Source organism: Grampus griseus (assembly GCF_964374135.1).
Source record: "Grampus griseus genome assembly, chromosome: 11".
NCBI lineage: Eukaryota > Metazoa > Chordata > Mammalia > Artiodactyla > Delphinidae > Grampus > Grampus griseus.
In genome coordinates this window covers 47734226-47806314 of record NC_139005.1, presented here as the reverse complement: position 1 = coordinate 47806314, position 72089 = coordinate 47734226, and positions in this window count along the sequence as shown.

Sequence of the window (72089 nt, the reverse complement as noted above, 5' to 3'; positions counted from 1 at the left end):
AAAACTAATACTGTATGTTAAGAGTATGGGAAACTTGGGCAGAAGCAGGAGGGATCTAGGAGCTAGCAGGGAAAACAAGAGACTGAGAGGCAGAAGACTGATCAAGGGCAATGTTAACACCCAACCTCAACCACCACTCCTAGTTAGCAGTTAGATTTGGGAACAGAGGCATTTACAAAGTTGTATGCTCTGAGATAAGTGTATTATGTAAGATAGTGTTTAAGATATTAATAGTGTTTCCATACACTATTAATTGATTACTCACTTGATTACTATGTAATGGTTAGTTTTGGATGTCAGCAGAACCAGCGTATGAAAAAGCCCGATATCTGTTAGATGTGGATTCTAACATTCATCCATTCATCCACTTGTTTATGTAGAAATTGGTATGTGTGTTTATTCACATAGAAAATAAACATACACAATACCTATAATGAAAATAACTAATGTTCATATGCACTTTAAAATTGCAAGATATTTTCATATATTTAGTCCTCATAATAGTCTTATGGAGTAAACATTTATATTATCTCATTTTGCCAGAGTGTGATGTATTATATTCAGGAGACTGAAAAATCAGGATTGAAACACAGGTCTCTGAAAAACCAGATTCTTACAAATCACTTAATATAAAGAGCAGTATTTGAAAAATACGTAAGTGTTGATCACTGTATAAATATTTCCAATAGAGAATATTATACCGAGACATCTGTCATTCTGACCTTTAAAAAGCTGCTGGAAATGTCATGTCTAGCCTAAATAGCATACCCAATATATGCTGAAGTGTTCAACAAAATCTAAGCTGGGAACAAACAAGGACAATCTGTCAAGCCAGCTGTTCCCAGAATTTGATAACACACTCTCCTTCAGAAAAAGAAGCTTGTCTCTGATACTGTTCTCTACTCAGTGGTGATAAATGCCATTGTGTCAATTCTTCACATATTAAAAGGTTTCTATGTACCAAATTTGACAACAACATGTGGGGTCTCCACTCAACAGGGCAAACACAGCACTGCTAAGACATTTGTGCTTATAATGTAATTAGAGTCTGAATTTGTAGATTACTTGATATTTTTACTAATGGGTCAAGCAGAAAGAAAGAAGTAGGGTGAAATGCCATTAGAACTATTTCATGTTTTTTCTTTTCCCCAACTCCAAATCATTTATTAGTTCTTGAAACATTGTTCTTTCAATTTAAGCTGAACGCTCAAAATGCCAACATTACACGTAACAGGAAAATACTATTAAGTTAATCTTTATTAAGGTACCTCAAGCCACTTTCTGCCTTTTTTGTTAGAGAAAAACACTTTAAAAAATGAAAATATGAAGAAGAGTATAACTTTTTAATTATTGACTAAAAATTTAGGAGGTAATTAAATTAGAACTTCAGTTAAAATTGACTCTGGAAAATGTGTTTCATCAGATATTAATATAAAATTAGCCTAAAGAGAAAAGAAAAAGTAGTGATCAAGAATGGGGCAGCATTTAACATCTTTAAAAATCTTAATGTTCTTTAAAGCAATCGTTACAACCTGGTACTGTTCACTTTCCGACATTTCTGGATTTAATATATAAAAACTAGCAAAACAGAGGGGGAAGAGAATGGAGTTCTGTTGAATCAAAGTTGCTGTATTCCCTGGCTTGAAAAATATAGTACATTTTGGTGCCCTTTCCTGAGATAAAGAAAGCTGAGGCAAAAATAGGTTATATACAATATCTGAATCGAGTCCAAAGCATATTAAGATGCATGTGAGATATACTAAGTTGGCAGTAAAAAGGCAGGAGATTTAAATTTGAGTATTTTTAGCATGAAGATATGATTGATAGCTAAGGGGAAAAATAAAAAGATGATGCTATCAGTTAAAGTCACAGGGTAGAAAGAGAAGGGGTCTAGGTCTAAAGTAGACAACAGAAATATTTGGGAATCTTGCACGCAAAAGAATCAAATTAAGAAAATATTTTAGTGACAAATGAATAATAAACAGTCTCTATCCTAAAGGCATTTAAAATCTAGATTGGAATCAGACCAGAAACATGATAATTTAAATAGTAAATGATGTGTTAGCACAGGGTTAGGATGTTTGTCAAGCGCTCTGGAGACCTAAAGGTCAAGCAGCAAGCAAAGCAAGTTGAGACTTATCAGGCAGCAGGCGTAGGTATGGGGTCCCCAGAGCTGGAAGGAAGTGTAAGAGACAAAGAGAGAGAGTGAACATAAGCTGGGCGTGAAAGGCCCACTTTATCCTGAGGTGGAGGAGAGCCACTGAAGGGGGTTAAACCTGCAAGGGAGGGTGGGGTGGGAGGGGGTGGTAGAAGGTGATATATAATGTATTATATTGATGTGTATATATCATAGTAGAGAGAAGAATGCATCAGGTCATTAACAGTCATTAACATATATGAAGAATTTGTTCCAGGAAACAAAAGAGGGAGAGGAATTAATGTCAGAATTATATTCTTGCCCTAAAACTGTGGGAAAATAGGGCTTTAAAATCTAACCAAAATTTGCAATCTAGTTGGAAGGTCAAAATCTTTGCATACAAAAATATTAGAGAATACATACGTTAGCTTACAGGGTGGAGATTTCAATGCAGTAGTAGTTCAGGGAAAAGCCTGCTCCAGAGAAGACTGAAGCAGCCTCAAGAGACCTTACGGGGCTTCCCTGGTGGCGCAGTGGTTAAGAATCCGCCTGTTTATAATCTGGTGGGGATGACCCACTAGAGGAGGAAGTTTGATGATGCATAATGGGGAGCAGAAAAGGAAAGGGGTGCATTTGAAAAGATAAGGGCATGGGTAGACGGATTGGCCTTTGATAGTGAACTGTCAAGTCTTCCATGAATAAGGTGGTAAGATAGATGCATATTTAAGTAGATTTGTAAGTTTTACAGTATTCACATATGCCAATGTGTATTTTTCAAAGAATTATGAGGCAACATATTGAACTGGAAAATCCTACCAAAAAAGTTGATATTTACACATAGTTTTCATACATATAATGAAGTACTTTCAAAGAATGAAAACTTGATAAGTAGAAACAGGGAAAAAATGCACTTCAGGCATCAAGGACATTTCTGAATCATTTGTATAGGAAGATATTTTAATGCACCATTTGGTTGTATGAAGTTAATCCCAAAATCCTAATCAGAAATAGAGAGGTAATGAGACAAAGAGGAGCTAAATGCTCCGTATAATCATGTAAAAAATCATCTTTCTGAACTGCAGCCCTGAGTGTGTCACTCAAGCTAGAGGCAGCTCTGAGAGAAGGGAGAACCTATTTTTCTAATCTATTTGAACCCTGGAAGAGGTTGAATACCTGATTTGGGGGTGATGAAAATAGTCATTGGGGGTGGCTAGGGAGTGAGAGAACCAGGAATTGGAGGATTGGATCCTTTCAACATTTTAGCAGACCAGGAGAGAGATTGACAAGAAACCAGCCAAGGAAAAGCAAGACCTAGAGAGTTACTCCAGAGAAAGCAGTATCAGTTGTCTCATTTTAGGAATATTTCATTGTACTTTTCATATGCTATGTCTAAGCTTTCAGACATGTTATTTACAACTTTAATAACAGATTTAAAAAGTTATTTATGACAATAAAAGTTGACCAAAGTTCACCTTAACAATGATTGGCTGAGGTACGGAAGAACAATGGATTTGTAGACCATGTAAGCTCTCCCTTAGAATTCTTAAAAATAAAATAAACCAAAACAAAAAAAGAAAGAAAAATTAAAAAAAAATACTTTGGATGGAAAGCCCAATGAAAGAATTGAAGTGCTGCAGTGTTGCTGGAGAAGACTTTGAACTTTCATCTGGCTGTTAGAGGAATGGATTACATTCTGCAAGATGGAAGATTTGAGAAGATTTGAGAAGATTTGTTTCATTATGGGATCCTCTCTACAGTTGTTTTAAACTCTGGTACCCCATTGAACTGTAGAGAGGATTCGCTTTTTTAACCAGTGGAATTATCCCTAAAAATCAACCAGTATTCCCATTTATCAGCAAAAGTGGTAGATGTCTGAAATGAAAAAAGTAAAAGGCAAAACCAGAATTATTTCTCCTATTATTTGGTTTATTAACATTATCCTTGGACTCCATTTCTATAGATTCTATAAATAGGCTTTCTAGAAGAAACTCTAATCTTTAGAGTTATCTGCTTAAAAGATTCCCAATAGATCAAATCCCAACCAAAAAAAAGATTTTAGCAGAAGCGATGACATATGAATGAGAATTATGTTGGCTCATAACTGACCACACATTATATATATAGGAGTCATACCAGTGAATGGTCCCAATGAATTAAGGAGATCAACTCAAAGACACTTTCTTCTATCAGATGTAATATTCTGTTACCTGTAAATAAAATAGTTATCCTCTACAAAATGGATATCTTGGTGGTGGCTTTCAGAATTGTTCTACTGAAATCTAGGGAGAAATAAGAAAATTGAAAGGGGGAGGACAGTTGGAGAAGGGAATATAGAGTAGTAGAACTAAACAAGGAATAGTGAATATAGTTGTATGTGTGTTTTCTAAGAAAACTTTTGATTGAAGTATGTCATATACACATAAAAGTGCACAAATCATAACTGTATAACAATAATTCTTCACAAAGTTAACACATAGACAGCATTCAAATGAAAATAACATTACATGTACTCTAGAGGCTACATTTAAACTCTCTTTCTAGTCACCACATTCCTAGAAAGTTAACACTAAGATGATATATTATTTTTGCCTAATTTAAAATTTTACATAATGTAAATATACATTAACTACTCTTTTAGCCTGGATTTTTCTCAATGCTATGTTTGTGAGATCCATTTATGTTGATGTGTGTAGCTATAGTTTGTTCATTCTCATTATGGCACAGAACTGCACTGACTAAATATACCATAATTTATATATTCATTTTACAGTTAATGGCCATTGGGTTGTTTCTAGTTTGGGGCAATTATGAACAGTGCTGGAATCAACATTTTTGTTAAGCATCTTTTGGTACACATTTTTACACATTTTTCTTGGTTATAGACTTAGAAGTAGAACTGTTGGGTCATCAGCATGAGGATGTTCTTTGATGGTAGATAATGACAAAAGGTTTTTCAAAGTAGTTACTCAGTTTGTACTCACAATATATGAAAGCTTCAGTTGTTCCACATACTAAATAATGTATAATATTATCCATCTTTTAAAATTTAGTCATGAGGGTAAGAGACATAAGTAATAGTAGTTCATTATAATGTTGTGCATTTTTCAGATGAAAAATGATGTTGAATATTTTTCATGGTTATTGGTCAATTTGATATCCACATTTGTAAAGTGTCTTTTTCTGTTCCTTTTGTTCATTTTTAATTGTGAGTTTCTTTTTTAATAAATTTGTTGAAATTTATTATATATTTTGAATGAGTAATTTTCTGATTTTTGTTTTGCCCTTTCTTTATATGTTTAAAATATTTAATTAAAACATTTTTATGGATATAAATATTAACCTTCAGTTAATTCAGAACAGAAGATGTGAATCTATGATGTGTGTTTTTCTGCCTAGCTAGCGATCTGTCTATCCAGAGAATGACCAGAATACATTAACAGCATACTTAGAAGTTTTTTGAATGCATATACATATGCATAGACATACAGATAATACTAACTGTGCACCACTGTCAGTTTCTATTTCAAATATGACCACTAGTTAGGCTATTTCATGGGTGATACAAGTACAAGGATGACAGAAAATACTCACAAAATCTTCCTCCGTGTCACACACATAAAACAGATTCAATAAACTATATCTCACTTTTATAATTAATCCCTAGATCACCTAAAACTGATTATTACATGGCAGGTGGCCAATACACATTTGCTAGTTTCATTTAATCGATAGGCCACAATTTGATTGACATATGGTTTGGAACTGCGACAAATTTTCCTTCTTCCCCTTTTAAGACTGGGTATAACTAGCAGTCTCTTGGATGTGAGAAGAGCATAGAATCTAATATGCATCTATTCCAGTTAAAATATGGAAGAAGTTTGTAAAATGATTTGTGGTTGAAACCAAAGCTTTGAGTAAGAATACATTTGATTGCTTTTCTTTTTTTCCATTAATTAATTAATTTATTTTTGGCTGCATTGGGTCTTTGTTGCTGCGCATGGGCTTTCTCTAGTTTTGGCAAGCAGTTGCAGTGTGTGGGCTTCTCTTGTGGAGCATGGGCTCTAGGCACATGGGCTCAGTAGTTGTGGCTCGCGGGTTCTAGAGCACAGGCTCAGCAGCTGCAGCACACAGGCTTAGTTCTCCGTGGTATGTGGGATCTTCCTGAACCAAGGCTCGAACCCATGTGCCCTGCATTGGCAGGCAGATTCTTAACCACTGCGCCACCAAGGAAGCCCTGATTGCTTTTCTTGAGAAATATATGATGTTTGTATTAATAAGCTTGTTCATAATTTGAATCTAAGGCATTCAGGTCCCTTCCAATACTGAAAACATTTAGAGAGAAGATTTATAAATGACATGTGCAGGAATTCATATCAAGGTGAAAATTATAATATTGCAAAAGTGTTTTATTCCTTACTTTCTATAACTCAGCATGAGTTACATACTTGCTTTCATATTTGATCTCTTATGAGAGTCCATTGCTAATAAAAGCCAAGGAATTTACTTCCATGTTAAATGGATTTAGTAGCCATGAGCTCACAAATTAATGAGTACTTTTTTCTAATATCTTTACTGTACTGTGTAAATTCACAAGGGTTTCTTAGAAGTTAAGTATTAAGTGAATTCGTTACAATGTAAATTCATTACAGCTGAATTTAGACATTAAATACAATTAGGTTTATTATAAGATATTAGTTACCTCATACTTATCTTCTTGATGTTTTAAAATCATTTTTATAATCTATTTTATTCATTATTTTTACTACTTTATTCATATTAAATTTAAATGCTTTTTATATCTTCCTTATGTTTTTAAATAATGTAATTTTTACTTTTTCTTTGACATTTCATAATCAACTTGTGGTTTATAATGACAAAATTGGGCCAAATTTAATACAAGGATATATATTTTGTAAAACATTTAAATGTTAAAGTTTAGGATATAATCCATCAGATGCATTTGGAATAAGGTTTGCCATTTATCTTATTTACATGAGATATAGTGATTGTTGTAAACACATTTGATTCAGGGATATGAAGATGGTGGCCTTATTATTCATGAATTGTGAATTATTTTCTTCAGCTGTATCATTACAGTAGTCATTTACATGTGCATTGGGAAGCTACTATATTATCAATGAAATTATATGCTACTGGTTTCTATAGTTGCTTTAAGAATAATTTTTAGACTATCACTAGCATATTGTTAACAATTGTGTTAAATTCCAAAGAATATATATGACATATATATGACAACATCTATATTAAGAAAATTTAATAGCCATTTGTGATCTCTGGGATATCACTTTACATATATATGTACACATATACCTATATATACTTATGTACCTATAAATAATATACATGTATATAATATATATAAATTAAATGTATAGTGTATTTTAAAAGCATGCTAAGTATGCCATAAATTTAAATAATGAAATGTATATGTACATTGTAGCATAAAACACACTACCAATTCTCTATCAGTTCCTCATTGACATTAACCACAAAAATATGATTTTTCACAACACTATCTCAGATTTTCCAAGAGGGTTTTGTAATTTCTTTTCTGTTTTTTTTTTTTAAATCATCCTGTCCATATTCAATCTGAAATTTACTTGCTTACATAGGACAGTTTTGATTGTCTACTCGAATCTAATTATTTGTACTTTGAGGATTCAGGTTTGTCTTTGAGTTGCTGGCACTTGTTTGGGGAGATGATTTAAATCTTTGGAAATGTCAAGTTCCTTGCACTTCTGGCTTAACTAGGTGGAGATACTGAGTAGCTTATTGGAAACATGAGTTGTGGAGCTCAATAGAAATAGAGGTATTTGTTGTGTATGTAGTTACATGTGGTGGTGTGTGTGATAGAAACATTGTAATTTAATATGGAGCCATACTGAGTAAATTAGTCATTGTAATTTAATATGGAACCATACTGAGTAAATTAGTAGGGTGAAAGTAGAAAAATAGCAATATAATAAAAGTAACAAGGAATCACCAACTAGGGAAAGATTGACTAGAAAGATTGGTGATAGAAGTAGAATTTGAGAAGCATTATTCATCTACTAACAGAACAAAGAAAGGACTTCATTGTAGAAGCCATGACCCATGAGATTTCCAAAAGGAGGAGAATGTAAGAATTTCCAACTTCCCCCTTGAGGTCAAAAATATATTATCTAAGAAGAAGGTCATTAGATTTAGTAATTGGAAGATAATTAGTGATTTTAGTTACCATAGAACAAATTGGAAGCAAGATTTTGGTTGATATTAGAATGCAAGGGATTTGAAGAACTTCAGATAGTAAATTTAATCTATTATTTTTACTTGATCTGCATTGTGTCACAATTCTGTAATAATAGTCAAACTGTAAATAACTTAATATCTTTGTGCTATAAATTATATGAATTTTAATTATAATAATACGAATTTTAATGTGCTATCCCACCTTCACAAATACCTCATAAGTTAGACACTATAAATTTCATTTTATCTATATGAAAACTAAGAGGGGTTTGGGAACTTACCCAAGAATTCATAGTGAGGAATGAGGGAGATAGGCTATGAATTCATGTACATAGTCCAACTCCAGTGTTTTTGCCTGTGAACGCTAAATTCAGCCTTCCTTAGTATTCTGACTCTCCTCCACTGGGCTCTCTAATTTACCAGAATTCTGAGTTGTAACTGACTCCACCTTGTTATCTTTTTTTTATGAAAATAGCTCTTTATTGTGTATTTTTTCCAACAAGTCAATATCAGTGGCTTCTCTAGTTAATGGTACTTACATCCACTGAGTAGGAAGGGCTAAAAGAATAATTTTGAAAATACTTAGCTTTTCCTCAGCCACTCCACTCCCCCAAAATACAAAAATACTTGACTTTACATTATTCTGGTTCTTGCCAGCCCTCAGATGATCCGTTATCTGCCTAGAACCTTCTCAATCTGTGATTTCCATCCTTTTTCAAAATGCTCTTTGTTGTGAAAACAAAGAAAAAATATGTGTTTATTTTCTTAGTTCTGACACTGGAGCCTTTTGAATGTAACTCATTGTTTCAAGCGTCCAAACTCCTTAAATATGATGCATTGCCTTGAGATTTTGATGATCATCTATCGTTACTTTTCAAAACAGAAATATCTGTTGAGGCAGTAATTCTGAGCAATGATTGATCTCTCCTCACTGTATATTCTAACATGAACGGAGAAAAAGCATGTGGATGCCTGTCAATGATATTTCTTGTACTTGTCTTCAGTTATTCTGAAGCTTTTGCTCATCTTTCTCCACACAAAGATACTGAGATTATTAATTTACAGAAGCAAAATCAAATTGTATCTTTGCTAATGTTGTTCAGCCTGCTAAACAAGCCACATACCAACTGCTTCACCCAAGACTGAAAAAGAAAAATAAAAGTGTATGTAGGCATATTCCTTACATAATTATTTTATCATATTTTAAATTATTCTTTTGCATCTTACTGGGCTATCAAGGCATAGAAGTAAGGGCAACATGGGACTTCATGAATGATGTCCAGTTGGACCTCCCATTGAGATGATAGTTTCCTGAAGTGGCCTCTACATATCATGAGATGATTGGCCTTGGACCCCAGGTCTTCAAAACAGAAAGACAACCCTGACAAGCTTTATGAGCTAAAGTTCAAAGCTCAACAAATTATAAACCATTATAAACCAATTTGCCTCCTCAGTTCTAATCAGCCTCTCTAACTTCTCATCCATAAAATCAGAGCCAACTGACACCTTCCCACAAGGCCCCCTGACCAAACAGACAGTTGTGGTATTGACACAATTAATATATCAAGCGTTCCTAAGACAGTGGGATATCTTAGTGGTGAAAGCCTACACATTTTTTACATAAAGGAATTACAGGAATTAGGAAGAAAAGTGAATTCTAATGAACATCTAGAAAAATACAGAAAGGAAATACTTCTACATATTGTTAATGACTCTCAAGAGCTTGGTGACAGCAGCCTGTCAGCTTGTTCAGAATTGCAAGTTCAACATCCTGAACACGGAAGTATCCAACTGATTCTAGGGTGCCAGTGGAAAATGTACACCCCAGAATTTGGATCTAAAGAAACCCAACCCTTCAGAAGGCTTGCCTCATGCAGGATCATAAGAAAGAGAATGACAATGAATGAGAAATAGTCAAGAGCTAAGTATGGAAGGTGCAGGGAATGAACATCAGTATGTTGCAGACATGTGGTGTAAGGCCGAGCAACGTCATTCATAGAATTTGTGTGTGTCTGCAGGAGAGGGAAGCATTTAAAGGGAAGCATTGATTTCAACTAACTACAAAGAACTATGTACAATGGACAAAAAGATCTGCAAAACAACAACAACAACAACAACAACCAAAAAAAAAGCAAAAAACAAAACAAACCATCCGTCTTCAGGATTTTTTCCAAGCTCTCTTAAAGAGCTATACACTTTACAGAGGAAATTGTATTTGTAATTGATCATGTCAGAGTGATAGTTTTGATGGTTTTTACTGTAAAAAAAACTCTATGATCCTGTTTGATGACCCTGAATTAATGGAATTTGTAGAAGGTTTTGTTGTTTCTCACATACTCTTTTCTTATATATAGTACCGTGATTATTTATATAAATTTGTATATAAATATGAATATATTTATGTCAAAATGGAAATCGATTCCACTTGTTTTTCCAGAAGAAGAAAATGTTAATTTGATATTTTAAAAGCAAGTAATAAGGGCCTATTATTTGCATGGTGATTTTCTCAATTGAGGAAACAAAAGCCTTTGAAAAAAACTATGTAAACCATTTACCCACCTAGCATACTACATTCTAATGGGAAGATACTAATGAATACAGAAATACATATACATATAAATGTATGAGTTTAACAAAAACTATTCACAAAGGGCTTAGGAAAAGGAAGGTACAGTATCTCAAGGGTAGTGACAACAGAAAGCTGTTGACACCCCTCAGCCTAAAATTAGAAGGAGAAGCAGACTCTGAACCCAGAGACATAGCTGCAGGGATAGGGCAGCCTGCACATAGAGCTGTTGTTTACACTGGAAAGGTAAAACCTATGCACAGGAACTCAGTGAAAGGGCTCTGGGTAACAAATACCCTAATCTTATTTTCTTCCCATTTTCTTAACTTCTGTTACTTCCTTTAACAGGGAAACTAAATTGGAAGACAGAGGGCAAGAAAGCCACCCAGGACACAGATCAAAGCTGAGAAGTATGAGGAGTGGCGTTGGGAGAAAAGAAAGGTATCTAGTACATACGTAGAATGCATTTTCAATGAAAGTTGACTCTTCCATACATCACACAAGTGAGAGTGTATTAAAAAGTCTGAAAAGAACCTGTTCTAAACTATTGATAGTCCTTACTTCTTGGAAGTGAAATTGGGTAGGGAGAAGAAAGGACTTTATGTAACTTTGAGGCAAGGGAGGAGTGAAGCAGGGGGATAAAGGTAATTTTTAACTTATTTTTGATATTTTCAGTGTCTACCAAATTTCCCTCATAAACAAGCATTTAGTTTGAAATAAACGTTGAGATCTAATAAAATGTTAAAACTGTACCTAAATTGATGTCTTATAAGTTCAGTTTAGTTCCAACATAGTGGAATAAACCATCACTACATTTATCATATGGCAAATTCAATTTTTTTAACCAAGGCTTTTAAAAACCAATCATACACAAATATTTCACAGCATACATCACATTCATAGATTGAAAAGATTTAAGAGAAAAGAAGAGGAAGTCACATTAAGATCTTCTTATATGCTAAGAAACTTGTTAAATGCTATTACGTAAATTATCTTAATGTGTAAATCAATCTAGGAAGGTAGATATTTAACTTTTCCATTCATATAGATGAAAAAATTAGCTTAGAAATTAAAAAAAAATACTAACAAGGGAAATAATTAGAATTCTTTAGCTAAGTTCTATTTAATGTATATTTTTGGGAACTTACTATTTATCAAGTATGGTTCTAAACAGAGAATAATAATTCCAAAAGGAATAAGACCACATACACTGATTTTCATCCATTGTGTGCATTTTTATCTTTAATAAGCAAAATATTTGAATTGAAAAAATGCACAAAGGGTAAAATACCAGAACGTTATCATTGATGTGATATAAATAGATTTTTGGGGAAACATTTTGGAAAATCATCATGTTAGTCAATTGAATAATTGACAAGTTATTTTGGAAAGTAGATGCAAGAATTATGTTTTCAGGAATTTATAGATACAATGACTATAGGAGAAAAAAGTTATTTTGAAAAATTTATATGACTTTTTCATAACTTTTCTGCATAGACATCCTATAGATCATTGTATTAAAAAAGGGGGAGGAGCATTTGATCTTAAAGAATCTGTTATTTTAATATTCATTATATCTTTTTTGTTTTATTTGTGTGATTCATAGGCAACATAGAATTGAGTATATTTTATACAAAATTTTTGCAGCAGTTCTTAAGATCAGAGAATCATTATTTAAGGATGAATTTTAGGAAGACCATGAATAGTTTTAAAAAGTACAAAAACGATGTGTGTAAATATGTGTGTAGGTGTGTGTCTATGTGTAAGATTATATGCATTTTTCTAAGATGGTGATTCATAGTTTTCATGACATATTTTAGTGTGACAGTTGTTTTTTCTTTTTTGTAATGCAAGTGCTGACTTAACCTTTGATTGCCAAGGCATCCACTTTAAGACAGCTATAGTGAATAATAACATTGCCAGTCACAGGACTAGATAAAGAGGTAGGCTTTCCACCACCCCAGGCTCCTTAGATAACTGACCATTTAGGCCTCTTGTTTTCTCTCTTTCTGCACTTTAAATTTCCGCTCTTAGTTTTAAATTCACTAATAAAGAATGAGCCCGTCAAACCCTAGGCCATCAATCCATGACCCCAATAAAAGGAGAACCCCAGGCCCATATGCTCTCAGTCTCTCTCTACCTGTGACCTTGATATGTGGCTCCAGGTATGTCATGTAATTTCCAGGACATGTAAGTAATAAACCTTGTCTCTTTCAAAGTTTCCTGATGGTTATTGCTGAGGATGTCTTGCAATCACGATAAGAACCACAAGGGCTAGTCCAGCCACACCATTGGATAGCAGTAGGCTAAGATTGGCACAAAACACATATTCAAATGCTTACGATGTACAAAAAATGTTTTAAAGCATGAGCTCTGAATTCTGGGAATGTTTCTTAACAACAAATAACTGATTCTGCCATATTTATATTTTAAAATATTTAGAAACAAAATAATAAATTGGAGCAATATATCATGCTGAAGCTTGAGTCATTAAATATCATTAGATTACTGGAAGTTTGAAGCTAGAACAATCTAGGCAAACTGGGACCAAATCAACAGTATGAGACACCTCTGGGTGTACTACTTAAGCAAAGAGAATATCTGGTAAATGAATAATGCCCTAGAACAGAATTAGTTTTCTGTTATCCATAACTGATCTGCTATGTGAATTGCAAAGAGCTGGTGACAGGTTGCAGTTTGAGTTTTAAATCAGTTCATAGTGTACAGTTTCTTATAAAAATTTCAAACTTTGATTAATCAAATGTAGCCAAAAGAAATCTGGTCGTGTATTGTTTTGGGGTTCTTCCTTCTCTAATATCATAAAATACGTCATTTATTTTCTTCAATTTTTTTCCTTTTTTTGTTTCTATAGCTCTTTAAATCAGTTGGTATTTATTTTAGTGTACAGGAGGTAGGAAAACTTTGTCATCAAATTGTTCTGTAATCCATGACAACACATACAGAATCATCGCAGGTGAAGATTTTCCATGTTATTTTTGTTGTAATTTTATTCTGCTTGGCTAACGTCTTTTTTTTTTTTTTGAAGGGGGAGGGAGGCAGCCTAATATCTCAAGATAATATTGGGAGGGTTAACACACATCAGAGCATCTTGCCTATACCAAGGATTAGCACAGATTTCTTTTATCAAAGAATCATACATAGAAAAATTGGGCCCAGCTTCCTTGATAACTTTTCACTTTTGCAAATTATGCACTGTGCTATTCTTTAACTAATGCATTAGTTTCCTAAGGCTGCCATAACAAATTACTGCAAAACTGGTGACTTAAATCAACAGGAATTTATTATCTGACAGTGCTGGAGGCTAAGTCTGAAATCAAGGTATCAGCAAAACTGGTTCATTCTGGAAGTTCTGAAGGAGACTATTCCGTGACCCTCTTCTAGCGTCTGGTGGTTGCCAAAAATCTTTGGCATTCCTTTGCTTGTAGCTGGGTCACTCTAATCTCTGCTTCCATCATCACATGACCTTCTTTCCTGTGTGCATCTTTCCTCTTCTTATAAGGACATTAGTGATTGGATTTACAGCCCAGCATCCAGTCTGACCTCATGCTAACTAATTGCTTCTGCAGAGACTCTAAAAAGAAGTCAAAATCTGAGGTTTCAGATGGACATGAGTTCTCTGAGGACACTATTCAACCCGTTATAACTGGGAATCATTTAATTTGGTCAATAATTGAATATTTATTTCTATCACTTGTGCAATTTATAGAATAAGGAACAAAAGCCCACTTATCATTTCCTTCCATTATCTAACTTTCTAATGGGATTTCAGCATGTGTATTTAAGTTGATGCCATTTTTAATTCCCTTTCAAATGTAAGAACTGTTTTCTAAACAAGCCAGTTATTGCTATCAAACTCATGCTTCAGATAAACCCTGAAGCAACATAACTGAAATATCCATGTTTCTCTTACTGAGTGAATTGAAAAAACACAGAAACTCTGAAGTCATTTGGGGGAGAGTAAGGCAATAGATTTGGATATAAATTTGTAAGGAGTATTTGAACCTGGATTAGCTTTGTCATCCGTTAAAACAGCAGCAGTGTTTTGCCTAGATCTATGCTTATTACGTGTGAATTCTTTTCGAGTGATTTCTTCAGTGATGTTACACACATAAATGAGAGTACCAGCAACATGCCTGATTCCTCATCTATTCTCACTCTGGCTCCATGTGTCAATCTAGATGATGTTAATTTGAATATCAACACACATAAAATATAAACTAATGTGCAGTTAACTTGGGAATTTGCCGTTCATGGTGGCTGAAATTTCACTTCAGAAGGTATATCAGTGCTTTTTAATTTGAGATGAAATTCAATATGCAGGTTGCAAAATCTCCTCACTTCTCCAAAGAATTTCCACTTCGTTTAGGAATAGATGATTATTCACAAATTCTGAACATATAACTGGGAAAATATGGCTATGGTTCCAAAAGGGAAAGGAGACAGTGAATGTTTTCCCAGCTACAGAGTTTCTCATGCTCTTCTTTCCCAATGTGAAGGAGTAGCATAATGTAGTAACACCTCCAGCTGCTCTAGTTCCTCAGGACATCAGTTAAGCCGTGTACTTCTGAATCTGTCTCTGTTTGTCAATTATGTGCATTTTTTGGATATGCATTTATTGCCCTCTAAATCACATTCCAGTTATGCTGAGGAAAATGGTGAAAGCATGAAATCTAAGCCTAAGCCCCTTTGTTGGTTGGAAAATAAATGACTCTCGTACTATTCATATTGATACTTCTATAAATATTGTACTAATTTAACATTGCTCTGGACCTTCAATTTTGGCAATGACACTTGTCATGTTTCCACTTAAGTGCATTATATTCAAGAGTCCTAATATGTATTGTACCTAGAGCAAAGGCTTCCATAACATATTTATAATATAAAATATAAAGGCAAGATCAAATATTAAAATGGTAATTAATTCTACACTTCAAATCTCATGAAATTATAATTGCATATTAATAACTACAAGAGGCTTTGGGTCTGATGAAATGATTTAACTTTTATGATGAAGAAAGATTTTTTCCAGAAATAATGTTTCTTTTCACTGAGGTCAAACTAGCATAAGTACCTTAATAGTCATGGTGTTTAACCTGTCATTCTAGGCAAGTCTAATAGTTATGGCAGAGCTTATATCTTCAAATAAAGATTGCATATAAAGTCTCATGAGAACATAGGAGTTTATAATTCCAGAAAGTATTCCTTTGACAGTAGATAGCTCTTGTACAAAATATAGCTGGTGGGAATTCCCTGGCGGTCCAGTGGTTAGGACTCCATGTTTTCACTGCCAAGGGCCTGGGTTCAATCCCTGTTTGGGGAACTAAGATTCTACAAGCCATGCAGTGCGGCCTGTATATATATATATATATATATATATATATATATATATATATATGTTTTTTTCCCATATACATATAGGAAAAAAGTATTAGCCTAACTTTTATCTACCACAACGACTTGATCTTTACTCCTGCAATGACCTATTAAATCCAAAGGGAAACATATAAGTTCCTTTAAAAAAAAAAAGGACAGAGAGAGAGAGAGAAGAGAGAAAGGGGGAGGGGTTGGTTTAAATAAACCAAGAAGTACAATTGATAAGCTTGATTCAGACCAATTCAAATAGTTCAAAGATTGAAGCTAGGCCAAAAGAGTAAAGTTACAATGATAATGGCTTGTTTCAAGTTTTTTACAATCAAATCCCTTTGTATCTCTTCAGTGAGAGTCACTATACTACAGCATACTTGTACTCTTCCCTGGGCTCTTGGATCTACTTGGCACCTAGGAAGGCAAGCAAATTCCAGAGCTTAGGATCTTAACTTTAACTGAGGCTTATTGTCATGTAATTAATACAGACATTATCAGATCAAATAATGAAAATTTTTAATTGAGATAGAGTGGATTCACAGTATTATGTTTTAGGTGTACGACATAGTGATTTAAAATTTTTATAAATTATATTCCATTTATGGTTTTTATACAGTATTGGCTATATTCCCTGTACAGTACAATATATCTAATGTAGCTTATTTATTTTATACATAGTAGTTTGTTCTTAATACCCTACCCATATCTTGCCCCTCTCCACTGGTAACTACTCGTTCTCTATATCTGTGAATCTGTTTCTTTTTTGTTATATTCACTAGTTTATTTTATTTTCAGATTCCACATATAAGTGATAACATACAGTATTTGTCTTTCTGTGCCTGACTTGTTTCACTAAGCATAATACCTTCCAGGGCCATCCAGGCTGTTGCAAATGGAAAATGTTGTTCTTTTTTATGGCTGAATAGTATTCCGTGTCTTCTTTATCAGTTCATCTGCTGATGGACATTTAGGTTGCTTCCATATCTTGGCTATTGTAAATACTGCTACTGTGAACATTGAGGTGCATGCATCTTTTTGAATTAGTGTTTTCATTTTCTTCAGATACATACCCAGCAGTGGAATTGCTGGATAATGGGGTAGTTCTACTTTTAGTTTTTTGAGGGACTTCCATACTGTTTTCCACGGTGGCTGCACCAATTTACATTCCCATAAACAGTGTACAGGGGTTCCTTTTTCTCAACATCCTCACCAACATTTCTTGTTTGGAGTCTTTTTGATGATAGCCATTCTGACAGATGTGAGGTGATATGTTTAGCATCTTATTATTAGTGATGTTTAGCATCTTTTCATGTGCCTGTATGTCTTCTTTGGAAAAATCTCCATCCAGGTCTTCTGCTGGTTTTTTAATCAGGTCGTTTGTTTTGTTTTTTGGGTTTTGTTTTTTTTTTTTAATATAGAATTGTATTAGCTGTTTATATATTTTGGATATTAACCCTTTATTGGTCATATCATTTGCAAATATTTTCTCCCATTGAGTTATTTGTCTTTTCTTTTTAATGAAGAGTTTCTTTGCTGTACAAAAGCTTTTAAATTTGATTAGGTCCCATTTGTTTAGTTTTGCTTTTGTTTCCTTTGCCTTAGGGGACAGATCCAAAAATATATTGTTTTGATATATGTCAGAGAATGTTCTGCCTATGTTCTTTTTTAGAAGTGTTATGATCTCAGGTTTACATTTAAATCTTTAATCCATTTTGAGTTCATTTTTCTATATGGTGTAAGAAAATTTTCTAATTTCATTCTTTTATGTGCAGCTGTCCAATTTTCCCAGCACCACTTATTGAAGAGACTGTCTTTTCTCCATTATATACTCTTGCCTACTTTGTCATAGACTAATTGACCATAAGTGCCTGGGTTTATCTCTGGACTCTCAATTCTGTTCCATTGACCTATGTGTCTGCTTTTGTGCCAATACCACACTGTTGTGATTACTTAGCTTTGCAGTACAGTCTGAAGTCTGGGAGTGTGATACCTCCAGCTACGTTACCCTTTCTCAAGATTGTTTTGCCTATTCAGGGTCTTTTGTGGGCCTATCATATATGGCCTTTATTATGCTGAGGTATGTTCCCTCTATGCCCACTTTCTGGAGAGTTTTATAATTAATTGATGTTGAATTTTGTCAAAAGCTTTTTCTGCATCTGGTTTTTATTCTTCAATTTGTTAATATGGTATATCACAGTGATTGATTTGTGGATATTGAAAAATCCTTGCATCCCTGGCATAAATTCCACTTGATCATGATGTATGATCCTTTTAAACATATTGCTGAATTTGGTTTACAAATATTTTATTGAGGATTTTTGCAACTATGTTCATCAGTGATATTGGCCTGTACTTTTACTTATTTGTAAAAGTATTTGTACTTACTTATTTTTACTTATTTATCTGGTTTTAGTATAAGGATAACACTGGCCTGGTAGAGTGAGTTTGGAACTGTCCCCTCCTCTTCAATTTTTTTTGAATAGTTTGAGAAGGGATATGTGTTAACTCTTCTCTAAATGTTTTGTAGAATTCACCTGTGAAGCCATCTGGTCCTGGACTTTTGTTTGTTGGGAGTTTTTTTGTATTTTTGTTTTCTTTAACTACTGATTCAATTTCATTATTGATAATTAGTCTGTTTATATTATCTGTTTCTTCCTGGTTCAGTCTTGAGAGATTGTACATTTCTAGGAATTTGTCTGTTTCTTCTAGGTTGTCCATTTTATTGGTGTATAGTTGCTCTTAGTAGTCTCATGATTATTTGTATTTCTGTGGTGTTGGGTGTAACTCTCCTTTTTCAGTTCTGATTTGGGCCCTCTCTCTTTTTTTCTTGATGAGTCTGGCTAAACGTTTATCAATTTTGTTTATCTTTTCAGAGAACTGGTTCTTTTTTTTTTTTGCCTCTATTTCATTTATTTCTGCTCTGATCTTTGTTATTTCTTTCCTTTTACTAACTTTGGGTTTTGTTTGTTCTTCTTTTTCTAGTTCCTTTAGGTGTAAGTTTAGGTTGTTTATTTGAGATTTTTCTTATTTCCAGTGGTAAGGTTGTATTGTTATAAATGTTTCTCTTAGAACTGCTTTTGCTGCATCCCATAAATTTTGGATAATTATGTTTCTATTTTTATATATCTCCAGGAATTTTTTGATTTCCTTGATTTCTTCAGTGATCCAATAGTCATTTAGTAGCCTCCACTTGTTTGTCCATCTGGTATGATGTGTCTTTTAAGGTCAGTGTTTCCTTAATGATTTTCTGTCAGGATGATCTGTCCCCTACTATTATTGTATTGCTGTCAGTTTTTCCCTTTATATCTGTTAATATTTGCTTTATGTATTTAGGTCCTCCTCTGTTGGGGATATATACAATTGTTATATCTTCTTCTTTGGTCAATCCTTGATCATTATGTAATGTCTTTCTTTGTCTCTTATAACAGTTTCTGTTTTAAAGTGTATTTTGTCTGATATAAGGATCGATACTCGAGCTTTCTTTTGATTCCCATTTGCACAGAATACATTTTTCCAACCGCTTTCTTTCAGTATATGTGTATCTTTAGATCTGAAGTGAGTCTCTTGTAGGCAGTATATATACAAGCCCTGTTTTTGTAACCATTCAGCCACTCTGTGTCTTCTGATTGGAGCATTTAGTCCGTTTACATTTAAAGTAATTATCGATTTGTGTGTTCTTATTACCACTTTGTAAATGGTTTTGGGATTGTTTTCGTACGGGTTTTTTTGTTTGTTTGTTTTCTTTTTCTATGTTCTCTTCCCTTGTGATTTGATGATTATCTTTCTGTTAAGTTTGGATTCCTTTCTCCTGTGTGTGTGTGTATCATTATAGATTTCTGGTTTTGATTACCATGAGGTTTATATATAGTAAACCATATATATATATAGAGAGAGAGATGTGGGTTGTGGGGGAGAAAGAGAGAGAGGTAGGAGCCTAACTTCAGTTAGCTTCTCATTCTAGATGGTAAAACTACCTCCTGTCATGGCAAAAGAAGAAAATTTAATTTTTCTTTGGGTATGGCCAGTTAGCAAACACAGGTAGTCTACAATCCCCCCACCCCAGCTCTTAAAAACTCTGCTGCTTTTGTTTCAGTGAAATTGAGTTCAGTGTCTCTTCCCTGTTGTAATACAATTGGGATAAAATTGACTTTTGTTTGTTCATCCTGTTCAGTATGTTTTTTTCTTTAACAATTGTTGGATCTGAGATGCCTATCCCTAGATTTACTGTTATTTGAAAGAAAGTTAATCTCAATCTTATTTAGTTACTGCTATTTTTGAAGTTGAATCTAATCTCTAACTGATATATAATAACCCTCTAAGAGAGCCAGAAATTTTAAGGTTGAATCACAGCTTACAACCACTTGAAGTTAAATCCTCTTAGGTATGTAAATCGAGAGAGAGAGAGAGAGAGAGAGAGAGAGAGAGAGAGAGAGAGAGAGAGAAGGAAGGAAGGAAGGAAGGAGGGAAGGGAGAGAGAAAGAAAGAAAGAAAGAAAGAAAGAAAGAAAGAAAGAAAGGAAGGAAGCCAAGGAAGGAAGGAAGGAAGGAAGGAAGAGAAAGAGAGAGAGAGAAAGAAAGAGGAAGGAAGGAAGGGAGGAAGGAAGAAAGGGGGAGGGAGGGAGGGAGGAAGGAAAGGAGAAAGAAAGGAGGGAAGGAGGGAGGGAGGGAGGAAGGAAAGAAAGAAGGAAAGAAAGGAGACAAAGAGAACAAGAAAAGTGCAATCCAAGTATTAAACTGAACGATTGAAAGTCAATTTTTATAAAATAGTAACTTAAAAAATAGTGGAGCTAAGGAAGGTTAGCTATTCTATGGTGAAACCAATTCTTACTATCTAAAATGTTTTAAGTTTATTTCTTAATAAAATTAACTCTTTTATTGAAAATTTTGTCTTAAATAGAGAAAAAGACAGTTATTTACCATTTATCGTAAAATCTTTCCAAAAGTAAAAATTGAAAAATAAAAGAAAAAAGATCATGCGGTTAGTTTTAATTTGCCTGTTATTTTCATATGTATATTCAGTAAAAGTACAGAGAATCTTGTGTAGGAAAAACCATTTGTCATTCAGAGTGGAAATGCAGAAAAGCAATGCCATACCTAATTAAATTAGCTAAATGTTGCTGTCTAGGTTTATCTAGCTGTTATAATTTAATCAAAGCTAAATGAAATCATCATTTAATTAAAATTGAAACTAATTCATTGTTCCAATTGTTATTTCTATGAGAGATGCAATTTCTTAACAAAACCACTTTGATGAAGTGAAGAGGTCTTTCAGAACATTGCCTTAGGACCATTGCTCTGAATTGAAGTCATTCACAATATAATCATCTTCTTACTTTGAATTAACATACAACATCGAAGAGAAAATATTTACTTTAAGTGTTGGGCCTCCTAACTGTATTTTTTAAAACAAGAAATTTATTTATTAAAATAACTTTTTTGAGGAAATATAATAGGCACTAAAACAATTAGAAGAGTTGAATTAAAAAAATTTACTCACCTCTTATTCATTGTCTGACCCAAATTGATCTGATTTCCATTTCTACTACACTGCTTATAAATATTTTTCAGTTTTAATCTTACAAAATGTTTTAGTGTTAGTTGACTTGATTGATCTTTCTGTCTGACTTACCTGATTGCTGTTGCATTCTTCTCTCCTGATTTTTCTTATACTAACTCTGCTTTGGTTAGGCAGTGCTCATGCTAATCCACTGAAAGTGTGACATTTCTTATCATTTCTACTTTTCATTGATTGTTTGCACCCAGGGTGTGGACCAGAGAGGGGGTCAGTGTTCAGGTGCATTCCTGACACCTGTAGCAGTTTGAGCAAAGCCATGATGGCACTTGCTAGCATGTTTGGTAATCTCAGGTAGTTTCAGCTAGAAGAAGCCTAGATTTGGAAACAACAAAGTTAAAAGTGATAGTTTTGGGCTTCCCTGGTGGCGCAGTGGTTGAGAGTCTGCCTGCCGATGCAGGGTACACGGGTTCGTGCCCTGGTCCGGTAGGATCCCACATGCCGCAGAGCGGCTGGGCCTGTGAGCCATGGCCGCTGAGCCTGAGTGTCCGGAGCCTGTGCTCCGCGGCGGGAGGGGCCACAGCAGTGAGAGGGCCGCGTACCGCAAAAAAAAAAAAAAAGATAGTTTTGTTTCTGGTATTTTTTCCCCCCATCTAGGTAAGTTGAAAGAATTGCTACTACTTCTGTAATCAGAAAGGGAAACATACATTTCTTGCTCTATTTTTCTTTACCACATCTCATTATCACTGTATTTTTCTTTTGCACTCTGATCCAGTATGCCCTTCCACGTCACTATGGTGACAGGCAACCAAGAGAAAGACTCAGGACAGAATTGTCTCACTCTCCGTTGCACATGAGCACTCTAATCCTGTGCACCTTGGTGGAAATGGGCTATTCTTTCTTACGTTTAGCTCACCAAAGTGTTAGCGTCCATAGTGTGGGTGAGAAAAATAGGGAGCTCTTGACTCATGAACCCTAAAGGCTTGGTGGGGCTATCTTTCTATAATCACTCTTCCTCTGGCTGAAACCAGGGGAATGTTGAAAACTACTTTTGGCTAAATGTCAGCCTGTCCAAGTGAGATAAGGTGTTTTTTTTTAATAAAAATATTCAAACATAATATAAAATGCCAACATTCTCAGGGTAGAGAATGGCTTAGGATGTAGAAATCTTCTTTTTCCCTTATGATATATTTTCAAGCTGCTGAGTATATTCATGGCCTAAGGGGAAGGAAGAAATATACTACTGTTAGGATCCTAGGAAGGGTTTTGCCCTTAATTCATATGCAGTCTTTGGGCTCTCATAATCCTTTCAGAAACTCAACAGCTCCTCTCTTTTGTTCAGGTTATGGCTGCCTGAGGAATAGAGGAGTTTAAAATAAAGCATACACCTAAAAGTGCACTGGATGATGACAAAATTTATAAACTGGCTAAGGGAAAACCAATCTAATCATGTTTCTGACACCAATTGGCTTTGTGCTCTCGGAAAATTATACTACCTTTTATACTACCTTTTATACTACCTCTGAGTGAAGGAGGTGATTGGGTCATTTCAAACACACCTTCCATTATTTAATATTACTTACTTTTTGTTCCAGGATGTATAGAAGGTTTGCGTGTGCTCTAACATTGCCCATACTGTGTTACTAGCTGGTAATAAAGAGACAAATATAATTCATCCTCTGCTTCCAAGGAGTCCACATTGTAATGGGAGAAGAATAATGAATGAATAAGAAATGTCTTCCTAAAAGTTACCTTTAAACAGACTTCATGTTATATGGCTTTTATATGGAAACACATTAGGTGAAAAAAAGTGGGAATACAAAGACCATTACAAAAAGTCCCTATCGGGCTTCCCTGGTAGCGCAGTGGTTGAGAGTCCACCTGCCGATGCAGGGGACGCGGGTTCGTGCCCCGGTCCAGGAGGATCCCACATGCCGCGGCTGGCCCCGTGGGCCATGGCCGCTGAGCCTGCGCGTCCGGAGCCTGTGCTCCGCAACGGGAGAAGCCACAGCAGTGAGAGGCCCGCGTACCGCAAAAAAAAAAAAAAAAAAATCCCTATCTTTAAGCAGGGTATTACCCAGTGGAGAATGCAAAATGTAAACAGATAAATTGAGTGTGGAATGACATTTCCTAGGATACAGGTATATTCAACTTACAGTAACGTACACCTGAGGGCTATGTCACCCAAATTAGAAGGTCAGGGAAGATGTATTCTGAAGCTGTGGCTTGAGACAAAGCATAAATTTGTAATATCAATTATTTATTAAAGAAAAATTCTCCAGACAGCCAAAGACAACTACTAACACCCAATATATTTGCTCGACCACTGAGCCACAGCTCAACGAACTAGAGCAAAAGAATCCAGGAGAGAGACTTGTGTCTTCTCAGTAACCATCTAAATACACAGCCAAATACATAACATGTTTTTTAATTTAGATACTGAATACTATATCCTGGACACTAGGCATAGTGTACAAAAGTGGCATTGGTCTTTATTAAACTCACAGTTATGTGGGAGACTAACAAAAACCAAGTAAGCAACTAATAAATATAAAATTGCAAGTTGTGATTGTGGTCATATAGAAATTAAATAAGATGTGTTGATAGAAAATACAGAGAGGTTCTGGCAGTTTAGTTTAACTTGGTGGCCAGAAAATTCTACCTGATGAAATTAGCTAAACAAAAATTGGTGTGATACTATATGTGAATGTGTTAGATGGAAGTGCAATAGAAGGGGAGGCAAAACGCAGTTACTCAACCTGTTAGTCTACAAGAGATAAATCAAAGCACTTCATTAAGAAAGCTTTGCTAAGGAGAAAACAAAACAAATACAAAACAAACAAACAAACATCAGCTGAGCTTAGTGAAGTGTTTGATTTACATTCAAAGAACTTATCTGTTTGCTGATCTATGACATACCATTTGCGCTAACTAGTAAGTCCATTCCACTTGTCTAGAGTACACCAGATATAGAAAATAAAATGTGAAAAGACCGTTGAAGAATTTGTCATGCTCCTTGAATAGACAACGGAACACGGAGTCTAGTGTGTAGCAAGTTTGCTCGGGCAGCATATGAAATTATGAAGGGGTCAGATTTCTCAAGACTTAACTTGTTAGATCAAGAAGTCTGGATTTATTTTTATATATAACCAAAAAGCACAAATCGCTTTTCAGAGGGTAATTATATATTTCAGCTTATAGTTTTAAAAAAAATGATTATTTTGTTGGCAACTGTCTCTTCTCATAAAGAAAATTAAGGTAAATGCAAGAGTCAGAAAATGAATTAAGGAGGGGTTGTATCAAGTTATTAAAGTTTGTCATTTTACCAGATGCCCTATACTGAGAACATTTGATAGTTGCCAAATCTACCACTTACATTTGTCAGGGAGGAGGAAATTTCCCCCTCTACCCCTTCTGAGTTCTTATGGCTGGACTAATAACAAAAATTACACAAGACAGATTAACAGGAGAAAAAGAAACAAATTTTAATTCATAGAAATGGGACCTAAGAAGTGGCCAAAACAGGCAGCTTTTATACTTTTTTGAAAAATAAATGATAGATTTGTAAGAAATTGACAGTACAAAGAAACTTAGATTTTGGGTGCTCAATTAGTGAAGAATATAAACCGAGTGTGGGCTTCAGGTAGTAAATTAAAGAAATAACAAGGTTTCCATATACAAGCTTTTCGGTTCGAATTCCCTATCTCTGGCCATAAGGGTGTCCTTTTACCTCCAGATGCTGGTAGTGTACCTTTCACATGAGAGATTTATTTCCTGCTTTCATGGGACAGAAAGGAGGGTCAGAGTGTCCATTTTCCTTTGGCCATTTCTTAAGTAACTTTAGTTTTTAAATTTATTTGTTTAATTTATTTTTGGCTGTGTTAGGTCTTCGTTGCTGCACACAGGCTTTCTCTAATTGCGGCAAGCAGGTGCTACTCTTTGTTGTGGTGCACGTGCTTCTCATGGTGGTGGCTTCTCTTGTTGTGGAGCACGGGCTCTAGGCACGTGGGCTTCGATAGTTGTGGCTCCCGGGCTCTAGAACGCAGGCTCAGTAGTTGTGGTGCACAGGTGTAGTTGCTCTGCGGCGTGTGGGATCTTCCCGGACCAGGGCTGGAACCCGTGTCCCCTGCATTGGCATGCGGATTCTTAACCACTGCACCACCAGCGAAGTCCTTAAGTAACTTTAATTCAAAATAATATGCTATTGAGGTACATTTTGTGGCAACTTACCCTGGGCCCCAACACATTTATACTTTTCTTCCTGTCTTATTAAAATATTAATCTGAGTACTTTTATATTTATGTGTTGTATCTTTAGGAATTATTTTAATTTTTAAACATCTTCTCTAACGATGAAAAAAAATTTCATCCAATGTTAGAGGAATTCAGAACGTTACAAATAAGTGCAAAGGATTTGGGGAAGGTAGACAGTAAAATTTTTCTTTAAGTGAACTATCAAACTTTTACATAAGGTTGGCCGTCTATAGTGCTACATGTAGATAAGTATATGCTAAATGCTTTAGCTAATGAAGAAGCAATTGAATTGTCTTATGATAAAAAGAACTTAAATACATTTCAATGAATTGGTATATATTTAGAAATTATATTTTGTTTTCTTTCATTGACAAGGTTATTGTACGTTAATGAGAAGTTGAATTACCTAAAAATACATCTCAGGTCATAGAAACTGAACACCGAAGGGAAATACTACTACTACTGGTATGACTGCTATAGAAAATAATAACAAAAAAAAATCTTAATTGCCACTGTACTTCTGCTAGTCTAACAAAAACAGGAACATTTTTACAAATATAAAATATATTTAAATTATATATATTTGTACAAATGATTCTTATAACCATTTATATATTATATAAAACAGTTCTTTTTGTTATATTAGCAGAAGTCTAGTGATGGTTAAGAATATGTACCAAAATACAGTTATAACTGACGTGGTGCTATCAGTACCCCCAGTTATTGAGGACCTATTATTCTGACCTCTTGGTATGTGTCCTCTACTACAGGTATAATATCTCTATGTTAATGGATCTTTTAGTGAAGTTGTGAGTTGCTGGACTCAGGAAATATCAGTGACCATACTTATCATCTGAAGAAAAGGAACTATATTAAGAATAAGCCTAATTAAGCAGAGAGAAACAGAGATGGAAGAGAAATGCGGGATACTGTTTGATCCCTTACTGCCTGTTTTCAGGTGTTTGTTTTTCTTGACACAACTATATTCCCGTAATTAAGAGGCTTGGCTGTCAACCTCTTTAGCCATTAAGGATGCCTTGAGATGGCTTATGCTAGCCAACTGGAGGGTAAAGATGAATATTCAGGTAAGTCTGAATTAAACACACACACACACACACACCCATAATTAAAAAGGCAAACCTTTTACCTGCTGCTATCGTACAGGTGTAATTAATTCCTGCAACTAGCTTAGGTATTGATTATTTTCCACTGAGGTTTATTCACTTCATTGCTCAACTTCATTGATACAGATAACTAAAAATTAACCAATCTTTATAAATTTGTGCCAAAAATAGATATGTAGTAAAAATATGGTGTAAATACATATTATATAGTAATAATCACATATAAGGAGTAAGTTTATTAAGCATATATTAGTGTTAATACAGAAAAAAAAATCTTCCACTGTTTGTAGCCCATGTATTCAAGTTCATACAAAGAAACTGAGAAATAATAACTGGAGGAGTATAATCCGCCGCATTTGTTCTCAGAGGTAATTTCCTTATCCACTAATTTTTGTGGAAGTGTTTGCATGAGTAATCTCAGACAGAGATATGATAAGAGGAGGAAGCCAGGGAAGGCTTTGCTGTGCTTTTGCTAAAAAATCTCTTTCTGAGGATTTGTCAGGTAATGCCATGTCAAGGGAGAGTTGGTCTCTCAAGGAGTATCTCAGTTGAATAATTTTAAGCAAATATCAAAGAGAATTAAATAAGCAATTAAATTAAATAGGTGAGTAAATGCCCATTTTATCATTAAAACTATCAAGGTAAAGTTTTACAAAGTGCTTAGGTTTCCAAGCTATTTGCAAGATTTGGAAGAAAGGAACAAAGGATTGGAAGGAAAACCAGCACTTAGGTTTCTGAACACTTTTGTCAAAGCATGTACTGCCACTAGAGAGTGTACTTACTGAATGTAAAGAAAGATATATGATAATTCTATACATGGACAAATACCACTTAAACAAGTAGCTAATTTTACTAAAATTTTAATTTTCTTTCAAAAGGTTTGAAGAAGCAAATGATGTAACTGCTACTGGGACATAATTATAATTAATGAAGAAAAACAAGTGAGCATTAGTGGACCTGGCAAAGAATATGTGCTAGTTAAATAAATGCTTATTAAATGATTTAATTGGTTAGAGATACAAAAGTTACCTGAATCATACACAGTGTCAAGTAGAAACTTGTAACAGGATAGGAAGAAAGTACTGAAAAGTGTCAGACATAACAACTTAATTGTACAATAGATTTATTCTGAGAGTCAGACAAATGAGTACATCATCCCATGGTGAATACATTATAAAATAGACTCTACTCTTTATTATTCTTGTAACATTTAAATTCACTTAAACTTTTTGAGCCTCAGATTTTTTCACTTATAAAAAAGAATAAAATATTTAACTCACAGGACTGTTATAAATATATTTATACTATTTGCATGTGTACACACATACATACACAAACATCATGTAGACACATGTATACTGATCCTAGAAACTTGTAAGTTTCTAACAAATAAAACTACCACTTTTTAAAATTATAAATTCTAAATTGATAAATTTATTTTTTACTGTAATCAGCACTACTTTTGGCTTGAATGTGAAATTAAGTTTTGGCCATAAATCCAATATTCAATTCCAACTTCTCAGTTCATAACACATTGAAGCAGAGATTCCTGCAACCTCCACTGTGGATGGCCAGTTCCAAATGACTATTAGTCTGCCCTAGTTAGTGGTTCACTTTCCTGTTCTCCACTATAATTACATTCCTGTCCTGAACACTAGCCCAGTTGATGATAGACGAGTTAATTCCCCTTGTATGAATAAATTCTTAGTCCTGGGACAAAATCTTATCTCTATTCCCCAGCTACAGACTATGCCCCTTCTTTAAAGCAAGATGTTGACACTTACTGGATACTGACAGAGATCCCTGATAAAACTGTACTCTAAAATTTTGTCCTCCTCTCTCATCTCTCCCTCCAGTAGGAGAGTGAATCTAAATTTTTCTTACACAGGAATATAACTTCTTACAAGTAGAGAATCCTTATATCATCTTGATAATAATCCTACGTAAATATTTAGAGATATTTATCTAGGTTATTTAAGAAGTATTTGCAGATACCATCAAATGGACAGAATTAATTGGATAATAATTGACTTTACTTAATCAACACTATTGCCAGCCTGTAAATAAGTGACCTTTTGATGGAATGACTGATTAGGATCAGGTTAATGTCAGGTTAATACAATGAAAATGGTAAAATTACTTGTGTAAACAGGTCTAATCTCAATGCTGAACATGAGGTGTTCATTCATACTCTATTTTCTACTGCTACAGAATACGTATTTCTAAATTATTGCTATGTGGAAAGAACCAATTATGTATTTACAAGTGTATCTGTAATTTTACACTATTAAAAACATAGATAGTTTTGTAAAGTCTTTGTTCCTTAGAAGTACCAATCTTTATTATGACAGAAATGCTTCAAGTTCTCTGGGGATTAGGATTCTAATTTATTTATGTCTGTATCAATAATGTCTTGTATGGCATATAGTTGATAATCCATAAATTCATGTTTTTCCCTGTTTTTCCTGCGCTGTAATACAAATGCATTTCTTACTATAGGTAATTATTTTAAAGTGTGAGAAACATGTCATAGAGACATTTATTGAGCTTACTCATTGAATGACTAAATTCCTTTGCCTTTCCATCCCTTATCTAGCATAAATTTGAAAACTTGTAAAATTTAATTGAGATTGAGATGAAGAAGCTTTATATCGTCACCATAATAACTGTTGACTTAAAAAAAATGCGCAATGTGAGAGGTGCAAGTTAAGTTTTATTTGGGGCAAAATGAGAACTGCAGCCCCGGAGACAGCATTTCAGATAGCTCTGAGAAACTGCTTCAAAGAGGTAGGGGGGAAGGTCAGTATATATATGACTTTGGTGAAGGGGGAGTACGTGCAATAGAGCACACATGTTTTTTTGCAGAAGGTCTCTGCTAGTCACGAGGAGCACTCGTCACCATGCAGGATTTTAGTGTTTTTCTAGATATGAGGAGATATGATATTTGGGCTCATAAAATCGACTCCTGAAAATATCTATCTGAAGACTTGTTCTGCCAGTTTTTCCCAGAGCACAGAGTGCCTCATTTCTGCTCTCCACTCTGAACTCCTTTCAGGGGGTGTTGAAAGTCAGCAGCTGCAGCAGCACATGATTTAATTCTTGTAGAGGTAGATGGCAAGTGCCAATTTGTAGTTGACAGGGCCCCCTCATGGTCATAAATTCGACCACGCTTTGGGAGGCATTTCATGACCATTTCATCCCACAGTGCTAGGAAGGCTCTTTCCTAGGTCTGGTGAAGATTTCGCTGATAGGCCACTCAGTGTGCTATTACTGGACTAAGTCTTATAAACAATAACTAAAGGGAGCTCTGGATCACCTGTCTTGCTAATCTGTTATGGTCCAGGAAAAATTCCCTCTTGTATCTTCCCATATGCAGAGTTACACTATTACAATCATTGATCTCATATAAAACTATATATTTTTGACAGTCACACATTTGGTAATGCAAGAAGCAACAATCTTGTAAAGCAGGCAAAATACAAATAACTTAGCCAGCAGTATTATTAAAGTCATAAGTAAGAATTCAGCCAAGAACTTCCATTAGATGCAGCCCAGTATATCCTCAGGTCATCTGACTTAGTCTCTTGTGTACCACTCTTTATCTTTCAGGGAAATTATATATTGACACAGTCCATAAGGCTCCCTAAATTCTAGGTTTTCTAAATTCTAGATTATTGTCTAGTTAAAGTAATTGAAACTTGACTTAACATTTACAAAGTACAATTTGGTAAGGGAAAAAAGAGATTTAATCCTTTTATGATCTAAGAATGACATGCTATTTTTATTCTTTTTAATGTGAAGCAGATTTTCTAGCTGATTATTGAACATCGTAACATTATATAGCATATAGTGTTTATTAGGAAACTATAAAATATGTCTGATTTTGGTATTGGGATAATACTCATCTCATGAAGTAAGTTGAGAAATGTTTCTTCCTCTTCTATTGTTAGGAGAATTTGTGAAGTGTTAGCGTAAATTATTGTTTATATATTTGGTAGAATTTACCAGTAAAGTCATCTGCACCTGGAATTTTCTTTGTGGGTATTTTTTTTTCCCTGTACTTTATGTCTTCCCAGGAATTTGTCCATTTAATCTAAGCTCTCTAATTTGTTGGCATTCAACTGCTCATAGCATTCCCTCATATTCATCTTTTATTGCTGCAAGGTCAGTAGCAATGTCCCACTCTTTGTTTTCTTATTTTAATAACTTGAGTCTTTTCTCTTTTCCTCTTGGTCAGTCTACCTAAAATTTGTCAATTTTGCTGATACTTTCAAAGAACCAATTCTGGGGTTCTTGGGTTTTCTCTACTAGTTTTTTTCTTCTATAATTCACTAATCTACATTCAAATACTCACTATTTCCTTTTTTCTACTTGCTTTGGGTTTAGTTGCTCTTTTTTTTTCAGTTTCTCAAGGTGGAAGTTAGGTTATTGATATGAAATCTTTCTTCAAAATTAATGTAGATACGTATACCTATACATTGCCCTCTAAATACTGCTTTAGCTAAATTCCATAAGTTTGGTATATTATGACTTTTCATGCATTTCAAATCATTTTATAATTTCCCATGTGATTTCTTCTTGACCAATTGGTTATTTAGAAGTGTACTGTTTAATTTCCACATACTTGAAATTTCCCAAAGTTCTTTTTGTAATTAATTTATAATTTTACTGCATTGTGGTCAGAGAACATAATTTGCATGATTTTGTTCCTTTTAAATTTATTGAAACTTGTTTTAGGTCCTAACGTATCATCTATCCTGGAGAATATTCCATGTACACTTGTTAAGAAGTTTGGGGTGTAGTGTTTTATAGATACCTGTTAGGTCTAATTGTTTTATAGTTATGCATTTTTAGTATAAGTTTGAAATACAAAGTTATAGAACTGCTATACCTTTTCAGTCTCTAGAAATATTATTCTGACTAATCTCTCTTTCAATTTTAATGTGTTCTTTTACTCAAGGAGTATGTTTCATTCCTTTTTGCGTCTCTAGATATCATAGTAAACATATTTATTACATCTAAGGAAATTATTTTCTCTTTATGCTTCCCAAATGCTATGATTCAGTACCTCCACTGTAAGATCAAAGACCAAGATATATACATTAAAATGCAACTAAATCGTTTTATGATAGTGTGGCTATTTGGTATTAGGTTTTGAGCATTTATGATAAATGGTTCTTAAGGCTCATCTCCAAACCCCCTTATAACCTTCATGCCTACAGCACCAAATATGCTCTCATTCAATAAATTATGTTAGATAATTGAAAATATAACTATATTAATTTGCTGTTTAACATCATACAATTTAAATAGTTCATGTATTTTCAATATGTTTCTAAATTAAATAATAGGCATATACAAGACATTTTCTTATGATTTAGTTGAAACTATGACATTTAGAAGTGTATGTTTATAATCTCTGTCCATCACAGTATGCAACTCCAGGACCTAGTTTTTAAAATGAAAATACATGAGGAATATAAACAAACTACTAGAGACAGCAGAAAGTAAAAGAGCAAAGATTAAAAATTTAGTAAAATAGATTGGCAAGTCTCTGTGAAATTGCTGCATGCACAGAATTTTCCAAATTACAAGTCATGGCCTTAGGATAAAACATCTGTAATAACTGACTTATTAAAGGACATTAGTCCAGGGCTTTATGGATATTTATATCTTCTGTGAAAAATTGGAATCAAAAGTCAGTCATCAAAACATACCACAGACATACTTCCTTTTGAAAAGTGAAGACCAATTATTTAAAACAGAATTCACTTCTTTCTTCATTCTTCTTATAAGCAAAAGAAGTCTCAGTAAAAAGGCATTTCTTAAACATATTGAAAATAACTTCTATCTGCATAAGAATATCTTTCCTAAAATATTAAAATCTTAGCAAATTAGTTTACTATGAACAGTAAATAAGAATATGTAAACTTTCATAATATTTCTGAATGACCTAGAACAAATTTTAGGTCCTGGGAACCTGGGAATTTGTCAACCTATATGGCAAAAGAAATGCAATTAAGGTTAAAGACATTGAGATAGGGAAGTTATCCTGGATTATCTGAGTGGACCCAATCCAATCATATGATCTTTAAAAATAGAAGAAAGAGGCAGAGTGAGTCAGAGAGATAAGACATGAAAACCAGGACCATGAGCCAAGAAACATGGCAGCCTCTAGAGCTGGAAACAGCCCTCAACTGACAGCTGCAAGAAAAGAGAAACCTCAGTCCTGCAATTGAAAGGAACTGAATTCTGCCGACAACCTGAATGAACAAGGCAACAGACTGTCCCCTAGAGCTTCCAGAAAGAAACACAGGCTGCCAGCACCTAGCCTGGTGAGACCTGTATCAGACTTCTGACCTAGTGTAAAAACTATGAGATGATAAACTGGTGTTGTGTTAATCCGCTAAATTTGTCATAATTTATTATGGCAGCAATAGAAAAGTAATACAACACTCTGTTTATTTGAGTAATGTGAAGCTTCTACTTAATTTTATTAGTAACCCTATCCTTGGCTTGTACGCCTGTCTTTATTCATCAAATTCATTTTATGAAAATGAAGTAGCTTTATACATATACACATCTCTTAATCTTCTGAATTATTCTAAATACTGTTTAAAATCATTGGACTGCAGGAGTTATTTACTGTGTTAATTCTACCAAGTCCTTATTTGTGAGGCATAACTGCCTTATCTGTAGGTCTTTCAGATTAATCTTACCTGCTTCGGTAAAAATTATATAGTACCAAAGGGAATTTGATTATAAAGAACTGGCACTTATATCCTCTGTGGAAACCTATCCCAACACACAAAGGATGCAAAACATAAGTTAGAGAGGCTCTGTGAAAATATATTATGAAGTCTCTTCTACAAGTTTATTTGATGAAACTTGAGAAAACAAAATATGTGAATCCTAATTATTGTAGGATCTTACTAGAAGAGCAAAGTTTTTAAAGCTTAAATGTCTAATTCGTATATCCCATTTGTTTTATTTTTCTCTGTATTTACTTTTTTATTTAAATTTATTTATTTTATTTATTTATTTTTGGCTGCATTGGGTCTTCGTTGCTGCACACAGGCTTTCTCTAGTTGTGGCGAGCAGGGGCTACTCTTCGTTGCGGAGCACAGGCTTCTCACTGTGGTGGCTTCTCTTGTTGTGGAGTATGCAGGCTTCAGTAGTTGTGGTGCGTGGGCTCAGTAGTTGTGGCTCACAGGCTCTAGAGTGCAAGCTCGGTAGTTGTAGCGCACACGCTTACTTGCTCCACGGCATATGGGATCTTCCCGGACCAGGATTCAAACCCATGTCCCCTGCATTGGCAGGCAGATTCTTAACCACTGCACCACCAGGGAAGCCCTGTATTTACATTTATTGTCAATTTAGAGGTATATTTATAGTTCCATTAGTCTTCTAAATTTTATTAAAATGCTGCCTACTTTGAATGGTATTTAATTACTCCTCATATCATTGTGTCATGAGATCCTCATCTAACTTGTTATGAACATGCTTATGTAAAGGTAGAATATGCTTTTTTATGCAAGAGTTAGGTCAGTTTTCCATCCCAGTAGTACTTAGCTCAGATGGAAAAAAATCTTGAGGCTCACAAGGATTGAATGGCTGAAACAAAAATTCATTGCTTCAATTGTTTTCTGGTAATGCAAGATTTAAATATAAGAAATATTTAAGGTTCTTCTACAGTGAACTAATAAGTAAAAAACGTAGACCTCATGCTGGTGCTGCTTTCACTTCTTTCGTTTGGAGTCTTTTTGTGTACTGCCTTCATAGAAGTTTGGAGATTTAAGCTAAATCAAAATTACGTGATAGTTTGTGGTATTTGAAGTGGGAAAGGGAGTGAAGATTTAAAAGATAATTGGTATTTGAAGTCAAAACAAAAAGAAAATTCCAAGGAACTGTATGAATGTTCAATTCTCCTCTCATTTCCTACCTTTTGTAAAGGATCTGGAAGTGTTCTTAGGGTTTATCCAGTACAGATACCAAGCCACTGGAAGACTAAGGAAGCGGTCCAATAGCATGAAACTAATTAGAAGTAGAATGGGTTCTTGTCACTCCTAGTTAAGCATTTCTCTTTATCTATAAAAGATTAGCTTTCTGTGTAGCATTTTACATCTTTCTTAAGAAGAGAGGAGGGTAACGAAGAAAAATTTTTTTTATAAGAAGTGTGTAATAGTCACTCACTGTACCTGGGAGGATATAGAAATAGAAAGATTACAAAGAGTACTTCTTTAAAATAATATTCATTCTAATAGGACTTTGACAAATGCCCTAATATTTCTTTCTCAATGTCCTCATCTAATTCAGTTTGTATAATAATCCTTTTCTAAATGCATTATCCTAAGTGGTATAACTGAAAATGGATCATAAAGTTTGTGAATTTAATAGCCATAAATTGCTGTATATGCATATTCCTTAAGACAAGTTTAGACAAAAGAAGAATCTAGAGTAAAAAAATCATGTTTTAATAGATATTTAATTGTAGCATACAGCTCGCCTTTTTAATAAGGAAACCATGCTATCCAATGGCATATTACTTGAAGCTTCTGCTGGGTAGAGACCACAGGGTTGGCAAATTGGCTTGACTAAGTATGTGATAACATGTGTGGCTTCTGATATCCCTAAAAACTCATAGTAGGAATAAACTTGAGCTTCTCATTTTGATGCTAGGCGATGTACTAGAATAAAAGCATGCAATGGATGAAATAAAAAAATACATGGGGGAAAGTTATACGTCATTTCTTGAGTTCATGCATGCTGCTACTACTAGGGAGTGTTGAACCTGAGCATAAACACTGACAAGCGAACCACTCTAAAGGTAAAATAAAGCAAGGACTATAATGTTTATATCACTAATGATTTTTCTTTTTTTTTTGATTCTGAATAGATTTTTTTTTTTTTTTCCTTTGGCGGTACGTGGGCCTCTCACTGTTGTGGCCTCTCCCGTTGGGGAGCACAGGCTCCGGACGTGCAGGCTCAGCAGCCATGGCTCACGGGCCCAGCCACTCCGTGGCATGTGGGATCTTCCCAGACCGGGGCACGAACCCATGTCCCCTGCATCGGCAGGTGGACTCTCAACCACTGAGCCACCAGGGAAGCCCCTGAATAAATTTTTATTGCAAGAACAATTGTCAGCCTCACTATAAAATAATTTTGATTAACACATGTAAAATAGAAAAAATCCTTGTCTTAGTTCAGCCTGCTATAACAAATTACCGTAGGCAGAGTGGCTTAATCAACAAATATCTATTTCTCACAGCTCTGTAAATGAAGTCTGAGATCATGGTGTCAGAGTAGTCAGGTTCTGGTGAGAGCCCTCTTCCCGGGTGCAGAGGGCTGGCTTCTTGCATTTTCAAGTGGCAGAAAGAGAGCTAGCTAGCTCTCTGACCTCTTTTTTTTTTTTTTTTTGCGGTACGCGGGCCTCTCACTGCTGTGACCTCTCCCGTTGCGGAGCACAGGCTCCGGACGCGCAGGCTCAGCAGCCATGGCTCATGGGCCTAGCCGCTCCGCGGCATGTGGGATCTTCCCCGACCGGGGCGCAAACCCATGTCCCCTGCATCGGCAGGCAGACTCTCAACCGCTGCGCCACCAGGGAAGCCCTCTGACCTCTTTTAATAAAAACACTACTCCCACTTATGAGGACTCTACCCTCATGACCTAATCACTTCTGAAAGGCCTCATCTCAAAATACCATCACAACAGGATTAGGGTTTAAACATAGGAATTTTGAAATTTTGAGAGGAGACAAACTTTCAATCCATTGCAAAGTTTTTCTCCACAGTAACTCTTCACACTTTCCCTCAGGTTCAAGCTCTCCTATCACTGCAAGAGGAAGTGGGGAGAAGATGATCAAAGGAGGCATGGGGAGTATGTGTAGCATTGGGTTAACCTTCTCTCTCATATATTCACCCTACAAAATACACTCATCTTTGTGAGGGCTGGTAACAACTCATAACTCTATGCCTTTAAGGCTGAAATAACCTTGTTTACTAGATCCTACAGCTCCAAAGGCATCCCTAGGACTCTCCCCAAAACCCTATTTGTTGTGACCTAGTTAAATTAACCTTTGTTTAGTAGACCTCCAGGGTGTGAATGGTGAGCCATATAGTTCTACAAAAGATCAGATCCCAAGGGAAGGTGAAATAGAGACGTTTATTACTTGCAGGTCCTGAAGGAGGTACTTAGCACCTCCAGGGGCCACAAGGGGAGGACAAAGTAGGGTACAGGTAGAGAGAGCAGGGCAGGACCTGTGGCACATGCCTTTATTAGGGTCCAAGGGGGCGAAGTCCTCCATGAACTTCAAGCAGGGAGGGTCTTTTCTAAGGTTTGCACTGGTGGAAGGCTCTGGACAGCTAAGGAGAGTGCTTTTCACAGGGTTGTTGGGGAAGTCATAGCAGGAATTTACATTTACTTGTGACTCTGCAGTCTGTGAGCTAAGGCATGAGTTCCAAGAAGGGGGCTAGTGACAGTTCAAGGCCCCTGCATCCTGTCTGGCCACACAGAATGGATGTCAAGGCAGCAATATCATGGAGTCCGTTAGCTAAGCTCTCAGCATCGTAGTAAAGAGCCATAATAACCACTTTGAACGTATCTTCTAATATTCCTGGTCTCAGTTCCCTGACCAGCCTCTATTCTGTTTCTTAAACATTCAAGTATTTTTTTACTAGGTCCATTTGCCTTACTTCATCTGCTAGGAGCACACATCTCACACATCTTCCCTTGGTTATTTATCACCCTGAAGCTCTTACCTAGTAACTGTCCTTAACAGGGTCTTTTCAGACACCACTCTAAAATAGCCCTCACCATTCTTTTTTTTTTTTTGTCTTTTTTCATTGTTGTTTTTCTTTTTTTAACATCTTTATTGGAGTATAATTGCTTTACAATGGTGTGTTAGTTTCTGCTTTATAACAAAGTAAATCAGCTATACAGATACATATATCCCCATATCTCCTGCTTCTTGAGTCTCCCTCCCACCCTCCCTATCCCACCCCTCTAGGTGGTCACAAAGCACCGAGCTGATCTCCCTGTACTATGGGGCTGCTTCCCACTAGCTAACTATTTTACATTTGGTAGTGTTTATATGTCCATGCCACTCTCTCACTTCATCCCAGCTTACCCTTCCCCCTCCCCGTGTCCTCAAGACCATTCTCTACGTCTGTGCCTTTATTCCTGTCCTGCCCCTAGTTTCTTCAGAACCATTTTTTTTTAATTCCATGTATAAGTGTTAGCATATGGTATTTGTTTTTCTCTTTCTGACTTACTTCACTCTGTATGACAGTCTCTAGGTCGATCCACCTCACTACAAATAACTCAATTTCGTTTCTTTTTATGGCTGAGTAATATTCCATTGTACATGCGTGCCACATCTTCTTTATCCATTCATCTATCGCTGGACACTTAGGTTGATTCCGTGTCCTGGCTATTGTAAATAGAGCTGCAATGAACATTGTGGTACATGACTCTTTTTGAATTATGGTTTTCTCTGGGTATATGCCCAGGACTGGGATTGTTGGGTCATATGGTAGTTCTATTTTTAGTTTTTTAAGGAACCTCCATATTGTTCTCCATACTGGCTGTAACAATTTACATTCCCACGAACAGTGCAAGAGGGCGTCTCTTCCTGCCCAGACAGGACGGGGTTAAAGGAGCAACTGATTAGGGGGCTCTGGCTCACTCAGGCATGGGGAGGGAGGGGTACGGAATGCAGGGTGAGCCTGTGGCAGCAGAGGCCAGTGTGTCTTTGCAAAAGCCTGAGGCTCACCATATGTTCTTCCAGGGAAGTTGTCCCTGGATCACGGGACGCTGGCAGTGGCAGGCTGCTCAGGCTCCCGGGGTGCGGGGGGGCATGTATGGATAGTGACCTGTACTTGCACACAGGCTTCTTGGTGGCAGCAGCAGCAGCCTTAACGTTTCATGCCCATCTCTGGAGTTCATGCAGATAGCCACGGCTTGTGCCCATCTCTGGAGCTCGTTTAGGCAGTGCTCTGAATCCCCTCTCCTTGCACACCCCAAAGCAATTGTCTCTCGCCTCTTAGTCAGGTCCAGACTTTTTCCCGGAATCCCTCCCGGCTAGCTGTGGCACACTAGCCCCCTCAGGCTGTGGTCACGCAGCCAACCCCAGTCCTGTCCCTGGGATCCGACCAAAGCCCGAGCCTCAGCTCCCAGCCCCGCCCGCCCCGGCGGGTGAGCAGACAAGCCTCTCAAGCTGGTGAGTGCTGGTCGGCACTGATCCTCTGTGCGGGAATCTCTCCACCTTGCCCTCCACCGCTCCCTGTTGCTGTGCTCTCCTCCGTGGCTCCGACGCTTCCCCTCTCCGCCACCCGCAGTCTCCACCCGAGAAGGCGCTTCCTAGTGTGTGGAAACCTTTCCTCCTTCACAGCTCTCTCTCACTGGCACAGGTCCTGTTCCTATTCTTTTGTCTCTGTTTTTTCTTTTTTCATTTGCCCTACTCAGGTACGTGGGGAGTTTCTTGCCTTTTGGGAAGTCTGAGGTCTTCTGCCAGCGTTTAGTAGGTGTTCTGTAGGAGTTGTTCCACATGTAGATGTATTTTTGATGAATTTATTGGGAGGAAGGTGATCTCCACGTCTTACTCCTCTACCATCTTGAAGGTCCCCCCCCCCCCAACTAATGATTTTTCTAAGTTACTCAGCTATGTCCAGGGCCCTGAATTATCCAACTGAGTTATTCCATATTTCCCTAGGGTGCTCTTTTATAGCTGACAGCGGTGGAGGGAGGAACAGTGTAGATTAAAAAAGAATTTCTATTCTATATAGGAAGTCTCACAGTTTTCCACAAACTGGAGAGGAAAAGAAATTACGAGTATTAGTACCTCCCACATTGCTGAGGAAATTTCAAACTGTATTAAATACCAAAACATTTTTTTTTTCAGAATTCTTATTTCTCAGGTCTTAGAGTACTAATTTGATATATAACAAAGGTTTATTTCTCACTGCACACCATACCGTAATGTGGGTTGCCTGTGGAGGTGGGAAAGCGTCTCTGCTGCATGCAGTCATCTGGGACTCAGTTTTATGCCATGTAATGGTTTGGTCATGATGTAGGGCTTGAGTATACTCCACTGGTCATTGGCATCCTACTAGCCAATGACCAAAGAGAGAAATCTTTTGGAAGACCTCCAGGGACATTTTAAGGGCCAGCCTCTGTTCAGTTTTCAGTGGCTAAAACTAGGTCACTTGGCCCCACATAGATGCAAGGACACTGGGACGTAGTCTGGAAGTTTCTTTAATAGAGGGAGTTCATTGATATTGGTAAAAACTCTCTACTACAGTAAATACCATTAAATTATTCATAGACACAAAGTTAGCTCACAAACAGATTCCACTCCCAGCAGGTACTCTTCTGTATTTTCTTGCATCCCACATGTAATTCATCACTAAAAATATTCTAAATGACACTATAATTCGCTGCTATCCACTTTCACTAAAACTCAGTATTTATACTCCTTTTAAAGCCTGTAAAATTGGCTGCAATTTTGTTGCCTAATAACTAAAACATTTGGTGACACCTTTAATCCACCTCTAGTTCAAATACTATAAGTACTTACTTCAGATATCCCTGAAGATTCAGTTGAACAATTAGCCTTGATTAGCAGATTTTTAATCAAGGAAATAGCAGAGTTAATTATGCACATAGGCTGTGCTTTAAATGATTCTTATTAACTGAGTGCTTCACCTACTAGCACACAACCCAGGTGCAACATGGCAGCTCTTCCTTTAACTGATGCTTGCTGAGATTACAGTTAGAGACAGACTTAATCCAATTAGCAAATCAATCCTCATGTGAAAAGTGAAAAACCCGCTGACAGTTGCAAAGACTCCCATTAGTGGTTTTCTATTGCTGTGTTCTCTAATTATATTCCTCCACTACACAAAGGTATCACACAAGGCCAGAAAAGAGACAATGAAATATATTTGAATACCAAAAAGATAATTTCTGCTGGAAATAATATAATCTCACCAGGATCTATGGTACAATATTAAAGCTAGGTAATCCCTTGAAAATGTTATTTTATTTAAAAATTTCCCCCCCAACTAGCTGCTTTTTTATTTAAGTTTAACTCTGTTGTGGAGAACAAAAGTTATAAGAAAAATCAATGGAAAAAAATTCTGAAATAGCCTGGAGTTTTCTGAATTCTACTTGAATGAATTTCAACATGAGTGCAGGATATATGTGTAATTTATTCTTAATGAGATTACTAGTGTAACTTTTTAAAGATAAGGTTATCTTATGTGATATCTTACAACAGTGGACGTTAAGCCCCATTGCTAGAGCAGAAAGGAAATTCAAAATGAAAATAGTCTGGTTCCTCGCATTATAGTGTATGTGTTTCACAATTATTATCAGCTCAAGACAGGCTGGAAAGTGAAAGTCCCTGCTTTGTATTTAATATGAAATACTACTTGTTTAACCTGATTCTGTTACAGGACCACAAGAAAACATAATCTACACTTGGTATTTTTTTAAGATCTAAAAATCTGAGTTTAACATCTGGAGAATGTGTTTGAGAGAGACTTCCAAAAAACTGAGAATGGAGATTATGGCATCATTTTTATGCTTCTATAATCCTACTCTTTTCCTTGACAATCTTTCGTGTTAAAGGAATGAAGGTCATAAAGTACACCTCTCTTCATTTAAATTGTTTTTCTCACTAAATAGTATGAGCCTCTTTGATATACTCATTTTCATATAAACTGTGTGTATTATATTCTTCTGTGCAGACAACTGTGAATTCTGCTTAGGATCTATATTACATTTTCTCAGAAGTGTCAATATCAGGGTCCAAATAATTAAAATGATAGAAACATTGGGTGATATTTTGTGAGATGTTAAAGGCAAGAGATATAGAATGCACAGATATAGTTTTAGATCAATAGATTGTATGTAGACAGGTATCATATGCATATTAGCATACATTAATATATAAAATATATATTATATACTACATAATGCTTATTATACTTAAATATATAATAATCATTTATATACAGTCATATAATAATATATGATATCTAATAATTCATATCTATCTGTCTACATCTCAAAGCTTAAAAGGGAGACTAGCAATATCCTTGAACTCTCAGTAGATCTTATTACAACATTCAAACTGTTAAATGAGTCATTATAGCACACTAAGGATTAGTGAGTTGGAATTGATGAGTAAAGAATTGATAAATAGTTGAGATCAGAAATACAATTCAACGTGATGAAACTCACCAAAAATTATTCTGGGTGGTACAGTGCTAAGTATACAAAGAAAGTGTCTGTGAAGGCGGAAAGTTAATTGTACAAGCATAATACAGGAAATAAAAGTTTTGTCCTTTCTGGGGCTAATGAGTGTGGGTTAGTTGTTCCATGGATGTCTAACCAAATGATCCAGAACTTCACCTAAAATTATTACCTAATCAAAGTGAAAAATGCATTTTGATGTGTGGTGCAATTAAACAATACATTCTAAATGTATTCATTAAAAAGGAATTGAAAATAAATATGACTTTAGGGTCAAGTCCTTCAAAACCTGAGTCAGTACTAAAGTCAAATCCATCAAAGTTACAATAATTATCTCAGCAGTTAAAATTCTCTGAGGTTCAAAATATTAATCTGCATATCCAGTATATTCTCTTGATTGAGGAGAATACTGCAGAAGTTCTTCATCTCACTCAAAAAGCAAACACAAAACCAAAAAACACCACTCATCTATTTCCATGATATTAAATCAATTTAGTTTTACCTACACGTTAAGGGTTTATGTAAGAGCTCACACTGTTTATATGGTAGAATTTCAGTTTTACTGTATATGGCAAGTTTTGTAGAGTGAAAAAGTTATGTAAATGGTAAGACTTTAAATATAATATAGCTAAGAAATTTAGCATTCTTTAATGAAAAAATTTCATGAGAAAAAAACTTAAAACATGAACATGGTAGGTTTTATTTTACTCTAGTATATTTTATTCATTGCAAAATACCATTGTATTACATGAAATAAAATAAAATAATCCAGTGAGAATCCATACATACATACAAATACTTCAATACGTTAAAACAAAATTTTCTTCCCATGAACAGATGCAGGATCATTTTGACACTACAGGAGCTACTATGAGTAGAGTAATACAGATTGAAAAGTTTCTGAGACAGGTCTTAATGTGTGACTGAGAGGAAGTATAGGCCCCCAAATTGGATGGAAATACACACGTACACACATATCACATACATAGTCTTTTTCTATTTATATAAAGACTCATGCTCTTAAAATCATAAAATTTTGGTAAGGTATTTAATCTTCCAGTGATTCTCAACTATTGTAACTAACCTTGGGGTATTTATTATTAAATTTATTAATGTATTTAAACATTTCAAATGGTATTAAACTATAAAGAAAATTTGAGAAACATTGGGTTAAGAAACATTGTATTAAAAAATGCAATTTCCATAAAGGGAAATCAATGGAGAAGTTAAAATATCTGAAAACTTCCTTGTGATAGGAAGACTTTTTAATATAATTTAAAACAATATATTCAATAAAAGGTACTTTCTCTCCTTTAAAAAAATTATTTTGCAAGCTAAAGTGATAAGTAATTAAACTTTTTTTTTCTGTTTTTATTGAGGTAGAAAAAAGATTAGTGTTTTTGCTTATTCTAAATATTTTTCCAACCTTAGCCATGTCTCATTTGGCGAAATACAGATCGACTCACACATTCGCAATTCTTAAGAATTTTACAGTAAAGCATAGTAAAATATGGATAACACTTTACAATGAAAGGTGAAGATACACCGAATGCTATATAAAAAGGTGAAATATGGACATATCAGCTAGAAAGAAAGAATGCAGAAGTCACATGTCGGATGGAGGAGTGGGGGTATGTTAGGAACTAGAGTTTTCACTAAGCACCAGCTAACTAAGCACTAGTTTTCGCTAAGCACCAGCTAACTAAGCACTAGTTTTCGCTAAGCACTAGCTAACTAAGCACTAGTTTTCGCTAAGCACTAGCTAACTAAGCCCTAGTTTTCACTAAGCACCAGCTAACCTATGGATAAAGCCAGTCCTGCATTCCTGGGTCTCTACTGATGCTTTTGTGCTGGCTGGAGATGTCATGCCCTTCACTCATCTGCTGGCTAATATTTATTCATCCTGCCTTTGAAGACGCAGATCAAATAGCATTTCTCTGCCTCCCCGCCTCCCCAAGAACCATCCATCCATTTACTCCAGAGTTTATTTCCCTTTAATCTGTACTCTCATAGAACTTTGCCTGTTTATAATATTAGTCACAAAGCATTTTTATTTTTTTGTCTTTCTACTTAACTATAACTATTGTTTGAGATCCTCAAGAATAGGACACAGTTTTTGGAGATGGAGAGAATTATTCAAAATCATAGTCAACCTCTTACTAGCTAACCAACTCTGGCCTAGTATGTTAAAGAATCTATAGGTTCCTCATTTGTTAAAATTGAGATAATAAAATCAATTTCATATGGTGGTGGCAAAGACAGATTTAGATAAAACGGGTGATCTGTTTTAACACATTGCTTTTTGTAACATATATGGGCCCACGTCCCCATGCAACTCCCTTGCACTTACTTGTTCAAATTTAAATGCCCAGAACATCTATTACTTGTTAAGTGCTGAGTATATGGCATTTTCTTCCCATTTTTCATCCTACTATTTATCTTCAAGTCTAATCTGAGAATCAAAAAAGTGCTTGAGGGCTTTCCTGGTGGCGCAGTGGTTGAGAGTCTGCCTGCTGATGCAGGGGACACGGGTTTGTGCCCCGGTCCGGGAAGATCCCACATGCTGCGGAGCGGCTGGGCCCGTGAGCCATGGCCGCTGGGCCTGCGCGTCTGGAGCCTGTGCTCCGCAACGGGAGAGGCCACAACAGTGAGAGGCCCGCGTACCGCAAAAAAAAAAAAAAAGTGCTTGACAAACAGGAAAAAAAATAATTGAATTATGTGTGAATGTTTTTTTGCTTGTCTAATTTTAACAACTCTTATTATAAAATAAATGCAGCCGTTAAAAACATGAAAAATAAAATAAGCAATCATCCCATTGTCCTCAGACATCACACACACACACACACACACACACACACACACACACATGCATACACAAAATGCCTTCTTTCTGTACTTTTACATTTTTATCATAAAAGTGTGTTTATATTATATGTATATATACATATCACTTATTATAATAATATGATACAATATATAGTATGTAGGTTATATACAGTATATTCTATATAATACAATATTATACTATGTGTGTTATCTATAAATATATATACCTATTTTAGCCTGTACTGTTCACTTTAATATTGTTTCAATCATCTTCATATGGTTAAATATAGTAAAACATGTTGTTTATAATTCCTGAACACTATTGCTTCAAGTGATGCACTATCATTTATTTGACCATCCTGTTGCCTTGGTGAGATAAATGCTTAACATTTTTAAGTTTCTGTCTCTAAAATTTAACATATTCACATTTGCTTTCAAAATTAATGTTTTCCCTTCATATAGTCATATTTTTTCTTTTTTATGTTTATTTGATGATTTGTTTGGGGATTTTTTGAGGAAAATGTAGAGTACGCTAAAAACTTAAAGCAGGATACAATCTCTTTTGCTAAATGAAAATAATGTTGATAGAGATGCACTGAGCAGATATATATAAGAAATGTCCAAAGCATAAAAAGGTTTTTCTTTCAAATTTTGAGGACACTGCTGTAAACACAGGCAAAAGAAGAAAGCCAGTCAATGCAGTTATCAAAATGATTGGTTTACCTACTGAGTATTTTATGAATTCAAAAACACTATAAAGAGATGTTACAGAAGTAATGTCACCCAGGACATAGATTTATTCTGCTATTTTATTGACAGTTTTATAATTTGTTTTAGTTTTCCTCTTTTTCTGTCATTTTTCTTCCTTTTGAATAGTCACTTTTAATACACTTTCTTTTCCTTTACTAATTCACAAAATGCTTCACTGAAGTGTTTTTATATAACAAAATTAACTGAACTAATTCTATATGCATGTACCAACATCCATGGATTTTCATTTCTACTATTGGCATGATATTCTTGGCCTAATTTCCTCTTTTTTTTTTTTTTTTTTTTTTTGCGGTACGCGGGCCTCTCACTGCTGTGGCCTCTCCCGTTGTGGAGCACAGGCTCCGGACGCGCAGGCTCAGCGGCCATGGCTCACGGGCCCAGCCGCTCCGTGGCATGTGGGATCTTCCCGGACCGGGGCACGAACCCGTGTCCCCTGCATCGGCAGGCAGACTCTCAACCACTGTGCCACCAGGGAAGCCCTAATTTCCTCTTTATTCATCTATTTAAACCAACATGTTCAGTATTTTTCTAATTTGTATCTGGATAAATCAACCCTGTAAATAAGCTAGAGTGCTTGGGAACAATGACAAATCAGAGTAAGAACTCTGAAATAGAGCAGTTTACTAAAATTTTTCTTTTGTTTTTGTTGTTATAGCTGCTAATTTTATTCTAAATACAGATATTGGTAAGCAAAGCAGATGCTGTTGTAACAACAAAAATTAAAAATCCTAAAAACAAAAGGGTGGCATCTGTTAGAGGTTGTTCACCAGGCAGAGAGGAAACATAGTGCAGCTGGAAATTTGGAGACAGAGATTCTCATTGGTAAAAGTGCAAGAGATTCAGGTTATCGTCTGACACTAAGGCTCTGTGGGAAAACATGAAGACACAGAATGTTAAAGCATGCATTTGCTGTAACTGGCTGAGTTCATCAAGGTAGTAGAGAAAAGAGATGAGCTCAGACAAGACTGGGCAAGTTTAAGAGCAAATAGTGAAAGCTAATAGAAAGAATCCAAAATCTTTGGGCCTACAGTATTTGAAAAGTCAACCACTTCTAGCCCTCAAAAGTAAAAGTTGTGATTGAAAAGGGATTTGGATGGGCCCATTAAGATTTACACGTGCAAGATTAGATTAAGAATAGGGGCTTCCTCATTCAAACTCATTCTTTCAGGCAGCCTCAAGATGGGTGTTAAATTGAGAGCAATAACCAACGGAGTGAAAAACAAAAACATAAATCAGTTTTAGAAGTTTCCTCTGGAAAAGATTTTTGTATAGGTATTGGCTTATACAACTAACTAGAAATAAATGGATCTCAAGCCTACTAAGTTTTTGAGAAAATTATGTTGTCAAATTATTGATTTAAAAAACTTTGAATATTTGAGTCTTTTATTTTTTATTGAATGAAACAGTAGTGCTTTACAGTTTTCAAAAGTTTCACACACGTGATTTCATATAATCCCATAATAACCCTTTTTCAATCCCCTAACCCTTTATTGCTCCTCGTCCCTTCCATCCCCACTGGTAGCCACTAGTTTGTTCTCTGTATCTGTGAGTCTGCTTCTTTTTTGTTTTACTCACTAGTTTGTTGTATTTTTTAGATTCCGCATATAAATGATATCATACAGTATTTATCTTTCTCTGTTTGACTTATTTCACTTAGCATAATGCCCTCCAAGTCCATCCAGGTTGTTGCAAATGGCAAATTTTCATTCAATTTTATGGCTGAGTAGTATTCCATAGTATATGTACCACATCTTCTTTATCCATTCAATTGTTGATGGACACTTCAGTTGCTTCCATACCTTGGCAATTGTACATAACTCTGCTATGATCACTGGGGTGCATGTATCTTTTCAAATTACTGTTTTTGTTTTTTTGGTTATATACCCAGGAGTGGAATTGCTGGGTCATATGGTAGTTCCATTTTTAGTTTTTTGAGAAATCTCCATACTGTTTTCCATAGTGACTGCACCAATTTACATTCCCATCAATAATGTAGGAGGGTTCTCTTTTCTCCACATCCTTGCCAATGTTTGTTGAATATTTGAATCTTAACCATTGGGTCTCCAAACTTAAAGAACCTAAGTCACCCCAAGAGGGCTCACCCCTGATACCCACCTTAAAAATGTCTGTGGAGGAAAATGGACAAGAAAAACCTCTCACTGTTGAGTCTGGAACACAAAGGACAATAGAGAGAGGAATTCCTCCTAGAAAGCAGAATCAAGGGTTTCACAGGGAACTTTACCACTGCCATAAAAGCAGGATCCACCCACAAGAGTTTATCATTGCCATGAACCAGTGAGACTGTGTTTTTTCTTATTTTTTCCGGATAAAAGTGTTCGCTGCAGTTATGGTTCCCCTTTGCCACCAGTGGACACTAGTATATGTGTGTCTGTAGTGGGAAAGATGGAAACAAATAAATTTACTTCCCATTTATAGAGCACCAGTTTATTTGCAGCTGCATTTAAACATGGAGAGTAGTTCACATAGTTCAGATTTCTTAATCTTTGAGCTGAGTAAAATAACTAAATGGGACTGCAGCTGATTTGTCTGTGGAAGAGTGTGAGGGTGCTCTGGGTGTGGGAATATCTGTACATAAATTTTTGTTGGCCAGAGTAAGAAAATCCAGAGACAGCTTACTATCTACCAAAGAGTTATGTTCTTTCTTCCATAGTGTTATCGTGCTGGGGTGCAACTTCCTAGAAAGAGATTACTTTTTTCAACATTCCTCGTGTCTTGGGGACCTACATGAATAATATATTCATTTGTTAAGAAGAGAAAACATAGGTGAGGAAAAATATTGGTGTAGAGGGTGAGTGAATCAAGATAGTTATGTTGTTTTGGACATTTAGTTTGAGATGGCTATTAGATATCTGGGTGGAAATTTCAATTACAAATATGCAGTTACAGATCTTGTTTTGGAGTTCTCCTTATTAAAATCCTTTTATATTGTTAATGTTTACTGAGGCATACCCCTTAGCCTGGTGTTAAAGAAGTACTTACTAAGGTCATGCTTGGCTTTTTTTTTTTTTTTTTTTGTGGTACGCGGGCCTCTCACTGTTGTGGCCTCTCTGGTTGCGGAGCACAGGCTCTGGATGCGCAGGCTCAGCGGCCATGGCTCACGGGCCCAGCCGCTCCGCGGCATGTGGGATCTTCCTGGACTGGGGCATGAACCCGTGTCCCCTGCATCGGCAGGTGGACTCTCAACCACTGCGCCACCAGGGAAGCCTCATGCTTGGCTTTTCCCCTTATTTTTAGAGCTATTAAAACTCTATCATTCTAGAAGCGATTTGTCCTGATGGCAAGATCCATTTTCCAGAAAAGAAGGAAACATACAACATAGTGGTTCAAGACAATATAGTGAGTATATCTGGATTCACATTTTGTTCTCCAACTTTCTAGCTCTGTAACAATAACAAAGTTACTTCATCTCTATAAGTTTATGTTTCCGTTGATGTAAAATGACATAAACACTTGTCAACTTGATGTAAGGATTAAATGAGCTAACATATTTAATATGTAAACCATAGAAAATGTTTGAAATATGGTAAAAATAAAATGACAATAATTGTGGTAAGGTTGATAAATTCCCTCTCTATCGTGCAAAAATTTAGTACTAAACCACATTGCACACCTCTGGGGCAAATGATTCCTGGTCTAAGGAATGGTAGCTTAATGCTATCATATTATAATACTGAATGAGTTTTATTTTTAGTAAAACCAGGATATCAAACTCCTAGCTCTATTATTTAATTTATAAATGATATCTCAAAGTCAATCTTTTAAAAATGGGGTAAATTATTTTGAGAAATACTTTTCCTTGCCAAGAAAGGAATAAAACCTGTTATTTTCTACTTATTTACATCATGTTGTGAATATTCGTACAATTTAGGCCCGTTAATTTTGACTAAAGGAATAGTAAGGAAAGGGAGTTGCTTTAAAAAAACCTATTAACTGCCATCAGTCTCTTAGCCATGAATGCAAACGAAAACCTTTTATTCATAGTTATCTTGTAAAATATTGGCAAATTTTTATAGTTTATTCTCAGTATCTTTTCACAAAGTGAGGAGTGTAATCTGGGATTCTGCCTTAAAATTTAATATCATAACAAACATTTGGTTTTAATGAAAAGTTGAACTAAAGGAAATTCTCACTGACTTTTGTTTCTTGTTTTCTGCTCTAAGATGATCATTTTTAATGATGTAATTCTTTTTCACAGTATGTCAGAGGTTACAGTACATTTTGCATGTACTTCAAATGGCGTATCACAAGTTATTAGCCCATGAATTTAATTTTCTTACTACTAACAGAATGACTAAATGTTTTCATCTGGCAAAGTTGCCTGTAAATGGATTCTATGTGGCATGTTTCCAATGATGAGAGATTAAAAGATTATATTCAGGTGTTATTTGTCTTGCCCAGAAAGAGTACTCACCAATATATAAAAATGGCAGGATAACACATTTAAAATTAGTCCAAGTTCCAAAAGTGGATTACAAATGATCCATGTAAAAATAATACTTCTAAAGCGTAATAAGTGGTGCTATTCACTGGGAACATTTTGATACTTCAACATTTGGCAAACAGAAGCAGCAGATTTTAAATCTACTTGCTCTTAGAAATAACAGTTTTGATGATTTTGTACTTGACTGAATTTTCTGAAGTCACTCAATAAACAAACTATTAAGAATGCATTTCATGCACATAATAAAAGGGCAAAATTCCAAAGCAAACAAACACATATTTTATTAGTCTGCTTATGTCCCAAACAGGATAAGTTACTGACAATGAAACAATTTGGTTTAAATATTCTAACTCATATTCCTCCAAAGACTTTCTTTCAACAGCTTGACATTCAAAATTATTGATGACTCTACTCACATATTAAAACAACTTTTATAGTTGCTTTTAATCAATTTCCTTGTGTTTTTCATTGTCCATCATATCTTCTGTTAGGTCTAGAGAAATAGTAAGACCCCACCTTTGACTGTTATTTTTTTTAATTTTCATGCTTTTCAGTTTGCTTCTGCATATATGTTGTCATTTACTATTCACAACATCCTGTTAGAGAATTAAGATAAATTTTTACCTTCATTCGTTTTATGTGTAGGAAACAATAAACATCGTGAAAAGTCAAGTGTCACAAGCTAGTTAATGATAGCTCCAATATTGGAAGGTAATTATAATTGTTCAAATTATGCCCCAATTTAAGGTGTATTATATCACCAAAATATTATTTGTGCTAGTGTGTTCCCCCTTTCAACCCTTTCCTCTGCTATTATTTGTATAATTTCTCACATCAAGAAGCCACAGTAAGCATGGAGACCATCTCATAGTGGTCCCACTGTTTCATTAGTATACTTGCAAGCTCCTGTTATGTCACAGGATGAAAGTGTTTGGAGTTATGAGGAAAACAAGTGAAGTAAAAATATTTCAATCAGCATGACTGATATTGTAAACAATTAATAAAATTCAGTTTCTATTCATATATATCTAAAATGTAGAATACATGTATTTAAAACTTCTAGAATAAAACAGTTCTCCATATAATTGTGCCATTAGTAACAACAGTCAACTGTTTGTTTTTTTTTTTTCTTTTTTTCTTTTTTTTTTTTTTTTTGGCGGTACGCGGGCCTCTCACTGTTGTGGTCTCTCCCGTTGCGGAGCACAGGCTCCGGACGTGCAGGCTCAGCGGCCATGGCTCACGGGCCCAGCCACTCCGCGGCATGTCGGATCCTCCCAGACCGGGGCACGAACCCGCGTCCCCTGCATCGGCAGGCGGACTCTCAACCACTGCGCCACCAGGGAAGCCCCCAGTCAACTGTTTTTAAAAAATGTTGAGGGAATTATTGTGTGTCACATCTCTTCAAGGACAACCTGTTTCTATTCCACAAAAGATCATGGACTCAACTGCATCTTGTTTCTTTAATGACTGCTTAATTTTTTAAGAATTGTGACATGTTTCCGTTAAGTTCATGTTGCTGCAGTCTTCTGTATAGCAAGGCAAAGTTTCCAAAGTCAGTACACAAAGAACTTCCATTTAAGCCTATAATCAATAGTTGCCAATGATGAATGAGCATCAGTTATTAACAGTGGATGTGGTTTAGGTTGTTTTACTTATGTCTGCTTTTAAAGCACTTGTAATGGATTGCTACTCTCAGGTGCATCCATTAAACAGAGTTCATTCCACTGAAAGCACAAAGGGTCAGAATTGTTGATAAGAGATGGTTAATAATCCCAGGTTACCGCTCTTTGATTCAAAAATTCACTCTCTGTGATATACGAAGAAAATTTGGCTCACAGATTAATTTCTGCTATATTATTTATACAAAATAAATATTAGGATTATTATTGAATACCTGTATTCAGATTTTATTGAACTTGCAACAAATTTACTACAAAATGAGAATTTGCCAAAGATTAGACATAACGAGTTTTTCCATAAAACATTCCCAGCTAAAAGTCAGTAATCTTTACTGGAATAAGTGAATAAGTTACAAACTGAGTTGAGATAAAGTCTTGGCATGTGGCAGCACATGGCAGTATTATAATGTGGCAATAAAATGCATTAAGTGATATTTTAGAAGGTGTTATATAAAGACCCAGAAGATATCAGTATGGAGCAAAAATTCAGATTGAAACTTATCTAAGGTATCAGGGTCATGTGTGGAAAACAGAACTTGGAGTAGGACTCACTTAAATTTCAAAACTAGAAACCCAGGTAGAATAAAAGGCAGGCAAATGGTAGAAAATCACTCAACATCTTGAGTTTATACTATGAGAGAAAATGGGTCAACAGTGTAAAAGCAAGCAAGAAAAATACATAGATCCAATTAGCTTTTCTACAAGAGAATGACAAGAGTTTGACCTTTCAGAGGGAAAGAAATGATGTGAGATTAGTTATCAATGGAGTATAACCTTTAAAAATTGCCAATCAGTAACTTATATAGTATTGTACATCAACTATACTTCAATAAAAATAAATAAAAATTTTAAAGTACATAATCATTAATTCATCATCAGTTACATGTAATGACTATGTGCCTAGTTTCTCAAGTATAAAGAATTATATTTAATTCCTAAAATAAACTTGTAGGGAAATCATTATGATAATATTTATTCCACATCGAGAACTGAGGTTCAAAGGTATTTAATAACATGCCCAAGACAATATAGCAAAAAAAATGAAAAAGCACAGTTAATCCTTATCTAATTTATGGTCTATCATTGGTGTCTTCTGTAGCAGACAGCTAAGACCAAGTATAGAACTTAAAACACAATGTTTAATATGCATTATAATTTGCACTTTTCCCAATATCCTATCTCTTGCACGCACTTAATTGCCTAAAAATATATTAATGCATTAAATTAAGGAGAACAGCACTTAGCACCATGAATTTATGGATTGGTGAGTGATATCAGAATAATATTTCTTCATTATCAAATTCTAACTCTTCTGTTTCTACTAAGAATAGAATTTCTACTAACAGTAGCAGCTGAAGCTGTAGATTATTTCCTTGACCTGAAGCATGCTTTTTTCCAAACTTTTCTGTGACAAATGTTAGGGTCTCTGACACATAGTTCTGATTCTTCAAAGCTCAGTAGACCCTGGCTGCCCTCATGTGCTTCCTAACCCTCACTCTGAAACCTACTGAATATACACAATAACTGGGGATTTCAAAAGGAAGATTTTTATCCTCCTTTCTCCAGGGAGATTTTTGTCTCTATATTCTGCCAAGAAATTAGACATTTTAAATTTTGACACATATCCTTGAAGGTTTCCCACAATACCTTTTCTCTACCAAGGTTTGTCTATTTATTGGTTTGTCTTGTAGAACCCTCCAAACTCTTGACAGTTTTTCTGAATTACATAAAGTAAATTATTCACATATAATTATTTATTGACATAGGATATCACTGAAGTATGTATTGAGACAGCTAAGATTAAATATAACTGATAAGTAAAAATGAAACATACCTTTTTACAGTGTCATTACAATTTTTTAAAGAGTTCAGATTTACAATGATTTAAAACACTTCATTAAAATATGATTCTCTTTTATATATTTAAGTACCCATATTGCTTTTGTTTCTTATTTGTCTCAATGATAGTGTTGAGTCATCTCAAGATTTTTAAATAGAAATTTACCAGCCAAATCACAGTTTAAATATCAAGTTGCTTCTGGCCTCAAAAGTATCATAAGTTTAACTCTGTAATACAGCAAGCCCAATATTTCCCTTAGACTTTATCACACCAAGTCTCAACCAGGTATCCAAGGGAAGCAGGTTAGTTTAAAAACTTAAAAATATCTGAATTTATGGTTTATGACATTCACTTACATAAGTATCTATGGAATAAAGAATAAAGGCTAACATAGATTGAAAAATCAGTTAATTTATATAGGAGAATCAATTCTTTCAAATGGTTTCACTATAAACTTTACTTATTTTATTGGTTTTTATATATAACACAGTCTCCAAACATTACAAAAAATGAAACCTAATATCTTGATAAAATAACATCAAAGGTATATTTTCAAATTCCTGGCTTATATAGAATTAGTTTGAAGGTTAAATCATTTCTCCAAGATTAGAGATCTAAAATATTTGCTTTCTGAATATAGTGAAGAAAATGCTTTACTATTTACCTTTGCGAATACCAGGCAGTTATCAGGAGAGAATATATAATAAAAAGACTGAGAGTGTGTTATCTGAACCTTTCCTTTGTGGTCAGATGCTTTTTGCCATAAACTAAAGTGGTTCTACGAGACTAAATTTCACATCCCTGTAATAGAATCAAACATGATCAGATTCCCATCTATTCCATTTCTTAAAATTAAAAGACTTATAAAACAATTTTTAAATTGATGTAAACATTTTAAATTGTTATAAATCAAATGAGAATGGAAACTATTTCCTTTGAAGCACAAGTTATAAAAATTATGTAACATTTAGGAAAGAAAATTAAATCTACCCAACCATATGATATCCTCTATGATAATTAATTAAAGTATAAAAAGATTATCATAGTATATTATATCTTATTATGCTTTTCTAGAATTAATTCATTAAACTGAAACACTGTGTAGAAAAGAGGAACAGGGGATGAAACCTGATACCCGGAGCAAAAGATAGCATTTGTTTTGATGATAAAAATATTTAAGTGAAATATTTTTAGGCTGTACATTACTAATCCCAGTTGTTATTTTACCTAATTAATGAAAAGTCATACATTACAGAAAAAAAACATGATTTGTTAATTTTTCTACTAATTTATTGCAGTGTCTTTGTTCTTTTTTGGCTAGGAAAACTGCAACGAATTTAAATTGTCTCAAATTATTCATTTTCTCTCTCTCTCCCTCTCCCTCTCCCTCTCTCTTTAAACTTTTTCCCTATCTCCTGGATTTCAGGATCTTTTTCTCCACTTCAGCTATATTTATTTCATACCTAATACTGTGTTGGTATTAGAGTAAGATCTTAAAACTTATAAATTAAAAAAAACAAAAGCAGATGAATCAGTGCTACCTTCTTTTTCCAAACTATATAAGTATAGTCCAGAGAGGAAAAAATAATTACAAGCAACATTGAGTATCGATTCATTTCTGTCAACAATAAGAATGGAAAAATCCTCTTTAGAAGGTAATCTTTTGCATTTCAACATATTTTACATTGCCAGAAGTTTTTCAGAACTTAAAAAGAAGGTCCCCTCTGTATTCTGTCTTCTGGAAGGAGATGTTGGAACAAAGTGATTCTCTGATTGAGAGAGAAACATTAAAGAGAAAATTTAGGTCTGCTGGCAACACATTCTTTTAGTTTTCCTTCTGTGACAATGCCATGATTTCGTCTTCATTCCTGAATATTTTCCAGGATATAGAACTCTAGACTAATAGTTTTATTCTTTTAGCACTTGAGAAATGGTGTGCTAGCTCCTTCTGATTGCAGTGGTTTCTTCTGGGAAATTTGAGGTCATTTAAATTATTTTCCCTCATATGTACGGTACTGTCTCACTCTCAATACTTTAAAAAAATTTTCTTGGTCTTTAGTTTTCAGAATTTTGACAAATGATGTGTCTTGGTGTGGTTTCTTTGAGTTTATTCTGTTTGGCATTTGTTCAGCTTCTTGAATCTGTAAGATTATATCTTTTGCTAAATTTTGGAAGTTTTCAGGTCAGTGTTCAAATACATTTTTCACCACCACCCGTTTCTTCTATTTTTCCAGGACTCTAATGACACAAATGTCAAATATGTAAAGTCCCACATGTTTCTGAGACTCTGGGTTTTGTTTGTTTGTTTTCAGTCTGTCATCTTACTTTTGTTTGGATTGGATAATTTCTGTTCTGGTTTCTTCAAGTTCAGTAATTCTTTCCTCTGTGTACCTCATTCTGCTGTTGAGCCAATCCATCAATTAATAAAAAATTGCATTTTTTAATTTCTAAAATTTCAGTTTAGTTCTTCTTCTATTTCTTTACTAAAACTTTCTGTTTTTTTCATTTGTTTTAAGCATTTTAATAATAATTCATTAAAATATCTTTATGATAGACATTTTGGCATCCTTGAAAGTATACATCTACACATAAATGAATAAAGAAAGTGTGGTATATGTATATAATGTAATATTATTTAGCCTTAAAATATGAGATCCTGCCATTCATGACAACATGGATGACCTAGAGGACATTATGCTAAGTGAAATAAACCATATACAGAAAAATTTTTAAATCTATATGATGTCATTTATACAGGGGATCTAAAAATGTCAACTACATAGTAGCAGAGATTTGAATGGTGGTGGTGTGGGGAAAATGGGAAGATATTCATCAAAGGATACAAAATTGTAGTCTATAGGATGAATAAATCTAGAGATCTAAAGTGCATGATGAATATACTTAATAATACTGTATTGAACACTAGAAATTTGCTAAGAGGGTAGATTTCAGGTAAGGAGTATACATGTGAAAATTGAGAAGCTGGCCGTGGATGATGTCATCCAGAGTAAGAAGAAAATATTGTCCAGAAGAGAAGACCTACTTAAAAATTAAGTAGAGAGGAGACCTTCAAGATGGCAGAGGAGTAAGATGTGGAGATCACCTTCCTCACAATAAATACATCAAAAATACATCTACATATGGAACAACTCCTACAGAACAGCTACTGAATGTTGGCAGAAGATCTCAGACTTCCCAAAAGGCAAGAAACTCCCCACGTACCTGGGTAGGGCAAAAGAAGAAAACAGAGACAAAAGAATAGGGATGGGACCCGCACCTCTGGGAGGGAGCTGCGAAGGAGGAAAAGTTTCCACACACTAGGGAGCACATTCACTGGAGGGGAAAGAGGGTTGGCGGCGGGGAAGCTTCAGAGCCATGAAGGAAAGCACGGGAACAAGGGTGCAGAGGGCAAAGTGGAGAGATTGCCACACAGAGGATCAGTGCCGACCAGCACTCACCAGCCTGAGACGCTTGTCTACTCACCCACCAGTGCAGGTGGGGGCTGGGAGCTGAGGCTTATAGTTGAGGATTATAGTTGAAAAATTCCCTAACATGGGAAATCTTCGGAGGTCTGATCCCAAGGAGAAGACTGTGGTTGGCTACGTGAAGACAGCCTGAAGCACACAGCTAGCCAGGAGGGAGTCTGGGAAAAAGTCTGGTCTTGCCAGAGAGTCAGGAGACCTTTGTTTCAGGGTGCGCGAGGAGAGGGGATTCCTTCCCTGTGTGCCCACAGGCACTAAAATCTACCTAAAGTCATCCTAAGTTCACAGACACTCCAAAACACACCACCGGTCATGGCCTTGCCCAACAGAAGGACAAGGTACAGCCCCACCGCGAGAACACAAGCACCAGTCCCCTCCACCAGGAAACCTACACAAGCCACTGAACAAACCTTACCCACTGGGGGCAGACACCAAAAATAATGGGAACTACAAACCATCAGTCTACGAAAAGGAGACCCCAAACACAGTAAGTTAAACAAAATGAGAAGACAGAGAAATATGCAGTAGATGAAGGAGCAAGGTAAAAACCTACCAGAACAAACAAATGAAGAGGAAATAAGCAGTATAACTGAAAAAGAATTCAGAGTAATGAGAGTAAAGATGACCCCAAATCTTGGAAATGGAATGCAGAAAATAAAGGAAACATTTAACAAGGACCTTGAAGAAATAAGAGCAAACAAACAATGGTGAACAGCACAGTAAATGAAATTAAAAATTCTCTAGAAGGAATCAACAGCAGAAAACTGAGGCAGAAGAATGGATAAGTGAAGTGGAAGAGGAAATAGTGGAAATAACTGCCACACAGCAGAATAAAGAAAAAAGAATGAAAAGAATTGAGGACAGTCTCAGAGACCTCTGGGACAACATTAAATGCACCAGCGTTCGAATTATAGGAGTCCCAGAAGAAGAGAAAAAGAAAGGGTCTGAGAAAACGTTTGAAGAGATTATAGTTGAAAAATTCCCTAACATGGGAAAGGAAATAGTCAAGTCCAGGAAACACACAGAGTCCCATACAGGATAAATCCAAGGAGAAACACACCAAGACACATACTAATGAAACTATCAAAAATTAAATACAAAGAAAAATCATTAAAAGCAGCAAGGCAGAAGCAACAAATAACATACAGGGGAAACCCCATAACATTAACAGCTGATATTTCAGTTGAAACTCTGCAAGCCAGAAGGGAGTGGCAGGACTTATTTATTTATTTATTTATTTAAATAGATCTTTACTGGAGTATAACTGCTTCACAATACTCTGTTAGTTTCTGTTGCACAGCAAAGTGGATCAGCCATATGCATACACATGTCCCCCTATTCCCTCTCTCTTGCATCTCTTCCCCATCCTCCCTATCCCAACCCTCTAGGTCATCACAAAGCGCTGAGCTGATCTCCCTGTACTATGCTGCTGCTTCCCACCAGCCAACTTTTTACATTCAGCAGTGTATATATGTCGATGCAACTCTCACTTTGCCCCATATTCCCCTTCTCACCACATGTCCTCAAGTCTATTCTCTGTCTTCTTCTTTATTTCTGCCCTTCAACTAGGTTCATCAGTACCATTTTGTTTTTATTTTAGATTCCATATATATGCGTTAGCATCCCATATTTGTTTTTCTCTTTCTTACTTACTTCACTGTGTATGACAGGCTCTAGTTCTGTCCAGCTCACTACAAATGACTCAATTTCATTTCTTTTTTTGGCCAAGTAATATTCCATTGTATATATTTGCCACATCTTCTTTATCCATTCAGATGTCAATGGACATTTAGGTTGGTTCCATGCCCTGGCTACTGTAAATAGTGCTGCAATGAACATTGTGGTACATGTCTCCTTTTGAATTATGGATTTCTCAGGGTATATGCCCAGTAGGGGGATTGCTGAGTCATACGGTAGTTCTATTCTTAGTTTGTTGAGGGACCTACATACTGTTCTCCATAGTGGCTGTATCAATTTGCATTCCCACCAACAGTGCAAGAGGGTTCCCTTTTCTCCACACCCTCCCCAGCATTTATTGTTTGTAGATTTTTTGATGATGGCCACTCTGACCAGTGTGAGGTGACACCTCATTGTGGTTTTGATCTGCATTTCTCTAATGATTGGTGATGTTGAGCATCCTTTCATGTGTTTGTTGGCAATCTATATATCTTCTTTGGAGAAATCTCTATACTACAAAGCTACAGTAATTAAGACAGTATGGTACTGGCACAAAAATAGAAATATAGATCAGTGGAACAGGATAGAAAGCCGAGAGATAAACCCATACACATATGGTCACCTTATCTTTGATAAAGGAGGCCAGAATATACAATGGATAAAAAAAAAAGACAACCTCTTCAATAAGTGGTGCTGGGAAAACTGGACAGCTACATGTAAAAGAATGAAATTAGACCACTCCCTAACACCTCCCTAACAGAGGAAAATAGACTCAAAATGGATTAAAGACCTAAATGTAAGGCCAGACACTATAAAACTCTTAGAGGAAAACATAGGCAGAACACTCCATGACGTAAGTCACAGCAAGATCCTTTTTGACCCACCTCCTAGAGTAATGGAAATAAAAACAAAAATAAACAAATGGGACCTAATGAAACTTAAAAGATTTTGCACAGCAAAGGAAACCATAAACAAGATGAAAAGGCAACCCTCAGAATAGGAGAAAATATTTGCAAGCAAAGCAACTGACAAAGGATTAATCCTCAAAATATATAGCAGCTCATGCAGCTCAGTATCAAAAAAACAGCAACCCAATCCAAAAATGGGTAGAAGATCTAAATAGTTATTTCTGCAAAGAAGATATACAGATTGCCAAGAAACACATGAAAGGATGCTCAACATCACTAATCATTAGAGAAATGCAAATCAAAATCACAATGAGGTATCACTTCACACCAGTCAGAATGGCCATCATCAAAAATTCTACAAACAATAAATGCTGAAGAGGGTGTGGAGAAGAGGGAATCCTCTTGCACTGTTGGTAGGCATGAAATTGGTACAGCCACTATGGAGAACAGTATGTAGGTCCCTTAATCTAAAAATAGAACTACCATATGACTCAGCAATCCCATTACTGGGCATATACCCTGAGAAAACCATAATTCAAAAAGAGATATGTACCACAGTGTTCATTGCAGCACTATTTACAATAGCCAGGACATGGAAGCAACCTAAATGTCCATCAACAGATGAATGGGTAAAGAAGATGTGCCACATATATACAATGGAATATTACTCGGCAATAAAAAGAAATGAAATTAAGTTATTTGTAATGAGGTGGATGGACCTAGAGTTTGTCATACAGAGTGAAGTAAGTCAGAAAGAGAAAAACAAATACCGTATGCTAACACATATATATTTGGAATCTAAAAAAAAAAAGAAGTAAAAATGGTTCTGAAGAACCTAGGGGCAGGACAGGAATAAAGACCCAGACCTAGAGAATGGACTTGAGGACATGCGGAGGGGGAATGGTAAGCTGAGACGAAGTGAATGAGTAGCATGGACATATATACACTACCAAATATAAAATACATAGCTTGTGGGAAGCTGGTGCCTAGCACAGGGAGATCAGCTCGGTGCTTTGTGACCACCCAGAAGGGTGGAATAGGGAGGGTGGGAGGGAGGCGCAAGAGGGAGGGGATATGGGGTATATGTACACATATAACTGATTCACTTTGTTATACAGCAGAAACTAACACAACATTGTAAAGCAATTATACTCCAATAAAGATGTTAAAAAGAAAATTAAGTAGAGAAAGGTGAAATAGAGGGTGGTTTTTTTTCAGTTAGAAACTGTACTTGAAACATTAAAGATGGTACCTGACACCTAAAGTAAATTATTTTAGTAAAATATTCCACTTTAGAACCTATTTAGGTAATAGAACATTGAGGTTGTCAATACTGTCACATAACCATATTGGGTTTTTTTCTTAAAATGAGGAGTTTCTCCAATGTTGCATTGACTCATGTATCTTGAATAAAAGCCTTTAATATACAGCTGGTTTATACAGTGCTGTCTTTGAAGAATGCCCAAAGCACAACGCTTGTAATTGCAGAGACATGACTTATGAATAATCAGTATAATACATGCATATTTGAACCGGCTCACCAGTGACCCAGAAGCTTGTTAGAGCTAAGTCCATATAACAGCATGTTAACTTTCCTAAAGCTCTTTGGAAATGAAGTGCTGTCTGGTAGTCATTAATTTTCATTATTCCTGATTAAACAGTTCTATTGGGAGGTGCATTAAAATTATGAGCTAAAATTAGACTTTGGGAATTACTGCAGATTTTCTTTACATGCTTTTCAACACTATATTATATAGGCTAATTCAGGCTCATTCTCTTTAGAGATAAAATTATCTTTTGTTAAGTTTTGTTTTCTTTTCTGTAATTCATGCATGAAGAAAAATCAAAATGACAGTTGCCTGCATTCAATGTGAAAGAGTGTTGAATGCTTTGTGGTAGGCATTTTATCAAAGTGAAAGGCTTTTCCAGCACCACGAGTCCCTGTCATTTTTGGTTTGACAGTATGTGTCTCCCGCTTAGATTCTAGGAGGTGCAGTACCATTCAATATGCTTTGATTCTCCTTTAGACATCAAGTTTTAAGTTTCAATAAGATTTCCACCACAACATAGCAGTGCTGCCTTATAATTCTCCACTAATAAATGCATAAAACATGGAACAAATTAAGATTTATAATGTACATTATCTGTGTCCTGAATTTCATAACCATACATGTTAATCCCAGATGCTAAAATCAAGCAGATATTTTTGTGAAAGTGGAAATTGAATATATGATTCCATCTCTATTGTAAAGATTAATAATGAAATTTAAAAGAAGAAACAAAAATTCTGAAAAAACATCAGCATATGCTGTGTGTGGCATATTTATATTCTCTTGCCTTGTTAAAAAAACCCTAAAATAATATTAAATGTAGTGAACATGTTGAGTTTTTTTTAATTTTAAGGTCAGTAAATATTGAGTAAAATCTTGTCAGTGCATATGTATTAAACATATTATTTGCAGGACATTATTTATTCATTTGATAACCTCATTTGCACATATTATTAGCATTAAGTTAAAAATGTCATGGTATGAGTCTGGATCAAGATGGTGAAGTAGTAAGATCCTGAGATCACCTCCTCCCATGGGCACACCAATACTACAACTACACATAGAACAGCTGAGAATTACTTGAAGACTAGCAGAACAGATTTTCTACAACTAAGAATATAGAGAAAAGGCCACATCAAGCGGGGGTTGGGGGGCAGTGTTGTGGTCTAGTCAGAATCCACACCCCTAGCACCGCAACTCGCAAGTAGGAGGAATATCAAAATCGCAAAGGTCCCCCCCGGAGGAGCCAGGGGTCCAAGCCCCACATTGGGCTCCCCAGCCCAGGGGAGCCCCCATAATATCTGGCATTGAAAACCAGTAGGGCTTACACCCAGGAGAGTCAGAGGACTGTGGGAAACCTAAACTCCATTCTTAAAGGACCTGTACACAAACTCACTCTCTCCAGATGCCAGCACAGAGACAGCAGCTTGAAAAATGTCTGGGTCATGGAAGGAGATTCATTGATTTTAGGGCATGTGTCAGAGGGGCAGGGAACTGGTAGAACTTTCTCCAAGGACAGAAGTGATGGCGGGTGCCATTATTATTATTATTTTTTAATTCTCTTTCCACTTAACTGACCTGGTGCTGGTGAGCACCATTTATGTCTCTTTCCATCAACCTAGCTAACACAAAAAGCCCACCCATGCGTTCCACTCAGGACCCACCTGATTCAGTCGGACCCTCCTAAGCAGCTCTTGCCCCGCACTAGCTGGTGGGCTGCCCAGTCAGCACCACCACCCCTCCAAAGTGTCCCCCGCTCCGGGGTGCCAGCCCCACACACCAGCACGCCAGCAAAAGACCCAGCTGGACTTCGCAGCCAGCACACCCACAGCAATTGCAGCCCAATCACAACAGGAGGGTGCACACAGCACACGGGCTAACCTTGGAGCACCTGGCTTTGTGACCAGGGAGGAATGCACCACTGGACCCTGCAGGACACCTTGTACATAAGGCCACACTTTCAAGACCAGGAGGCATAACTGAAATGCCTAATACATAGAAACAAACACAGAGCATTAGGCAAAATGAGGAGAGAAAAGAATACCTTCCAAACGAAAGAATAAGACAAAACCTGAGAAAATGAACAAAATGAAATGCAGATGAGCAATTTACCAGATAAAGAGTTCAAAATAACTGTTACCTTTTCACCTACCTAACATGTGCTCAGAGTCTTTCTTTAAAGACTTCTCTGAGACAGAAATTAATACACAGTGTAACTCTGAGAAGTTAATAGTGACTGTAGGCCTGTATTGAGAAGAATTCTGAGTCCCATCTATATTCAGTGCAACAGAGTTTCATAAATTTTTTTCAGTCTTTGCTCTTAATGCCTGCAGGTGGAAAAGTGTCACTTGAGGGTACATTCATAGAGACTATATGATTAAAGCTTAAGATATTATTGTCAGAGCTTTGAAATAGGATGATTTTAGTTTCTAAGCCAGGATCTGTGAATTACTAATTCTGTGTCCTTTAGGCAAGCTAGTTGGACTCCTTGTCCCTTGGTTTCCTTATCCATTAAATCCAGTAATAATGCCTGCTGAAAACGTTTAGTCTAGGCACAAATGAGAGGAGTCAGGTAAGGAAAGCTTAGTGAAGTAACTTTATATGTGGTAAAGTTAATATATATATAAATATATATACACAGTTGATGTTGTTTTTATGTCTACTGACCACTCAGCCACTATGTCTCCTTCTTCTATGCTATCAGAGCACTTGAAACATAACATATATGCATTCCACTCTGCTGTGACTATACATCAAGGCATGGATTTCTGTCCTTAAACTCTGAACTTCTTTACAGTAGAGCTTGCATCTTATTCACTAGTATATTCCCAGCATCCATCTCAGTGTCAGGCATGTAGAAACACTCAATAAATCTTGAATAATTGACTAAATAAAATAACAAAGGAACAACTTACTATATTCTTGGATCAGGCTCAAACCCTCCCTCACTCACGGGATTTTCCCCATGATGCATTTTGTCCAAATGTACCTTTCTTCCATCTTAATGGCAGTACTTATTATAGATTTCATTGTAATATAAAATCAAAGGTATATACTTTTCATTTAAAGTCAAAAATTGAGGGGACAGAAACTTCACATATTCATCTTTGTACTTGTTTTTGTCTTACATATAGCATACACTTAATGAGGGAGAAGGCACTGAAACAAGTATGAGGCTAAACAGAATTACACATGTATTATAATAATAATATAGAAACAAAGCAAAGTACTCTTAAATAACAGAAGAAGGGACTATTGATTTTCACTGGAGATCTTAGGGCAACTACACTGAATATTTAGCATTTGAAATAACTTTGAAGCAGGAGTACAGTTTTGATAGCAGAAATGAGGAGAGATAGTTCATTCTCTCATTCTCTTTGTTGAAATATATTATTGTAATTATATTATAAAACATCTTTATTTTTCAAGACATTTATTATGATTTATATTAAAAATATCTCCCTCCCATAGATACGGGTTGATATATGGATGAAGAAAGCAAGAAACGGATACATACCCTATTTCTTCTTCCAGCATCTTTCACAGAAGTAAATGTCATGGTAGGATAGTGTAGCATACAAGAACACATATTCTTGTATGGTTTTATATTTCCCAATAATAGAAATATGGCCATTATTCGAATAGCAACAATTTCCTCAAAACAATGTTAGACAAATATCTGATTAACAATATTTTATTGAAATACAGTGTGCAGAATGGAAAATATATGCATGAAATGTGTATAACTTCTTTAATTTTCACAATGTGAATACACCTGTGTAAGAACCACTCACATCAAAATATAGAAAAATCACCATGAAAATTAGAAACAATTTTTGTGCTCCTTCCATGACACTGTGCCCCTAAAGAACCATTATTCTGAATTCTGTAAGCAAAGATGAGTTTTTCTTGGTTTTGAAATTTACGTAAATGAAATCACACAGTGTGTGTTCTTGATTGTGGCTTCTTTCATTTGTGATTATAATTTGAAATTCATCTATGTTGTTGCATGTAGCAGTGATCTGTGAGATTTATCCATGCTGTTGCACATAGTAGAGATTTATTAATTTAGATTTGGTGCTGTTACAAATAAGGCTGCTTTACACAATTTTATACATGTGTTTTGATGTAAAGTTATACACAAATACTTTGGATATATATGTAGGAATGAAATTGCTATAAGATATGCATACGTTTAGCTTTACTATTTTTAAAGTGGTTGTGCAGTTTACAAACATACTAACAATAAATGTATTTTCAATCACACTATATCCTCACCAACACTTTGTATTCAGTTTTTTTTTCCTTTTAGTTTAAATAATTTGGGGGGAGTTGTATAGGTAAATAGTTGTGGTTATGAGTAGTAATGTTGAATATCTTAATATCGTCTATTGAAAAGCATTTTTAGTCATTTTCCCATTTCCTTATTACAGTCTGTCCTTTCTCAATGATTTGTAACAATCTTTTTATGCTAATGTATATGAATCTTTGGTCTGAGACATGTATTCTAAATATATTATTTTATTCTCTATTTTTTCATTTTCTTAATAGTAACATATTTTATAAACTCAAATTCTGAATTTAACTAAGATCCATTTAATTAATATTTTCCTTCATTATTAATTTTTTTCTTTTATTGTTTTTATCTTAAAGAAATAGTCATTTATCCCAAGGTAAGCAAAAGATACTCTTCTATTATTTTTTCTGGAAAAAATGTTTTATTTTTCCATTTAGGCCTACAGTTCAATCGAAATTGATTTTTTATATATGGCATAAGATAGGAGTCAGGTTCATTTTTCCCTGTCTGAATATTCAGTTGATCCAGCATAAACAGTGGCAATTATTGTTATAAGTGAAGTGACTGTATAAGTAGATTTGTATCTGTACAAGTAGGTCTGACTCTTTATTCTGTCCTGTCTGCTCTTTAATTCTTATTTCAACAACACTTTTAATTGTCAAAAATTGGAAATAAGTTTCTATAACATATAGTGCAAGTCCTTCAACTTTGTTGTTCCTCACAAAAGTGTCTTCACTGTTCTTGCCATTTGCATTTCCATGTAAGTCTTAGATTCATTTTGTCAGTTTTCTCAGGTGAAAAAATAAAATAACACAAACCTCTAAGAATTTTACTTTAAATTTCTTTGGATCCACAGATCAATTTTAAAAGAATGGACATTTTTACAATATTGGGTCTTTCAATTCATAAAAAGGATAAACTTTTAATTTATTTCATTTTTTAATGCTTCTCAGAAATGTATTTTAGTTTTCTGAGAAGTTTTACACATCTTAATTAGCTAATTCCAAACATATTTGATAATTTTAATACTATTACAAATGTATTCCTTTATTTGATCTAATAACTTTTTTCTGATGTATAGAAATGCAATCTAATTTTGTATATTGGCATTGTATCCAGTGATTGTGTTAAATTTACTTAATAGTTCTAATAGTTTACATGTATACTCTTGGGACTTCTTTTATGTAAACAATAATGCCTTGTATTAAGACAGTTTTATTTCTCCTTCTCTCTTTCTCATATCTGTCTTTGTCTTCCCAGAATAACATAAAATATAAATAGTGTTAACAAATAGACTTCTCTAACTTCCTGAGCAAGATTGCACTATTCTATCTTTAGATATGGTACTTGGTATATAGTTATTAAATAAAGGATGACTCTTACTATTCTTGGCTGCTTAGACGTTTTGTATGGCTTGTTTTTATTTTGTTTTCTTGAACCATGATTGGGTGCTGAATTTTATCTAGTATATTTATGCATTAAATATAAATTTTCTCATTTAGTCTCCTAAGTAGTGAGGTACAGGATTGATTTTCAAACATTTAAATACGCTTGCATCCTGACATCAGCTGTAGTTGACTTTTATTTGAGGTGTTCGTTCAAGTCCTGGCTGCCTTGGTAATTCAGTGAGATTGCTACAAACTCAAGGTTTCTGCTTTCTGATGGCCAAAAGTGCCAGGAGAAAAAAAATGCCTGCAAATATACAGGTGACCTCAATATGTTTTGTTCTTAAATCTTGGTCTGAGTACTGACTGCTCTTCAGTGCCTTCAAACCCATATTTTCACTTGTTTGGGTTTGTTTTTTTTTTTCTCCCCCATCTCTTTATTTTTTCTTTCTTAAAAAATAATTATCTAGCATTTGTGGTCTGATTATATCTACACTGTCAAAGTTAGAAGCAAAATCTTCAATAATTTATTTTCATTGTGAAAATTTATAAATTCTTGAGATAAGAGAATTAAAATGTCCCAAATCTAATTTGTGACAGGCCCAGTGACAATGTAAGATATGTTTTGTTCTTATCCATCCCAGAATTTTAAATTTTCTTAAGGGCCCAATCATGTAGAAGCATGTGGCACAAAAATCTTTATACTCAGACAGAATAAAGGGAAAGATAAACTTCTCAGAGTCCAGGAAACTCTGCATTAAACCTCCATTCTATAAAATTACCTCTTTTGGAAATATTTACCATAGAAACAGATCCACATTTTAGGAGAAATATTATGTGCTGGTCTTCCTAGAAAGTGTCTATGAGTGGTTCTGAATCAAGAGAATAGCCAGCCATTGTAGAGTGTCATTATTTGCTGATTTCAGAAATAACAGCATTTACTTTAACTTATTTTGGGGTGTCCTTTTACACTTTTGGTATACTGATTATGATATAAGACAAAGCACAAGAGTCTTTTGTGATCATGCATAAGTGCAGAATGTAAATACACTATCATATTTGCATAAGAGTTTGAGCACAAACACAGAATCTGAAACTGATAGAAATCATGTTGATCTTTAGTCCCTCACATTACATTCATATTAATAATGAATGTGACAAGAGCATCATAAATATGTAAAAGAGTAATACATCAGCCTAAACATCACCAGTAATTTGTAGACTTACACTTATAGGAAACCGCTAATGGAATATAGTGCATTTTCTTTTCTATGAATAGTCAAATGTCATGCATAATGTAACAGTGCGATTGCTAATAGCAGACTCAGGCAGGATCGTTTAAACTTGTTATTATGGGCAGTACGAACTGATCTTTGAAGTGGCCTATAATAAAATACTTCTCTGCCTTTACCCTCTCCTGATTGTTCAGTTATCCTTTCCCAGAGCTTGTATTTTATAGGAAGCACAAAAATGATTACCTTGATATCGGGTTGGGGGAAGTACTTAACATTCTCTAACAAATATAGAAGAATGGTGACCAACGAATAGCAAATCAAAGTTAAACGTCGGTGAACCATCTGCTCTGCCTTTATAATGTCAGAGTATTGAAACATTCTTTCAGAATATCCATTATCACATTATACCGTCATGGTATGTATTTTCAAAACAGCCTTTGTTTATGTAAAATCCCTTACAGAAATGGTAATACTGAAGTCATCTGCAAATAAGTAGGAGCAGAGTCTTAGTTGTTGGAGCTCACAGGATAATTAACAGCACCTAAAACTAAGATTAAGTATTGGAAGCTCCAGGAAAATGCTGACTTATAAAGGAATCCTGCTTGATATAAATATCCTGGGAATTTCTGTTTAGTCACAGGTTATATTAGGTTAGATAATAGTGGATAAACTAAATGATCCTAGTATTTTAGTTCTATTTGGACCCCCTAAGAATTCTTGAGTTCTTAGTTATAGAGTACCATTCTATATTCTCAAGGCTAAGCAGAGTATGTCTAGCATCTATTTGGTCTTGTTATAAAGGTATTATAGAAGAAGCCATTAAATTGCAGAGATTCCCCAACCTAGGATTTTTTAATACTTTGTATGAGAGATTAATAATACTTTATTATATGGTTTTATGGCACAATATAAAATGTTACTTTTAATACAGGCAATTAGTGAAAGCTCTTAATGTGTATTATCAGAAATCATTGACGAATTTGAAATTCTATAATATATATTTATAAAATAGTTTCGCAAATATTTATTAAAATATTAAATACATATATTTTAGTATTTGAAGAGATAAAGCCTCTAATGTAGCCTACTTAATTAAATTGTATGAAAATATGCATCTTTGGATTATCTTTGGATTACATGTATCATTAAGATATATTCATATAATACATTGGTATTGAATCAGAAAGCCACACCCCACTCCCAGGGATTGTCTGCATGCAATGACTGACAGAAGCAAAGGTGAAACCGAGCCACCTAGTTGTAAACTGAGCATACTAGAAGAGCTGTCTCAGACTGGGAGTTCCTCATCCGTTCTGCCAGTACCTTTGTTGATACTGCCGTGCAGCCACAATTCTTCCTCTCCCCAGTTAATGCTCCCTTTATTTTTCTTGATATAGATTTCAAGAATAATATTTAATTAGCTTATTGTATGCTAATCTTCATCTCAGAGTCTGCTTCCTGGTTAACTCATTTCGTAGTAAGTCCTTTGCTGCATATTCTCTGAGAAGCAAGTATCAAGACAAACATGCGAGGCTTTTTATCACATTCAGTGCTTGTGAGAACAAATGGAGAGAGATCTTGGAGAAGCTTGGATAGTCATCAGACCTTGAAGGAAGTCTTACTGTATAGTATAATGTTCAGTGTAGTCTTACTGAATAGTATAATGTTTGACAAACTCACTGGAGATTCTTAAATCAAAGTCAGCCCTCCAAGGAATCCTGTGCCTCTCAGGAATTGGCTGGCTTTAATATCCCTGCTCTAAGAGGTATACAGTGTCCCCAGTATCCTTGGGGTATTGGTTCCAGGACCTACCATGGATACTAAAACCTGCAGATGTTTTCTACATGTGTGACTCTATTTCTGTTTTGTAAATAAGTTCATTTGTACCATTTTTTTTAGATTCCACGTATAAATGATATCATATGATATTTGTCTTTCTCTGTCTGACTTACTTCACTCAATATGACAATCTCTAGGTCCATCCACGTTGCTGCAAATGGCATTATTTCATTCTTTTTTATGGCCAAGTAATATTCCATTATATATATGTACCACATCTCCTTTATCCACTCCTCTGTTGATGGACATTTAGGTTGCTTACTGGGGGGGAAGAGGGAGGAGGGATAAATTGGGAGATTGGGATTGACATACACACACTACTACATAGGAAATAGATAACTAATAAGAATCTACTGTATAGCACAGTGAACTCTACTCAATACTGTGTGATAACCTGTATGGGAAAAGAATCTAAAAAAGAGTGGATATATGTATATGTATAACTGATTCACATTGCTGCACAGCAGAAACTAACACAACATTGTAAATCAACTATACTCCAATAAAAATTTTTTTGAAAAGAAAAAAATACAAAAAAATAAAACTTTTAGATGCTCAAGTCCTGTAGTCGGTCCCCCTTATCTGCAGTTCTGCATCCTCAATTCAACCCGAGGATTGTGTAGTGTGACTTACTGGAAAAAAAAATCCATGTATATGTGGACCCATGCAGTTCAAACCCATGTTGTTTGGGGGTCAACTATCTATTCCTTAACTTGGTTAATTCTCACAACAAACCTGCAAGGTAAATGTTCACACATCTCATTTTACTGATGAGAAGCTATTTCACTGGAATGTTAACTGCCTAAACTTACCCAACCTGTGAGTTACAGAGCAGTGTTAACCAAGACAATCTGGTCCCAGGGTTTGTGCTCCTAAGAACCACACTGTAATCACACTGAGCCACTCCATGGGCAGAAATTCCTTGAAGCAAATGAGACTAGGTCACCCAAAGCAGTACCCTGCTTTCCCCCCACAATTATATATTTTAAGTCTTTATTCCAGCCTTCCCGTAATGAAACATAAGACCATTGTCAGAATGTACACAGACAAAAGGGAAATTCTAAAACTTTCTAGATTATTAAACACAGGCTATGAATGACTAGATAATCAAATACCATTAATGTTTCATACCAATTACCATTTTATTTCTGGATGCATGGTTGGAATAGACAAACTCAGTAATGGCAGAATTCCTACTTTAGGTCCCTGAACCATCTCATGAGGAAAATGAATTAGGAAAGGCTAAGTAGGAGCCTCTGAAATTTCTCTACTTTACCAGCATACAGTAAATAAAGAAAAATATCACTTTGTCCCTGAGAGAACTGGAATAATTACTTCTATCATCAGAGATTTTAAATATACTGTATTTGGAAAGAAAAAAAATGAAGAGTAATTAGGAAGAGAGAGATAACCCTGAAAGTAAGTTTAAATGTTGAATCGACTGAATAATTATCCAGAAGATACTGTTTAACCTAAAAGAATGTTTTGTTGTTGTTTGTTTTAAGCCAGAAACTTCTCTTATATTTATTTGGAAAACTCAAGTATTTCATCATCCTTGCTTTGACCTTTATAATTCCCATCCCCAACCCGTACCAAGTTGAAAACTGGAGCTTCTAGCTTAAGGAGCTGAGAAAGGAAAAAGAAATTTGTTGCAACAC